This window comes from Lactuca virosa, chromosome 8 (assembly GCF_052849685.1).
Source record: "Lactuca virosa cultivar CGN04683 chromosome 8, Lactuca_virosa_CGN04683_v6, whole genome shotgun sequence".
Taxonomy (NCBI): domain Eukaryota; kingdom Viridiplantae; phylum Streptophyta; class Magnoliopsida; order Asterales; family Asteraceae; genus Lactuca; species Lactuca virosa.
The window spans coordinates 216,399,282-216,471,370 of NC_136433.1; the positions used below are offsets into that span (position 1 = coordinate 216,399,282).

Consider the following 72,089-nt stretch of genomic DNA (forward strand, 5'->3'; position numbering starts at 1 on the left):
CGCCGAGTTTTCCCCTTTACAACTCGCCGTGTTCATACGTGTCCAAAGGTTGGGAAAACCCTCGCCGACTCGCCGAGTCACTCGAATGACTCGTCGAGCCCACGACAACCTTCATCGGACTCGCGGAGTTGACCATGCAACTCGCTGAGTCCCTTTAATTCTTCATTCATACAGATGCTTTTTAAGGCATTTTAAGTTTCCATACTACAGGTCCAACTTCCAAAGGCATGTTTATCACTTAAAGTTGCAACCTTTACGTGCATGCAAGGCTCTATAGGCTTATAATGTCAATCCCAAGCTTACAATGGGGTTTATCTCAACATGGAGGGTTCATGCTTGCTAAAGATTGAGACTTTATGGCTCTAGAGTCCAAGATGAGCTCAGATCTGAAGTTGCGACTTCAAATCCTAGCCCATACCCAAAAATGGTTATCACCCATGCTATAAAAGCCCTAATCTTCAACATGAAGAGATCTAGAAAGAACAAGGTCAAGGTAACAACTTGTTACCTTCAAATGATGCTAAACTGAGGTAGACTTCAGATCCCCAAACGTTCTTGCCTCCAACTTCTTGATCTTCAAGCTTCTAGCAACAAAATCTTCTTTCCAAGCTTGAAATTTACACTAATATGGACCACACACACACACGAATTAGGGTTTCTGGACTCTTAAGAGGCAGTAAAGGGAGGCTAAGGGGAAAATGATCCTTTAAATAGGGTGCAAAACCCCGGAAATTAGGGTTTCATCCTCCAGCTCCTACTCGTCGAGTCCGTTCTTAGACTCGGCGAGTAGGTCACTTAAGTACGCGGCCTAACCTGTTGCTACTCGACGAGTCAGGCAACCAACTCGTCGAGTAGACCTTGAATCCATGAGAATTTATCACCATAAATTAATACTTTGAGAATCGGGGCGTTACATTAAAAAACCACACTATAAATAAAAAAAATACACGATAATTATAAAACACAATAATTAAAAAACACACTTACAAAATAATTAAAATCCTAAAACAACAATTAATATTAACTAGTTATCAAGAGTTGAAATATAGACATCTCATAAATTTATACAAAATTATATTGAAGAAAAAAATAAAAAAATAAAATAAAATAAAATAAAAGAAGTTGCGGAATCAAAATACAAAACATGACAGAGAATCTATTCCTTTGAACATTTAATTGTCATTAGTTATCACTGCATTATCACATTGAATTGAATACATTTACTATTGAGACGCATGCATGCACCAATTTCACCAACCCGTAGAATCAAAATAAGTGCTCCAAGAAGCTCATCCCTTGGTGCAAGGTGCCCTAATCTGAGGTCATTATCTCCCAAACTTTCAACATGAATTACTTTATTACAATTCCATTTTCAACATGAATTACTTTATTACAATTCCATTTTGCAAGTGCATGAGAAACACCTATATAGTTGCAAGTGCGTGAGAAGTAATCATATAATAACTAGACGAATGCTCGCGCGTTGCACAGAAACACCTATATAGTTGAAGTCTTTACAAATATACTAGACGAATGCTTGCGCGTTGCGCAGAAACACATATATAATTGAAATCTTTACAAATATATGTTTTTTTATAAATATAACAATAACGTTGTTGTTAAATTTGATATAATAGTTCATATACTTAATTGATATAATATATTGATTATTTTGAATTATATGATAATATATTCATCTATTATAACTACATAATCTCAACCGTTTGAATGATTTCTACCCGCGAGTTATTCATGAATAAAATTAAATATAATATATGGTTTAATGTTATTTATAGTTTTTGTTATTGTTAATTAATTTTTTAAAATTTATTTGCTTAACATTTTAATTTCTATCAGTATAATTATTTAAAACATCTAACATTGTTTTTTGATTTTAAATGTAACAATATAATCATCTATATATAATTATTTTTAACTATTGTTATTGTAAGTTATTTTAAGCTACATATTTGAAAACTTTTAACGATTATAAAAGTATTTTTAGGAAATATTTTAGTTAAATTGAGATTATATTTTAGTTTTTGCATTTAGAACTACAATTTATCACTTTTAAGTATTCACAAAATATTCATTGGATTTTTTAAGTGGAACTGAAATTTATATTTATGCTAACACTGTATTGTTATATTTAAATTAATAATTTAAGTATTTTATCCAAACTGTTCAAAAGTTGTAGCTTTAAACTGATAATGGTTTACATACAACAACATATTAAATCTAAAAAATTGAGTATAATATGTTAAAAGTTAAATATATAACTTTATAAGTAGAAGTAAATATATTATTTTAATATTGAAATTTAGTTTATTTATAATTACACTTTAGGTTTGATATTTAGTTAACCTTATTAACCAACTTATAATCATTATTAGAAAGACACTACAATTTATCACTTTTAACTATTTACAAAATATTCTTTGGGTTGTTTAAATTTATAGTTCAAAAGTTGTACAAAATTTATAGTTTAAAATGATAAATTCCATTTTAAGTTGATCTTGTAATGTTATATTTAAATTTATAGTTCAAAAGTTGTAGGTTTGAAATGATAATGGTTTACATTCAACTATATATTAAAACTAATAAATTAAGTATAATATATTAAAGTTAAAAAACATAACCCTATAAGCAGAAGTAAATGTATTCTTTTAATATTTAAATTTAGTTTATATATGATTACACTTTAGGTTTGATATTTATTTAACCTTATTAACCAACTAATAATCATTATTAGAAAGAAAATGAAAAGTCATGGGAGTTTCAAATGAATATGGTGAAAGGAAAAATGCATGAGAGTTTCAAAAGAATGTGGTGAAAGGAAAAATGATTCATTTATAAGTATACTAGACGAATTCCCGCGCGTTGCGCAGCGTAGGTTAAAAATATATTGTTAAAATGTTGAAAAATATATGTTTAAAATGGTTATATTATTGACATTAACTTTGACATAATATTTTGAAAAATATTATTCATTACCATCAATCCACATTCATCATTAATAAAATTAAATATAATTATCTATTTAATATTATTTTTAACAATTTTTATGATTGATTAATTTAAATTTTTACTTATGCGACTATTTTCTAATTTCAATAATGATGTTCATTTAAAATACAATTTATTTGTTTTTGACGTTATGTAATTTATAAATTGATGCTATTATCATTTAAAGTTATTGTTCTTTAGTTTTAAACCACCTATTATTATTAATAAGTTAAAGAAGACTTTTATGAAACTCTTAATATTACTATTAAAGTGTTAAACATACACTAAATAATAAACTGATAAGATAGACAATTTACATTTCAAAAGAGATTTGCATGGATAATATGACATATCCATGATTTTTATAATTTGATTTTATTATTTATAATTATGGTTCATTGGTTTTAAAACCACTTATTATTATTAACAAATGAAAGAAAACTTTTAAAAGACACTTTTTATTATAATTAAAATATTAAATATATACTAAAATATAAAGTGATAAGATAGACAATTTACATTTTAAAGAGACTTACATGGATATTATGTATAATATTGCATATCCATGATTTTTTATTAATTATTACTTTGAAGCAACAAAAACATACAAACATATATACAATATTTAATTAAATACTATCTATATCACTTTCCATAACATATGATCAATAATATGAATCTAATCAAATTTACATTAAAGTTTCAACCACAGCATACAATAATTGTTTTAAAAGAATAACTAAACCAAAAAATATATATAAAAAAAGAATTAGTATATAACAAACTTACAAATTAAAAACTTTAACATAATAACATGGCTCGAAAAATGGTCCAAAGCCCTCAAACCAATACAAAACATTTAAACTTGTTTTCTTTGTGAATTTTGTATGTGATTTATATTTGTGTGTCTACTCAAAGAGAATGACATTTTTATAGTAGATTATCCATTAATTGCTAATTAAACATATTATATAAGTTATAAAACCTTTCATGATATGTGATTAATTAATTTGAAGGTGAAAAGGTGTGGGGGTTTCAAATGCATGAGGTGCTTGGAAATTTGTGTGGGGGTTTCAAATGCATGAGGTGATAGGAAAAATGTCTCTTTTATAAGTATAGTATAATCGTATGATAGTATGATAGTATGATAGTATGATATAGATTATAAAATATATTTAGGAAATATTTTAGTTAAAATGAGATTACAATTTAGTTTTTAATTTAGCATTACAATTTATCACTTTTAACTATTCACAAAATATTCTTTGGGTTTTTAACTGAAACTTAAATTTATATTTAATTTGACACTCTAATGTTATATTTAAATTAACAATTAAAGTATTTTGTCCAAACTATTCAAAAGTTGTAGCTTTAAACTGATAATGGTTTACATACAACAACATATTAAATCTAATAAATTAAGTATAATATGTTAAAAGTTAAAGACATAACTTTATAAGTAGAAGTAAAAATATTATTTTAATATTAAATTTTAGTTTATTTATGATTACACTTTATGTTAAATATTTATTTAACCTTATTAACAAACTTATAATCATTATAAGAAAGACACTACAATTTATCATTTTTAACTATTTACAAAATATTCTTTGGGTTATTTAAGTTGACTTATAATGTTATATTTAAATTAACAATTTAAGTATTTTATACAAATTGTTCAAAAGTTGTAGCTTTAAAATGATAAAGGTTTACATACAACATCATAATAAAACTAATAGGTTTGGTATAATATGTTAATAGTTAAAAATATAACTTTGTAAGTAGAAGTAAATATATTCTTTTAATATTGAAATTTAGTTTATATATGATTACACTTTAGGTTTGATATTTATTTAACATTATTAACCAGTTATTAGAAAGAAAATGAAAAGTCATGAGAGTTTCAAATGAATGTGGTGAAAGGAAAAATACTTCCTTTATAAGTATAGTGGACGAATTCCCGCGTGTTGCGCAGTGTGCAATTATATTGTTTAAAATCTTGATTTTAACGAGTGTTTAGTTGTTAGAAATTACTATATCCAAGTTAATAAAATTCATCAACATCGAGATTAAAACGCAAGACCTTCAATCTAAAAGAAAAACCTCTACTAAGTGGGTTAGTCTCACATTGACGTTTAATTAAATATACATTTCAGTTTAGGTTTTATATTTAAAAATATACATAATTTTAACTATTAGAAAAATAGTCTTATGATATTTTGATTTGTGGTTGTGATTTAAAACCATTTTTACTTTAACCAATAAGTTATATGAATATATTTGGTTGAAAAATGAAGAGTTGGTTTGAACTTAGACTAATAATTGATTTTAATGTATTAAATAAATCAAATTAAGGAGGTTAAAGTGAATGATTTAATTAAGTTAAAAAATCGAGTATGTTTGGTTAATTACTTGAAAGATCAAGAGTTTGCGTAACTTTCAAATGAATATTTTGCATTAATATGACATTTATTATAAAATAAAAACCAAGTTTAGTGAATAACTAAAAAAATACACATTTTAACAATCTTGGCATTGATATATCTTATTAGGTGTTTGTTTTATAGTTCCAACATTTATTATCATTTCTATTATTAATTATTAAGAATTTTTTGTAGGTTTAAGTTGTGGAGGTAGCATGTTCGAGCTATATGTTTCTTCATAAAAGTCCAATTATTATTTTATTGCAATTAATGTGTTTGACTCCTTACTCTGTTAATGTTGATTTAAGAAAATCATTGCATTGATCATTTTCAAGAATATGAAACATGTGAATGGATAACAACAATAGAATTAAACAGCAAGAGATACAACTTGTACAACAAACCTACAACAATTAACAACGGTAAAGGGTAAAGTTTCTGGCATCATCTTTAAAAACATCAATGCATCATCTCATTAAAAACTACAAATTTCCTCATAAAGCGATAAACTCATCAGCTCATTAAAGTGAATTTCTACATCGCAATATGAACTCAACACAAAAACTTGCATATTGTTCAAAATGTGAGGTAATCTTCAACTTAAATATTCATTAAATCTCAGAGTGTTTATAAATAAGTTCAACAAATTATGCATATCGCATTTCAAGGAGAGTTAGAATTATAAAACTCGAAGTTAAATCCTCACCCTTGATTGCTCCATTCACCAATTCAATTTTACCCCCAAAAATATAAACTTATAAGAAATGGATGGTGTAGAGCATTGCCTTTCAAAAATTAATTGCTCGTACCTGTATGGTCAATAAAATATTGCATGTGTCAATTTTTAAAATAGATGTTAGAAAGTTCCAAACCTAAGAGCTACTTTTATTCACGATTACAAACACAATATGTGAACAAACCAACAAAAAAACCAATTGTTTTGATTAAAAACACAAAATGCATACCTTGCTTATTATAGATTATTGAACTTCAATATTATATTGACAACATAAGACTTTCATTTACACCAAAACAGAGAACAAATGATCACTAATTAGACAAAAGAAGTATTTTGTTTTGGTTTAGGATATTTGTTTCTATAGAACTAAGTATTTATAGGCTAACTACATTTGTGTGAAGGGAATTTCAAAAGTCAAATTAAATCATATAAGTTGAATAGTCTTGGAAGTTTCAAATGAATGAGATTCATTACTTTGAAGGTGAAAGGGTGTGGGGGTTTCAAATGCATGAGGTGTTGGCAAATTTTTATGGGGGTTTCAAATGCATGAGATTCAAGGAAAAATGCTAGTTTTATAAGTATGTATGACTAGACGAATTCCCAAGCGTTGCGCGACGCAGGTTAAAAATATATTGATAGAATATAGTTTTTAGACACATTTTAGTTAATTCGATTCATCAATTTAAGTTCTTTTATTATTATTATATTTAATGTTTTCCTTTTAACTATGTTTAAAAAAATATATATTGAATTTTTTTTAAACATTATTTGATATTTTACTTTAGGTTTTAAATTTTATACTAGATTTTTAAGCTTATTTGATATATTAATGTAGGTTATTTATTTAACTATATATTGAAGTTAACAAATTAAGTATAACATATTGATAAGTCACAAATTCTTCCATTTATGATAATGTTTACAACTAAAAGCATATTTAAGTTAATAAATTAAGCATATTGTATGGAAATATGAAAAGTTGGGAGTTTCAAATAAATGTGATGAAAGAAAAAATATTTCCTTTATAATATAGTATGATATGATGATGATTATAGTTTTAAATTTTAAGTCATTGTGATATATACAATTATTTGATAATTTTATAAACTGTTTAAAATTATGTAAATTATACATCAAACGTATGATAATCTATATATAACGGGTAACAAAATGTATGAACAAAAATATGAACTACAACTTGTAGTAACATAAAAATACAAAAACATCTATTATAACATTTGTATTAAAAAAGATATATATACAACGAATAATAAAAAATATGAAAAATAAACACTATAACTTTTAATAACATAAAAACACTAAAACATTTATTATAACATTTATATTAACTTTTCATATTTAAATCACAAATCTCTTCAAATACATTAATGTTTTTAATGAACAAAACTTTACAACCTTATAAAAGAAAGGAAAATAAAAAGTTATTAGTGATTACTAATTAATAATCATAAGTTAAAAACTCTTGAGTTGTAAGTAATAAATATACATAAATTAGAAAACTCATGAGTTGTAGTGTGAGTTTCAAATGAATACGGTACTTGGAAATGTGTAATTATTATTATTATTATTATTATTATTATTATTATTATTATTATTATTATTATTATTGTATTCATCTAAATAATTGGTTTTGATGCATCATTTTAATCCCTTCAATTATTAAACATAAAGATATTTAATAATAAATTTATAACATACATAGGTGCATATATATGTTAAACAAATCACATATAATATATATTTTCGTAAATTTCATATGTAATTCTTGTCGTAGTAATATGGATAAATTACTTTCATACGAAGAACATATCATGATAAGTCATCATAATTACATATCAAATGTTAAAAATTCTGTTATCTTTTAAATATTGTCTTGTAAATATGTTGTGTTGGATAACCCAACAAAAAAATAATAGAAAATAAACATAATCAAAATAGAAAAACTACAATCAAATAAATAAGAACATTAGGTGGCTGAATATATAAATAAAAATGTTACATAAATATACGTTTAAATCAAAAGAAAAAACTAACATTCGTCTACTTTGCTCAAACAAAAAAAACCTATATCCGTTTTCTGAATCTTCTTTCTTTATTTAACACCATTCAACCATAGAAATTTGATGACAATTCTTCACTAAATTGCAATCAAAATGTTTTTCTTGAAAAAAAAAGAATAAGAAAGATATTCCAAGCAAAACATTGATGTTTGGAGAGTCACATTCAAGATTGAGTAATACATACAAATCACATATAAAGATCAAAGGAGAAATTGAATATAAAGAAAGAATAGCAAAGCTTCATTTGTTTGGTTGAAAAAAAAATCATATAACAATTACCATCGATGCGACATAACCCATTTCTTCAAATCATCATATTTGGATCGTGAATGCTTCAACTATATGAAAACTTTTGAATCATAATATCTTCAACCACATGACGACTTTTTGTAAGAAAAATGTACTAATATAACTACATATATAATGAAGGTGAAAGGGTACGGGGGTTTCAAATGCATGAGGTGTTGAACTTATAGAGTGTGTGATTTTCTTGGAATTGGATTATGTATGATTAATTGCTTTGAAGGTGAAAGGGTGTGGGGGTTTCAAATGCATGAGGTGTTGGCAAATTTTTATAGGAGTTTCAAATGCATGAGATTCAAGAAAAAATGCTAGCTTTATAAGTATGTATGATGATAGATGTATACTAATGACTAAGAAATTTAAAAGTTAGATTACCTTCGAACTTATGTCACATGTCATGTTAAAATCGACAAGTTTGAAAATGTTGCTCATAATTCTCATAACTTATGATTTTAGCACTAATACCATCTTTCTTATATGTCGTTCCTGCACCATTCCCATAGATTTCAGGTAATAAAAGTTGGAATAAAAATTTGTAGTAAATGATTATTAACTTATCAGGGATATCTCCAGAAAAGTCCCAATATTTTAGGCGAATTTTTAATAAATTCCTAAATTTTATTTTTTGAATAAAAAAGTCCTGACTTTTTCACCTTTTGAATAGAAAAAGCCCAAAAAACCGGCTAATTTATTCACTTTAGCCCTTTTTGACCTGTTCAGCAGGTCATTGGACCAAATTGTTAATTTTTCGAAAATAATGGGACTTATTTTGCAGATTTCGTCAAAATTTTTATATAATGTATTAACATATTTTTTACATATCTATATCTATTTTTACGTATTTGTGTATTTTTTTATGTTTTTATATGTATATATTTACGTATTTTTATGTATTTTAAATGTATAAACGTATATTTTTACTTATTTGTATGTGTTTTTAACCATTTTACATATTTTTTTATGTATTTTTATGTGTTATTTTTTATGTATTATGTATTTATATGTATTTTTATATATTTTTATGTATTTATGTATTTTTTAAAGCTTTTTATATAGATGTTTATGTATTTTAAGTGTATAAACGTATTTTTACGTATTTATATATATTTTTTAAAGTATTTTACATATTTTTTATGTATTACGTATTTATGTATTTTTTTAAAGTTTTTTATATAGATATTTTTGTATATTTATGTATTTTAAATGTATAAACATATATATTTTTTACATATTTATATGTATTTTTTTAAGTATTTTACATATTTTTTATGTATTACGTATTTATGTGTTTTTTGAAGTGTTTATATAGATGTTTTTGTATATTTATGTATTTTAAATGTATAGACGTATTGTTTTACGTATTTATATGTATTTTTTAAAGTATTTTACATATTTTTTGTGTTTTTTATGTGTTTTTTTATGTGTTATGTATTTATATGTATTTTTGCGTATTTATGTATTTAAAAAAATACATATAAAACACATAAAAATGTTGGATTAGGTGTCTAAGCCCATAACTATAATTGGTATGTACTTGAATTGATAGCAACACAGTCATTTTGGGTTGCCCTCAAACCTAACAACTGGACAAGGAAATTATGAAAGGAGAGATATTGATTTATTATAAGATTAATGAATTAATATAAATGATTTATTAATATGTTAAAAGATTAATATATTAATTAGAAATCATTATGTTTAATTAATAGTTAGCCAGAAATTAATCAGAATTAATTTTGGGGTTAAAAGTATTAATTATAAAGTGCAGGGACTAGTTTGCAATTATCTAATAGTTGAGTGGAAGGCTCGAGAACCTCCTTGGAAGGAGGTGGACGAAATCTATAGGGGAAACCCTAAGGATTTCGTCCAAGGGGCTTTGGATAAGGCCTTTGGATTAGCTTAGGCCCCAAGCAAAGGAGTATTAGGGTTTTCCCTAAACCCTAGATCCCTCAATATATAAGGAGCCTCCCAGCTCCTAAAATCGGGCACTCCTACCTTGGAAGAAACCCTAGACCGATTTTTGCATACCCTAGCCTCTCTCTCCTTATAAGTTTCCTTCTTGCTAGCTCTTGGGTGTGATTCCATTAGAGGCATTACATTTGTGGTGCTAAGCTTCCAAGAAGATCAAGATCAAGAGGATTGTCAATTGTTTGCTATAACAATTGAAAGGTATGTAACTCTTAAACCCTAGTTTGTTAATTTCGAAATTAGCCTCTCTCCTCTAGGGTTCTTGTTTTGCAATTCAAAGTTATATGTTTAATAGTTAAAACATAGATCCAAAGTAGGTTGCATGTGAACTTATGAATTGTTTTCTAGTTTATTTGTTTTACCTAAAACCCATCAAAAAACACATAAACATCTATAGAAATTTTTTTAAAAATACATAAATACGTAAAAATATATAAAAATACATATAAATACATAATACATAAAAAATAACACATAAAATACATAAAAAAAATATGTAAAATGGTTAAAAATACATACAAATAAGTAAAATATACGTTTATACATTTAAAATACATAAAAATACGTAAATATATACATATAAAAAATAAAAAATACAAAAAATATGTAAAAATAGATATAGATATGTAAAAAATATGTTTATACATTACATAAAATTTTTGACGAAATCTGTAAAAAAGTCTCATTATTTTCGAAAAATTAACAATTTGGTCTCATGACCTGCTGAACAGGTAAAAAAGGGCTAAAGTGAATAAATTAGCCGGTTTCTTGGGCTTTCTATTCAAAAGGTGAAAAAGTCAGAATTTTTTTATTAAAAAAATAAAATTTAGAACTTTATTAAATTTTTGCCCCAAATAATGAAACTTTTCTGGAGATATCTCCATGTTCAACAACTTCCTCATCCATGTATTTCAATACTCATACATCATCTTCATTTGTATTTCATATAAATGTAGAATACATGATGAAGAAAAATAGATAAAGCTAACTGAGATTGGAATGAACATATTTGAAAAAAAAAAATCTACTTCCACCATAGCTTGGAGTTGTTGTAGCTTAATGTGCTTCGATAATCTCCATCGTTGAAAATTCTTCCTTATCCAAGACTTTAGACAACCTCCTACATCATATCCAATTCCATTTGAAATAAATAGAAAGTGAACAAAATTAGATAAAGTCAAAGAGAATTGATTTTGGAATATTTTCTACATCATCGGGCTCTTTTTGTACATAAGGCTACATGGTCTTGATTTCCTCCATTGTTGAAATTAATCATCTGTTGAAAGTCCAATTCCATTTTATAAAAGCAAATTTACAGTTATCTTCCACATCCATGGTGATCGTGGATGGTTGGTTCCATGCGGTGCGGATCATGTAGTTTCAGAGTTTATGGAACAATAACGTCGGACAATTGATTTCTACTGTTGTTCTAGCTTGATCAACGATCGATAAAATGAGTACGGCAGTTAAATGACTCATCATGTTGATATAAAGATATAAATTTTTTTTTTTTCATTTTTTATCATAAAAATTTGTATTTTAAGCATATTTCCGGTTATGTTAATAAATACTTTTGAGATTACTCATATTATTAAATAGTTTTATCTAATAATAATTACATTTTTTTTCCTAATATTGAAATATTATCGAATAGTGGAAAATAATTTTTTAAGAGGAGACACCTACTATCATTTAATGGATTGATTAAAAAAAAAAGCAATACAATTATTACCATGTGTTATCCGAAACAAATAGGATAAGGTCGATGACTGTTCCATGTGTCAAGTGGGCCAATAATATGAACTTATCAAATACGCAGAAAACATACGATGATACGATGCCCTTATTTCATTCACTTTCCAGTTTCCACTTCCCACCTCCCATATCCCACATTTGATCTCGATTCACAGCCGCCGCGTCTCTCCATGGCTGCTTATCATCTTCAACTGCTTCTATATCTCTTTCTTGTCTCAGCTGCCCAAACAACCCTCTTCCATGGTGGTTTTCTTCTTGATATTACCAAAGATGCCCAAACCCTCCAATACACCACCCAGTTACTCATCGGTACTCCGCAACTTCCCACCAAGCTAGTGGTTCACCTCTCCGGTCAATCGCTATGGCTCAATTGCGCACACTCGTCTTCATCTAGACACTTCGTCCGCCATGGTTCTCTTCCCTGTTTGATGGCGAAATCCGGTGGTCAAACTCCGACAGCTCTCAGTCCCATTCCCACCATCTGTGACGTTCATCAAGAAAACCCCATCACTGGATCCACCAATTTCGGAGATCTAGCCGAGGATACAGTAACCGTTTCCGATGGTATGGGTGTTGACCGGTTCCTTTTTTTATGTTCGCCGGAGTATCTACTAAAAACCCTGGCTACCGGTGCTAAAGGTATGTTAGGCTTCGGAAGATCAAAAATTGCATTTCAATCTCAGGCTGTCAACAATTTTGACATTCCAAGAAAGTTTTCTATCTGTTTATCTTCATCTGAGGGGTTTATAATTTCCGGCCTCGGCATCTCTAAGTGTCTATCGTACACACCCTTGATCTCAACCCATGGTCACGACGGGTACTATGTGAACGTAAAATCCATCAAAATTAACGGTAGAAAACTGGTGTTACAACCGATCAGAGGTGTCGAAATAAGCACAATCGTCCCATACACCACCATGAAGAGCCCGATTTATGGGATCTTTACAAAAGCTTATGTTAAGGCTGCTAGTTCAATGAACATGACGATGGTGGCTCCGGTGGCGCCGTTTGGTTTTTGTTTTAGCTCGCAAAGGAAGGTGCCGGAGATTGAACTGGTGTTGCAGAGTGAACTGGTGAAGTGGATGATACAAGGGAGGAATTCGATGGTACAAGTGAGTGATTCAGTGATGTGTTTGGGGTTCGTGGATGGGGGTTTGAATATGAGAGGTTCAGTTTCAGTGGTTTTAGGAGGGTATCAATTGGAAGATCATATTTTGGAGTTCAATTTAGGGACTGGTATGTTGGGATTCAGTCCTTCGTTGTTGAGGGAGGGCAATAGCTGTTCTAACATGAAAAATGCGTTGGTTTCAACACCATTGACATTGTAACTTGGGGGTTCGACCGTTTTCCGTTTCGAATATCACATGTAGAGACCTAGTTGAGTTGTGTTGTGGTCTCATATTTTTGTAGGTTTTGATCCGTTTCTTTTTTCTAACATGTAAATATGTAATGAAGGTATAATTTTGGTTGTTTTGATCCCTTTTCTTTCCTAAGATGGAAATGTAATCATCTATTTAGACCCATTTAGCATAGACACGTATGGATATGTTACACATGAATGTCTAAGACCGGGTTCTTGATTTTGAAGGTCTATACGATAAGTAAAACTAATGTTTTTTAATATAAACGAAATATATTAATACTTCAATAACTGTTATAATAATAATGAAAACAAAAAACCGGTGAATCTCTAGTCTTTTTTTAGGATTCTTGGAACCAAAGTTGTTTATCATTACCGAATAACTTATGTGGTTTTATTCAGCACAGTCAATTGTGATAGGCTAGTATGCTTACCGATTCTTTCAACGAACACATGCTTTTACCAAAAAGAATAAAGTAAAAATAAATTTTTGTAACACAGTTTTAAGTTGTGATTTTAACTATTAAAATAGTAAAGGCTGTAGAAGCTTTATATAGTGGTTGGAATTGGCAATGGCGATTTAAGAATTCTGCGGAGTCAATGGCGATTTCTAGACTTCCATGGACTCGTGGAGGCAAGAGGCAATTTCAGAATTTTGAATTATGACTTGACTTCTCTACATTTGTTCTAATTGCCTAAGAGAAGGGAGGCCGAATGTCGCAAAGGGTAATGTCGTAGGATCGACAATGTAATACATGTAAGTAAAAAAAAAGGGGCCCAGTAGACGATACAGGCTTGTGCAGTCTCAAAGCTTCTTAACCTCATAAGGAACCAGGTAGAACAACAAAGATTATTTTCCACGGTCAGACCAAATGCTATAGGGAGGGTATGGTTGTTCCCGTCGATAGCAACCGCAACAAACATTGTTTTTATGTAATCCCCTCTAAGAGAGACACTACATATGAAGATGACAGACAAGAAGCAGCCTATGAATGCATGAACCTGTATTTTTTTGGGAACAAAAATAAATTAATTTAGATGTAGAAACATTATATATTTTAAAGAAACAATATAAAAGTGAAAAAACAAATATACCACTCATCCAATAGCCACAACCAAACTTCTAAACGATCCATCAAATCAGTTTTGATATGAGTGTAAGTATGCAGGTTAGTTCGCCTAAGGTTGTGAAGGTAAAAAAATTGAAACCCTTCTTATTGGATGATCATGAGACTTAAAAATCTAAATTCTTGATCAATGGAGGAACAATATCACCATTTTTGTTCAATTCCAAAGTGGATGATTGACTCATTCCATACTAGAAATAATCGCAGGAAATCCTTTGATAACACGGATTCCTATTTCTCAACGATATTCCACGATCAATACAATTGGCTGAATCCCGTGAAATCATTTCATAGAATTTCATTGAGATCTTCTTTTTATAAAGCAAATCAACTTCGATTCTTGAATAATCCACATCACTTCTACTTCTATTGTAACAAAAGATTCTCCTTTTACGTGGAAAAGGCTCGTATCAATAATTATGATTTTACGTATTGACAATTCCTCAATATCAGACACATTGTTAAAGCTTTCTTCGTGCCGAGTCTCTGAGAAACACATTTTGAAGCAGTTTTATAAGAGATAATTACGAATTATTTGATTGAAGCTAAGGTTCTAAGCGCGCACACACACACACACACACACACACACACACACACACACACACACACATATATATATATATATATATATATATATATATATATATATATATAGGGTTGAGATCGGTTGAGAACTCATAGTTTCCCGAGAACCCGAGAACTAAAAGTGGAACGTTAGATCAAAACTAATTCATTAAGGGCATGATCGTAATCCTATTAATCTCATTTAATGTTTAATTTTTGTGTTATTGTAAATATTAATATAAATGTCTAAAAAATTACATAATAAATCAAAATTTTGGATTTTTTTAAAAATAGTATTTTTTTCAGTTTTTTTTAAAGTGCAGATTTTTTAATTTTTAAAAAAAAAACATGAATTTTTGAAAAAAAATTGAAAAAAATATTTTTTTTTAAAACTGCATTTTTTTTAAAAAGCATTTAAAATTCAATAAAATTAAAAAAAAAAAACTGGAATATTTAAAAAATACTATAATTTTTTAACCAAAAAAATCAACATACATTTATGCATATTTTTACAAATGCAAATATGCATATTTCATATATTATAATATTTGTAAGGAAATCATAAGAAAACTCATTTTATTTACTAATCTATAAACACAATACAATAAGTATTTTATTCGATACAATATAAAATATAAAAAACAAAAAAATGCTACAAAATTTCAAAGCATTTTCATGTCTCCGTGTCAATATTTCCATATTTTCTTCAATTTATCATTTTTCACCTCTTCAATATTCACCACAATTTCTTCTAAATCTACAAGAAAATTAAAAAGACATTGATTGATGGAAAAACACTCACAAAAATACATATTAGATTTACATGTGAATCACATGTAATTCATATATATATATATATATATATATATATATATATATATATATATGTGTGTGTGAATAACATGTGATTTAAATGTGAATCACATGTGATTCATATGTGAATTACATGTAACTCATATGTGGATTACATGTGTATCACATGTGATTCATATGTGATTTACATGTGAATCACATGTAATTCATATGTGAATAACATGTGATTTACATGTAATTCATATGTGATTTACATGTGAATCACATGTAATTTATATGTGAATTACATTTGAATCACTACACACTTATTGTCTTACATCTGAGTCCATAAGTGTTGCATACATGTCCTTAGGAGTTGACGTTGTGCCATAAGTCAAGATGTCTTGGGTTCCAATGCTCAATATTCCCTTGCTAATTTCATATAATCCTGTAATATGGGAATCCAAGACAATAACCATCAAAAAATAATATAAAGAAAAACAAAAAAAATAGTGGTGAAGAAAGAACAATAAATACCATATGCAATAGGTCATCAGTAAGATTCATTCACAATGTGATCAGGTGCTATATCCAATAATATAATAAAATATCAACTTATTTTATGCCATTTGAAATAAAAGAACAACTTAATCAAGTCAAATGACTATTCTCAACTTCATAAGTGATGTGAGAGTTAGACAATGATAATAGAATCACTGATCAATCTCAATCACGAATGAAGTATGAGAGACTCATGGAATCATCAGAAACAGATAATAAGATGGAATTGAACTCAAACATTCAAAATAAGTTAAATACTTCATCAGTTCAGAATGTTACTCAAAAAGACGAATACAGAAAGCAATCAAACGAATTTTATATTACTTGAGAACAACTGCTGCATTTCGAAGAGCAAGATATCTTTGCACATACTCGTTAGGAAGCGATCTGATCAAAAACACTTTCAATGTATGTAACATAGCAAACCTATAGAGATTTGAACAATGTAACAAGTTTCAAACCCTAAGTTAAGGAGATATGATTATGGAATCTAACCTGTGGCAACTCTCCAAGCCAATACATTGGATAGATGTAAGGAGATCCTGACTCAAAGTGTGCTAATGATTCTTGACCATCCTTTTTTTTGGAGCAGTGTCTCCTTACAAGAACGCCACCTTGCATCTTGACCATCCTTTTTTTATTCAACGCTTCACCTTTAGTTCTCGGTGTCTCGGAAAACTTTGAGTTCTCAAATGATCATTCCTATATATATATATATATATATATATATATATATATATATATATATATATATATATATATATATATATATATATATATATATAGGAGACGAAAATAAAAAAATAGTGAGGTTATGATCCAGAGTAGGAACTCCGGAATATGTAGTCCGGAACGAAGACCACAGCTCCGGAATGCTATGTTTCGGAGCAAGTGGTCATTTTATCAAAAAGAATGTTTGTTATTTTAGTTAAAATGGTCGTTTATAAGGGTTAAATTACTCAATTTCCCTAAAAAAAATGAATTAGAGATAAAGTAAGAGCATCTTCAAATCAATGTAGATATCACTCCAACCATTTTGTAAACTTTAACATTTTAACCCTTAGCTATTTTAGCCCATGAATAATCATCGGTAAGCTCCAAAATTTTAATCAAGTTAATGTTTTAATACTAAATATTAATGTTTTATATGAATTAATTATATTTTTTATATTTGTTAATGTTTTATATGAATTTATTATATTTGTACATATTTTTTTTGTATATATATATATATATATATATATATATATATATATATATATATATATATATTTGTTTGTTTAATAATATTAATAATGGTGAATTTAAAATAATATAGCTATTTACATTTTTAATAAAATACTACTACTACTAATAGTAGAAATAATAATAATAATAATAATAATAATAATAAATAGTTACAATAATAATAACAATAAGGTATTTTTTTTGCAGAAAAGTCTCAATATTTTAAATCAATTTATGAAATAGTATTAAACTAGATTATGAACCCCGTAAAATGCGAGGGGACATATAAAAAAATACATATAAAGCTATAAAAAAGTTGGCAAAATAAAAATAACAAAAATAATGGATACAGACTTAACGTTATTGGTAACATTGAAATGTCTGGAAAAAAAAACAATGAAATGTCTGAATATCTATAGTCGTTGAATGACCTCTTTGTAAACAACATTTTTTGTTTTATTTGTTGGACGACCTTTATCATCACATATAAGTACCTTCAATCTTTTTTAGTTGTGACGCCGAGAAACGACATATAACTGATCACGAATGAAGACCTTTTTGAAAAGGGTCATAATGCATACTTTTACCTTTGTAGGACCTTTTTGAAAAAAAAAAAAAAAAATTTGCAACTAAAACATTAACCGCATCAAAATTATGGGAGTCAAAATTATGGGACTTTACTTAATATTTCCTTATTTTTATTGTACTTCCCTTTTTTTTTAACAAGAAGACAAAATATAGAGTAAATTACACGAATGGTCCCTATAGTTTAGAGTAATTTGCGTGTTTGGTCTCTGACTTATTTTTTAACTCGGAAGGTCCTTACTATTTGTTTTTGTTACGCACTTGATCTCTGTCTTACCTAAAAAGACTATTTTTTTCCCTTTGATTTTTTAATTTATTTAAATAAACACACCTCCAACCCCACCCCTCACCTTATCTTAACTACCCTACCATTTTTCTTTATTTAAATAATAGTCTTTTTAGGTAAGACAGGGACCAAACGCGTAACAAAAACAAACAGTAGGGACCAAGCGCGTAACAAAAACAAATAGTAGGGACCTTCCGAGTTAAAAAAATAAGTTAGAGATCAAGCGTGCAAATTACCCTAAACCATAGGGACCATTCGTGTAATTTACTCCAAAATATATGATTAAACTAAGAACCCAGCAGGAAGGTGGAAGAGTACAATGGTAATAAAAAAACCACTAACTAGATATCTTAAACAAAACAAAACTAAGCCATTGGAAATGGTAAAATTGGCAATATTAACAATACCAAAGACAACACCAGAGAATGATTGGGATCTTCAAAGGGATGAATTGCATCAATATGGCGATCTTGAAATTTATTCAGTATACATATTGCAACCCAAACAATAATCCTAAAGGAGACTCGATGTTGGTCTGCTGGGATAAAACAAAGATATAGGGGAATCATAGATTTGAGCCTGCATTTTGTGAAGCATCCAGTTCTAGCTTATTCCACCTGAGACCCTAAACCAACTATTGTTTGATGAAATAGATATCAGAACATTTGAAGCTGCAAAAGATATTGATGCATTCGTCTTTTGCTTCAATTAATAAATGAAACGTGACCACCTGATAAGCAAAGGAATCCTCAAATCACACGCAACTCCAAGGCATAACCAAAGACACCAATATTATGAGTAATTAATAAGATGTTCTTCACCAACCGAATTCCTTTGAAATATTTGTCGTTGTAACTAACGGCACCAGCACTTTTTATTGGATTGGATATACAATAGGAAATAAACGAAAAAACACACAAGCCAAAAATATATCCATTCGTAGAATATTACACCACACAAATAAAAAAAACACACTAGAAGAAGTGTTAATTGTTTGTAGTCCAAATTCCTAGCAGATGTCTACCCAACAAATGAAACACACCCCAAACACACGCCACATATTATCTATCCCGGCCCCAACACCTAAGCCCCACCGGCCACCACGCACGCCACAAGGTAACAGAACATACATTAGTTTACATCCTACTTACATTTAGACCTTTAAACTTTATTATTTTGTGATTAGTTAATCTATTTTATTGAATATGTAAAATAAAATGATATTTTATAGAAATTTATGTCATTGAAAAGGATTATTTTTAAAACTTATAAAAATAACATAAATATCAAAGACTAAAAGATATTATCCTTGCATAAAATTTTATAGTTTTTTATTATTTAAATTATTAATTTTAATTAATATTATTTTTCTGAAAGTATGATATGTTTGAAAAGGTGACATGAGGGTTTTTTTTTTTTCTTTTTTTAAATATTTAAGAAAGATAAAGATAAATTAATTAATTTTTAAAATTTTTTTCCCCGAAAATATTAACCATCAATGAATGCTTGACAACATATTTTTGTTAGATAAAAGTTAATAAAAAGTTAATGTGATAAAAATAATAAGTTTTTTATACGATTTTCTTTGTTGAGTATTAAACGTTTCATTTATTTCATACCTTTCATTATTATTTTTTTTGTATAAAATTTCAATTATCTATATAGCATTTAAAACACATTTATTTATTTTATATCATCATGTCTCATCATCGGTGGTTTTTGCTCTATCATGTCTCCATAATTACAAACATATTTCATAATAGCTTGGGAGCTTGAGCATAATCTTCGATGAAACTCCAAATTAAATGTACTCTTGATCGAGGACTTTTTTCTTCATTATTTAACGGACTAATTTAGGGGTTGTGTGTTTAGCATTTAACTGATTTAAAAAAAAAAGGTTGGTCAAATGATCTAGATTGTTTGTTACTTTGTTTACATTTTAATAAAGGGTTTGAAAAAAGAAAATACATCTGAATCAGATATCAAATCCCATTTGAAAAACAAAACGACATGATATTCCCTCAACTCTTTCTTCTCTTGCCTCCCACGTTCGTTTTTCTCTACTTGTTCTTCCTCACAGGCGACGCTAAAGGAGCTTGGCTTTCTATTGAACTTTTTTACTTAGGAAACCTTCCACGACTTTTGCTCACATGTCAATTTAATGAAGACTTTAAAAAGACCCATGTGGATGCTTTTGCAGACCGACGTGTTCTTTTTATTAAGTGTTAGGTCCATATATAGCCAGATGATTAAAATCAATGATAAATAATATGAACATAGAATTGACACATTAGGTGGTTAACTAAATCCAAGGAAAGAAACTATTAAATTGTTGATCAAAGTTGTAGTATATAATATTTGGGAACACAATGAGTTTTGGATAAGAAGCATTAAATAAGATATATTGATATATATGTGAGTTTAGGCGGCAAAATCTTTGGATGGAAGTAATTGGGATACTTTGGTGAAGAGTGAAGTTTTGGTTTGAAATCGGAAACTATGAAACTTTAGTGGTCAATGTATGAAAGTTGGAAGTAAAAGTTTATGAACTCATTATTTGTTCTCTTTCGGTTCTCCCTTATGATTATAGATGATAAAGAGAAAAACATCAGTTTTTTAACCGAGGGGAAACAAAATTTTGGCGAAAGTATAGCGAAATTCTATGTTGAATTGATAAAATTGTTCACAAATAAGGTAATATTCTAGTAGTAAACAAATTTGGGTGTAAATTGTTAAGGGATTTTCTAATATGTGCCCTTAGGCACATATAAGAAGAATTAAGGGAAGAATTAATTATAAGAAATATTATTATAATTAAATGTGATAAACATTAATTATGTATAATAATATTATAATTAAATATAAAATACATTAATTATAAAAAAAATATTATTTATAATTAATGTTTATCATATTTGATTATTGTAATATTATTCATAATTAATACTTTAATTATTCATAATTAATACTTTAATTAATGTTTCTTATATGTATATTTAGGATAGAAAATCTCAATTGTTAATTAGACAAGTTTAGATGGAATGGTGAAGTTTTAAAATCTGGATGTCAAAGGGCTTTTACATGAATGACATTGTTTAAATAACTAAAATATTGTTTATTCTGTTTTACCTACTTGAAATGAGCAAAATGGAAAATGCTTTCTTTTTTAGTGTAATGTCATGGTTCATCTGACCAAAATATTATTTTTATTCTGTTTTACCTGTTTGATATGAATAAAATGACAAAAATGGTTATTTTGACAAAAATAGCAAAATTTGATTTAAATGGTTAGAATTACTAAAGTGGTCAAAATGCTTCTTTTTTACGTGTTATGTCATGATTCAACTAACCAAAATTGTAACGTCCAAAAAATTAAGACTAGAAATTTTGATTTATAAATTAATAGAACCATTATCTAAAACAACATCATAGAAACCATAGTGAATCAGAGTGTATCAATAAAACATCTAAGTACATCATAATAATCTAAAATGTGGAACAATGTGGTGTGTGCACTACAATCATCCGGAGCTCTTCCCCTTCGAACTAGAAATACCTGAAACATAAACTGAAAACCGTAAGCATAAAGTTTAGTGAGTTCCCAAAAATACCACATACCATACATATCAAACATATAATGGGCCTCGCACGGCATCGAGCCCCGCTCGGAAAAGATTTGTCAGTCATCAGGCCCAGCCCGATATACATATAAACACATGCAAAATCACAAATATAAATAGCATACAATATAATCATCAGGCCTCGCCCGACATCGATCCCCGCTCGGAAAAGATCTGTCAGTCATCAGGCCCAGCCCGGTATACATATAAACACATGCAAAATCACAAATATAAATAGCATACAATATAATCATCAGGCCACGCCCGGCATCGGGCCCAACCCGGTATACATATTACACATCAGACATGCCAGAGTCACGCATAAAACTAGCATCCTAAACATAATAAACCATGGGCCACAGTGGTGCCTTCGATCCGCTAAACTCAGTGAGGAAACTCACCTCTAGCTGTTGAATCTTTCAGATAAAATCTCGGTTTGCTGATCCAGAAAATCCCCGCGCTATCATCATCAATAATATCCAATTAATAATTTGATCTCGACCCATAATCAAGAATCTAAATTACTTGCCAATATCCAGGGTAAAAGACCATTTTACCATTTTCCTACTTGGCCCAAAATCAAGGCTAAACCCAATTACTCAAAAGGCCCAAGTTCCTTAATGGCATCTCAATGCCCATTATGTCCCATCATCCTAGTTGGGCCCAAAATCATCATGGACCTAATCCCACAAAGGCCCAAAATCAATCCATGGCTCAAGGTCAGAAGTCCAATAGCCCAACAAGGCCCAAACCCTAAAAGCCCAAAATAAACCCGAGTCCAAAAGGCCCAAACGAAGAAGCCCACTGCACTGAGTACGCTCGACGTACTCCTCGTATGTGTGGCGTACAAATCTTGACTCGAAAGCGGGTGGCTGATCCAGTACGCGCAACTTACCAGGGTTTATGCCTCACGTACTAGCCAGAGTCCCTTTTGGCCAACTTTGTCTTAACCACTTAAGCTCTTAACTTCAAAACTTCAGATCTAGTTCATTTCAAGGTATTAATGCATAAAGTTGGCAACTTTATCATCTTGCATGTGTTAATGGGACCCTAAAACCCGATTTTGCCCATTAATGCATAAAGTTGGCAACTTCATCAAGATGACACCTGCCTTTTTACACAAGGAACATCATAAGTGTTAAGATCTAGCATCCTAGCTCATGGAGGGACTCTGTGACAACCCAAAAATTTCTATCCGGTAAAGCTAATCAATCCAATCAAATGTCAGACTTGTTCCTGCTATCTTTTAGCATTGTTAGGGGTCTGTTTGAGTGTTCTAAGCCTAGTACACTTACGGATTGGGTGTAGGGATGTGTCAGCTTAAGTTCATTGGGTTGCAATCAAGCCGGAAACTCCATCACAAGGAGTTTACGGCCGCAAACTAGAGTTTACGGCCGTAAACTCTTGGTAGCCGTGAACTCCTCATGATAAGTGTGATTTTCCTTCATTTTCCTTCACTTCTCACATCTTCAAGTCAAGAACACTCATTTCTCTCTCAAGTATCATCAAGAACACTTCCATTTCTCTTCATTTTTGTAAGTGATTCTTTCATTATTAGTTGATATCCTTCTTGATCTAGTAAAAGCTTATGATTTCATCCGTGAATTCATCTCTTTTTGGGGTTAGATCTTCAAATCATCAAGAACACCAAGAACACATACTTGTTCTTGGGCCGTAAACACCCTAAAGGCCTCCAAAATGTGAGTATCTCTTCTATTATCTAGTTATCCATAAGAAACACTTGATTTCTATCCATGAGACAAGCATTAGTGCATAATCCTCAAGAGTTTACGGCCGTAAACTCATCTCCCTTGGCCGTAAACTCATCCCCCTTGGCCGTAAACTCAAGTGTGGCCGTGAACATACCTTCATTTGGTCGTAAACTCCCTTTAGTCAATCACATGTGATTGTAAGACTTCATTCCAAGTGTTTCCTAGTCCCTAAGGTTGTTTCCTTGCATGTTAGTTTTAAACACTAATTACATGCCTATATATATGCCATTATATGTTATTTAGGACTCGTTTGTGTCTCGGGAATTCATTCGTGGAACTTCTCATCATTACGCGAATCTTCAATTGAATCACCCACATAAGGTGAGTTCATACCCCTATAATCAATCTTTTAAATGTTTTAAATGCTTTTGGGGGGGGGGGGGGGAATACAAGTTGAACACAATGATAATTGTGTAAATTTTTATCTGTGATAACCATCACATTAAAGGATTTCTTATGCTTTTATAAGTGATCAAAATCAATTCAAAAACTCTTTTAAAGTCATGTTACTTTGTTGTTCATAAAACTCTGTTTTAAAAGTACAAGTATAACTCAGTAGATAATCAAGTCTTTTTTTTACAAATCAGGGACAGTACAAAACAAATATACTAGTTAACTATAATAGGTATAGTTTAGGGGTTCTATTCATACAATAACAAGAACAGAAAGGAACATACGATAACAAGAACAAGATAACAATAATGTGAAACCACTACTTCACGGCATAACAATATACTTGTTATATCGCGTTTTGTAACCAGAGTCTCCTGGAGGGAGAGCATGAGTTTGTGTATAGATCTATACGGGATTGACACCCCACACCTTGCTGCTAGCTACAGTGGGACTTGCAAGTCTACGGGTGACAAACGTCACATCAGTTTCGGCGCTAGTAGGTCGTCGTGTTAAACCACTAGTCAATCAGTATGATTATAACCTCATCACATTTTAACCTTAATTAACAAACTGGTTTAAGGTAGTTAGTGCTTCAGTAGTCACTTTATACAATATTACTGAATACATTCATTTTTCCCATTACATTCATATAGTTATCTTCTCACATAAAAGGAAATGCAAACTATTTTCTAGTAAATATAGTCTTAAACTTGGGAAAACATACATCATTGCAAAAGACAAACAGAACAGTCGAGTCTTAGTACATTCAGTTAGAAGGAGGCCTATAATGCTAACTTTATGATTCCTCGGTAAATACATTAGGGATATATATTAATCGGATCCGACAGACAGTAGGATGTGTGCTTTCCGCTTCATTTCCTGTTCCTTGTTTGGTTGTGGGCTTAGAGCAGATTCACCCAATCTACTATCTATTCGATCTTAGCCATATATATATCCTGTATACACCAAGTAATCATAAGGAGTATCAGGTATGGGTCAGGTCACAGCATACAAATTCAGTATACCGTTTTCTAGTACAAATACATACTTTTCAGATAGAACAGTTAGTAGGCTAAACTAGAAACTTATCAGTAAATGGTTTAATTCATTTTATTAAACCAGTATAACTTAAAGGACCTTTAGTGGTTAATTCTATAATACCTTAGTTTATACATCAGGGTTATATATAATTAATATCCGATAGGTAGTTGGATGTGTGCTTTCCGCCTTACTTCCTGTTCCTTGTTTGGTTGTGGGCTTACGGCAGATTCACACAACTAACTATCTGTTCGATATTGGATTATATATAGCTAGTATAAACTAAGTGATTATAGAAGGAGCTATTGTGGTTACCATTTTTACTAAAGGAAATATATGATTTTCTTAAAGAATGTTTTCATCAAATAAAGGAACTATTACAGTTAACTCCGTAAGTACCGAATGAATACGCCAGGGTTATATACAATGAAGATCTAACAAACAATGGGATGTGTGCCTTCCGCCTCATTTCCTGTTCCTTGTTTGGTTGTGGGCTTAGGTCAGATTCACACAATCGATTGTTTGTTTGATCTGGATTCTATATAACTTGTATCCATTTAGTACTCATAGAAGGAATTGTAGAGTCATTTTTACTTTCATTCATCATATCAGAAGATATAGGATCTTCTGGAGGAACAGGCGAACTTTTCTAAAAGAACTTACAACTTACCTTACATCACTAAAATACTTATGAACTCACCAGCTTAAATGCTGATCTACTCTTTCAAAATAACTTGTATTCTCAGGAGACTAGTAGACAGGTACGCGCGCTGGGATTCAGAAGATGGAGCATAGTCGCTTCCTGTCTTGTTTTGTTATTTACTTGGAGTCAATCTTTTGTGAATCACATACTTTGTAAACAATTTAATATTAATGCAATGGTTGTTTGTTACTTTGATTACTATGATGCATGTGTTGTGATACTACATATGACGTCCTACGCCCCCGAACGTTTCCGCCTGTAACAACGTAAATTTCCAAAACAATTTTTCATTTTAAAAATATCATAGTAATCCAATGTAACACATGTTATCTCAATAAACAAATCCCAAGATCCTCAAATAAATAAATCCTCTCAGTGTGTACGGATCATGCCGGCGCCTTCCCGTGATCCTTGCTAGTACCTGAAACACATAACACAACAACTGTAAGCATAAATGCTTAGTGAGTTCCCCAAAATACCACATGCAACACATACACCACTCGAGGTTACAATACGACCCTCCGGTCGATGTGTCTCAGCGGGACCCTCCAGTCCCGTAGCTCGTTGGACCCTCTGGTCCGGTCATAGCTCGTCGGACCCTTCGGTCCAGTCTGTGTCGTTGGACCCTTCGGTCCGGTCTATATCGTTGGGCCCTCTGGCCTGGTCTGTTCAACACATAGCATACATACAACACAATGCACATAACTCATATATATATACACATAGCATACAAGACCCTCTGGTCTACACATAAATACCACTCTAGGTAATGTATAGTGAGAAGACTCACCTCAATGAAATCGGATAAACTCTCGTGCTTAACGTCCCGACTTAGCCTCCTCCTATTATTCGGATAACATCCCCGATCAATATTCACTCATGATCTCATCTCTACAGATTGGGTAGAAGGCCATTCTACGCTTCCCTCAACTCTCCTGAATCAGTCTTGACCAGAACCCTAAACTCAACGAAAGTCAACGGTCAACTTTGACCCGACTCGTCGAGTGCACAAGGGCGATTCGGCGAGTCCATGCGGGTCCTCTGAATCCTTTCTGCCTCTCTTGGCTCGTCGAGTCATCCTTCCACTCGACGGGTTACACCTGTCACGAATCGCGGGGCAACCCCGACTCGACTCGTCGAGTCCACTTATGGACTCGGCGAGTTGCCTCCATGTTCATCCTTAAATGACCTCCTAAGGTCAGATCTGCTTCCCTAACTATCAGATCTACCCTTCAAATGTTCAAATGTCACGTAAAGGTGCAACCTTTACGTGCATGCAACCCACAACAAGTCATAAATGGAGAAATAACTCTAAAAATGGCAACCTAGTCCCCAATCTTTCATTTGCTTGCATAAAGCTGAGGGATAGTGACTCTATGGACCTCTCATGGTCCAGATCTGATGCTATTAACACAAAGGGGGCCTCATACTCACTAGATCTTACATAAAATGGAGGTAAAAACCCTAAAATCATGAAATCTATCATATCAACACGAAATAGAAGGGATTATACCTCCAGAGATGAACTCTCAAGATGATTAGCCCAGATCCAAGCTCCCTTCACGCTCTAGATGGGTGTTTCCTTCTTCCTTCTAGCAAAACTACACCAAAAGTGATGTATTAGCCTCTTCTTGCTCTCAACCCTCTCACTGCTCTCTCTAGGGTTTCTCTGGGGTGCATTGGCCGCAAATGGAGGCCATAAAGGCCTTTAAATAGGGCACAGGCCCGGGGATTTAGGGTTTCACTTTACAGCGCGGACTCGCCGAGTCCACGTATCTACTCGTCGATTCCGGTCATTAATCCAGTCAAGAACTCGCGATCCTACTCGGCGAGTCTGAGCGTCTACTCGCCGAGTCCCTCCATAAAACCCAAAATAACTAAAATAAGATACCTGGGAATCCGGATGTTACACCGCCGTTCCGGTTTGGGGGTGTGACAGACTCAAACTCCCAAAGAGAACCCAAAAGACCATAATAAGCTACAAAACAAGGCCTAATCTCAATCTAACACAAAGAGGTTCCAAGATAATAACTTTATTCCTTTTTAAGCTAGCAAACTTGATCGAAGATTTTGGATCTACACCCTCAAGTCCAACCAAAGCTTGGTCACCAAGCACCATCTTCTTCAATGCACACAAAACAACACAAAATCACTTCTGAAGCTCAAAAACACAATATGGGAGGCTAGGGTTTCGATCTTAGGGCATTAGGGAGTGGAGGCTGGCCAAAAGATACAACCAAGGCAACATAATTTGCTTAAATAGGGAACAAACCCTAAAGATTAGGGTTTGCCACTACTTAGCGTACGCCCTGAGTACTCCCACGTACACCCAATGTATGTGTAACACTCGGTTTCAGGTTTGTTACCTTTTAGTCCTTGGATCATGGTTTTTATTGCAAAAGACGTACCTCCATATGTTGGGCGTACGTATATGTACTCTTAGCGTACATGGGTGAAGTGATCGTGGAGTTGAACCATGTACGTGGGACGTACAAAGATGTACACGGAGCGTACGTGGCCAAAAGCAAAACCCTAATTTTTCGGGTATGACCAATATTTAAGCACATTTATAACCTTTGGAACCTCACCATTATCAGCCTCCACACATCTAAACGTTCCTAAGACCCTAGTTTGCTTTGGAGTGTGATCTTTGAGCTTGAAAGTGACTTTAATGGCCTTTTTTGGTGTGTTTGCAAGAAGAAGAACTTTTGGGCCTTTTGGGCCTTGAGGCCCGTTATTGCTTTTGGACCAAGAGCAGTTAGTCCAGTAAAGGAAAAATCATTTGGGCCCTTATTTTAGGAGTTTGGACTTAAGGTTTTGGCCCATGATTTGGGATTGTGACCTAATTCTTATTAGAGTAATTTGTGTATTCAGTGTGAGATTGTGGGAGCAGTAGCCGAGCAGTTAGTATTTATCAGCAGACCGAGGTGAGTCTTCTCACTATATCAATGGGTCAAAGGCACCAATTCCGACCTATTACTTGACATGAGGAATGATAGTTGTCTATGTGTTTGCTTGACTGAAATACCTCGAGGGTAGCTCGTGGCACTTGTATGGAAGACCATGGGGCTAGCCCATGGCATGGAAGACCGTAGGGGTAGCCCATGACACTTGCATATCAGACCATGGGGGTAGCCCATGGCATTCCAGGGAAAAGACCATGGGGGTAGTCCATGACATTCTAGGGAAAAGACCATGGGGGTAGCCCATGGCAATCATATGTATGTTTTGTGGTATTTTGTGATTGTATGTTATGTGGTATTTGGGGAACTCATTAAGCTTTTGCTCACAGTTTGTATTGTGGTTTCAGGTACTTTCGGTACTAAAAGGAAGGGCCCGACTTGATGGCGCAACATTCACTCCCCACTGTTTCCCGCACTTACTGATATTGTTACTCTGATAATTAGACATGTTTATTATGTAATGGATTTTGGAACACATTTTATGACTGTAATCTCCTATTTGAAAATGAAAAATTTTATCCGGTTTTTGGGCTGTTACAAAATACCACATACCATACATATCAAACATATAATGGGCCCTGCCCGTCATCGGGCCCCACCCGACATCGAGACCCGCTCGGAACAGATCTATCAGTCATCAGGCCCCGCCCGGTATACATACAAACATATAAACACATGCCAAAATCACAAAGATAAATAATATACAATATAATCATCATGTCCCGCCCGGCATCGGGCCCCACCAGTTATACATATAAACACATAACACATGCCAGAGTCACGCGGACAACTAGCATCCTAAACATAATAAACCATGGGCCGACATTGGTGCCTTCGGCCTGCTAAACCCAGTGAGGAAACTCACCTCTAGCTGCTGAATCTCTCAGATAAAATCTCGGTCTGCTGATTCGGAAAAACCTCGCGCTATCATCATTAATAATATCCAATTAAAAATTGGATCCTAACTCATAATCAAGAATCTAAATTACTTGCCCAATATCCAAGGTAAAAGACCAATTTACCCTTTTTCCTACTTGGCCCAAAATCAAGGCCCAACCTAATTACTGAGCAGGCCCAAATTTCTTAGTGGCATCCCCAGGCCCATTATGGCCCATCATCCTAGTTGGTCCCAAAATCATCATGGACCTAATCCCACGAAGGCCTAAAATCCATCCATGGCCCAAAGTCAGAAGTCCAATGGCCCAACAAGGCCCAAACCCTAAAAGCCCAAAATAACCTCGGGTCCAAAAGGCCCAAAATAACCTTGATGAAGATTCTGGATCTACAACCTCAAGTCCAACCAAAGCTTGGTCACCAAACACCACCTTCTTAAATGCACACAAAACAACACAAAATCACTTCTAAAGCTCTAAAACACACTATGGTAGGCTAGGGTTTCAATCTTAGGGTATTAGGGAGTGGAGACTGGCCAAAAGATACAACCAAGGCAACATAAGTTTCTTAAATAGGGCACAAACCCTAAAGATTAGGGTTTGCCCCTATATATAGGGCACAAACACACTATGGGAGGCTAGGGTTTCGAGCTGAGGGTTTTCACAAACTATTTGTATTTTCGCATGAGTCCTCCTCCTATATATATATATATATATATATATATATATATATATATATAATTTAAATAATAATACAAAAAGTTTTACAAAAAACTTAAATATTTTTTAAAGTATTTTATTTGTGGTTTTCACATGTTGTACCTAGTTAGATATAAAGGTAAGTTCAACAAAAAAAAAACTCTGTATTACATAATGATCGTTTAATAAAAAATAAAGAAGACTTAACGTTAAAGTAACAAATTTTTAATTATTTTATATAGACAAAACTTCGTAAATGGTCCCTGTGGTTTAACAAAATTTAAAGTTTCGTCCCTAACTTTAAAAAACCTCATGGATGGTCTATGTGGTTTCAAAACTTTTAATGGTTAGTCGTTATGGGTCACTCCGTCAGTATTTATCCGTCACTACCCCAGAGACCATTTATGAGGTTTCGCTTAATTTAAAAAAAAAGAAAAAAAAAAGAAAAATGAAATTTAATATGTAAGGGTTCTCTCTCTCTCTCTCTCTCTCTCTCTCTCTCTCTCTCTCTCTCTCTCTCTCTCTCTCTCTCTCTCTCTCTCTCTCTCTCTCTCTCTCTCTCTCTCTCTCTCTCTCTCTCTCTCTCTCTCTCAAGAACATATACATACACATACCCACAAAAAAAATAGGAAATAATTAAAGCCAAAATGATATCTCCCTCAACCTTGAGTTTATCTGGTCTCCCCCTACAATCCTCACCGCTGATTGCTGGACCAATACGTGAACCTAACCAGACGAGCCACCGTCCACCGGAGCCTGATCATCGTAAGCCTAATAAAGGCAGCTCTCAGTTAATCCGATGGTCTCGGGCTCGCGCAATCAGATCTGGATTGAAACTAGATCAACCAGATCAACGACAACTCCTGCAAAACTAGATTGACCAGTTAATTCGAACATTGCTTGTTGGATCGTGGTTGTCCGTTCCTCACTCACTTGTTCTCCGAGGTAATTCCATTGAATATATCAACTTCCATTGATTCTAGTTCATACTTCATTTATTCATAATAACATTTCGTTTTTCAAAAAGATCCCAAAAACTCTTATCACGAATTTAGATTTGATGTTTCACAATGTCGAATCAGATTGAACACATAGAATAGCTAATGGAAATAATAAAGCAAGCAACAAGAGAAGGAGCAATGCTGATTTACACACTCGTCGATGAAAACATGGCTGCTTCAGCTCGACATGCCTGCAAAAGATGGGGTGTTCCTTCCACCTACGTCCTTAGCTCGATCATAGAAGCAATCATATTGCACTTAGGCGTTTCCCCTTCCGAGCTGCCCCGTGGTGCTCCGGGCAGGAAATTCCCCCTGACCGAAGATTACTTCAAGAGAATCGATGCAATTGAATTCACCATAAAACAAGATGACGGAGCTTTACCCAAGAACTTACACAAATCAGACATTGTTCTTGCTGGTGTTTCACGAACAGGGAAGACTCCATTGTCGATGGCAAAGGGTTTGTGTGAAGGAGATGAAATCCTAACGGTATCATTCAGTTGGGTCTCGCTCAAAATCAACTCTCCTTCAACCTTCTGGAATCATGGATCAAGAACAATCTTGAATCAGTCGAATTCAAAAACGATAATCATTCACAGATTCACTCTTGAAGAAACTTGTATTCTTCCAAATGGTTTCAGAATCACCGAATCAACCCTCAAAGAGTCATACGAACAAGCATAAATGCAGAACCTGAATGTGAAGGGTGTTATAGTCACAAACCCATCTAGCCTACTAGCGACATCGCTGAGCGTGCATAAGCTCAACCTTCTCGTTGAAACCCAACACCTTCATTTGTCTTTCTATATATACAAATTAATGGGTTTTTCTCTTTCTCTCTCTAAAAGTATATGTAGGCACCTATGTTTATATGTGAAGTTTGATGTGCAGGTGTATATATATATATATATATATATATATATATATATATATATATATATATATATATATATATATATATATATAAAAGACAAAGCTGCATAAATGGTCCTGTGTAGTAAAATGACGAAAATATCCTTCAGTTAACGGCTAACACTTAACAGAGTGAGCAATAAGGACCAAACATTAAAAGTTTTGAAACCACATGGACCATCTGTGAAGTTTTTTGAATTTGAGGACTAAACTATGGATTTCGGGATACCACTGGGACCATTTATGAAGTTTTGTCTTTTATATACTAATGCTTTGGCTGACATCGAAACTTATAAAACATGGGCTTTTTCAAAAAAGTCATAAACTAAAGAAAATGAAACCCCCTGGATTATTCGGTCCTTATAAATTTAGGATTCAATCATCTTTCAAATATTAATAATTACTCATGAATTGGACTTGATTCACATATCAAATCTTATTCACTTCTACAAAATAAAACTAAAAAATAGACATAGTGCTGTTAACCTGGTTGTGTGATTTAAAAACCCTCGGTTAGCTATTACTTAATATTTACCAAAGGGTTTTTAGCCCAACGGTATCCAGTGTTGTCCTCCCTCCTTGAGGTTGAGGGTTCAAGTTTCGTCGTGGACATAGGTGAATTTAAGGTGTAGTTTAGAAGTAAATTAAATTTGCCGTTTCAAAAAAAAAAAAAAAAAACTATTGCTTAATATTTATTTTTGGCTGACTTTTGCTAGTTAGATTTTAATATAAAATCCATTGTTTTAGAAATTGAAAAGTGTATAAAACAATAATTATTAGTTTTTCAAGTTCTTTGTAAATTTAAAAAACAAAAAATATTGTTTTCCGTAACTTTTTTGAAAATTTATCAAACCAAATGAGTTTTCAAAAACTTTACTTTTTCTTAGAAAAGTTTTTCAGAAAATTAGAATTTTTTTTCCATAATCAAAGCAATCCAAATTTTTTGTTATACTTTTCCATAAGTAAATGACCGATAGAAAAATATATTACATTACCAATGTACTCATTTGATGAGGTTTTTCTTTTTTTTTAATTTCCAAATATTTCCCTTTTAATTAATTATAGAAACACATTCTTCTTTTAAAGACATTTTTATGTCATTTTATATATTTCAGCTAGTTTTATCAAATATCATTTTTTATCAGTTAATTTTTCCAGCTATCAACTAGTTTTTTATTTAACAACTAACTTTTCAGCTAGTATGTTAAACATAACCCTAATGGCCAAGAATGAAGTTTCTTGTTCCTCACATTAAAATGTTTTTTTTAATGAATTTCATCAAAGTACTACATAAACAAGGTATATTTGCTTTTAGATCTAAAATTTAACGTAGAACAATAACAATTATGAATGTACCTTCACTAAATATCTCCAATTGTTGCTTATATTATAATTATTAAACGGTAGAATATAATTGAAAATTTATTAAAAAATATAAAAAATAAAAAAAATATCTCTTCAAAGTTCAAACAATATATATGGCTTCATTGGGACACGATTCTTGATAAAATAGAAATTAATTACATTATATAAACAAGTCATCAAGATCATGCATAAGCAATCAACAACACAATTTGATACTTAATTAGACTCTTCCGCCGCCACCATACCTCGAAACTTCTTCGATCCCTGCATGAATCGCAATCATGCCAAATAACTGTGTCCCGGTTACAACTATCAAGATTGTCTCTAGAACACGCTGCAAACAACACGACACCATTAGAGGCACTTCGTTAATTTCTTGATTTAAAAATGGTTCGAATAGCAAATAGAACTACGTACCAAGGTGTTACCAGTCCAGCCGATTTCTATCTCTTTGCAGGCAAATCTGAAGAAAGATTGATAATTAACGACATATAAGTGTGAGAAGCATGAAAGTGTTTTAAAATGGTGCATTATAAGTTTCCTTCCACTTGCTAATTAAGATGCTAATTAAGAAAGATGTGTAAGTATGAAATACGTACCCCATGGCAAGCAGTGTGAGTGTCCAACTGAGTAGAGAAGAAGCAGAAGCTGCGTATAGATTGGAAGCATTCCATTGAGCTACATTATAGATTCCGGTGAGGGAGGTCACCAAGCCCAAAACCCCAGCTAAAAGAGACAAGACAACCACATAGCCCGTGGCCATATTGCCGAATGGATAGTATATCGGAAATATTCTTGCCGGAATACTTAAAACAGATGCTGCAGAAGTTACGCATCATAATATCAAAACCCTACTCATTGGTAGAAATACATGATTAAAATCGAATTCAGATATGTAATTAATATGTACCTTGTTGATGGGTGTCGTCGATGCCATGGTTAACAGCCCAGGAGGCAATAATGGTGATGATTAAAAAAAGCACGAGGTTAATGAAGAAGAGGAAGAATGTTGCAGGTTGCCCAGCTCCAGAAGCCATGGCCTGTAAAGATGATTGATCGATCACAATGTTTTGATACTTTTGATCATCTGCTTGAAGGAGCTGAAGATATATAATGGTGATTAATAACATTTGTTTTGCTTTAGGTTTAAATTTGTGGTTGGCTTCAAACCAAAGAAACGACTCAATTCTTTCCTCTTGCACCCGGCCGAGGAAAAGCATCCCTTAATTAGGGATAAACTAATGTTAGTTTGTTCATTTACATATATATTAAATTTTCGGTTAATATCATAAAACACTTATATACTAAGTTTTTTCTAAATTAAACCAGAAACATTTATTTTTCTCTAAAAAATACCATTTCTTTTACCAATAATTAGGGATGATAAAAAAACCGAACTGAAAACCGAAACCGAAAAACCAAAAACCTGACAAAAATCGACAGAATGCGTTTGAATTTTTATAATAACCAATAACGGTTCGTTCATCATCAAAATTTCTCCTCCAACCTTCAACAATCATCCAAATTTCTTCAACTAAACCATCATCAATGTCATCTACTGTTAATCAATCATCGATATTCGTGGCTGGGAGGTTCGCCGTTCAAGACATATTCGCAACCCAAATTCATCAATTTCATCGATTTTTTTGTTGAATACTCCGAATGTTCGTAGCTTGCAAGCATTTGTTAAAGTTCATAACGGATTTGGAACTGGAATTTCCCAGATTCGCAAACGAACTCAGTTGGAATCAGAATTTCTTCGTTGTTCATGAAATTAGAATCGGAGTTCTGGACTTGCAGTCACAGTCGACATTGAAGGACTCGGAATCGGTACTCACAGGTTCCCAATCGGATTTTCGAAAATCAAAATCAAATGAGAAATCGATCAGACATAGGATGTCGCATCTGAAGTCGAACTCGGAAGTATATGATGATTTGGAATTGTTAACTTGAATCGGAAGTATCATGTTTTTAACATTTTTAAAATAGTTAACTTGTATGCACTCCAACTGTTTGATGAAATGCATAAACTAAATTACCACGTTATATTCACATATGAATATGTTTTCTCACCTGAATCGATATATGATTATTAAAAACACAAAACAAATATGCAAGTCTGTATGTTATTCATATGTTAATAATATATAAAAATTATATATATATTTGAAAATACCTTCTAATATTCATAAGTGAATATATTCACAAGTGAATATACCTTGTAATATTCATATGTGAATATACTGTGTAATATTCATAAGTGAATATATCATCTAATATTCACAAGTAAATATACTATGTAATATTCACATGTGATATACCATGTAATATTATGTAATATTCACATATGAAAATATCATTTAATATTCATAAGTGAATATATCATCTAATATTCACAAGTGAATATACTATGTTAATATTCACAAGTGAATGCATCGTCTAATATTTAAATATGAATATACTATGTTTATTATATGTTATATTCATATATGAATGATACTTAAATTGTAAAAAAATTAATCATACTTTTTATTCATAAGTGAATAACGAATGTACTGTAATAAAACCTGACGCATTTTTATTCACTTAGGAATAACGATAGCTGAAAATATAAAAAAATAACTTTTTTATTTTATTTTAAAACTATATCAATATGGATGTCTATTTGTAGAGAATAAAAAATCATGAATTTTGGTATATTTAAAATCATTTTTCGATAAAAATAGCTTCTTAAAAATAAAAATAAAAAACGAAAAAAACTATGTTTTTGTATATAGTAAGGTAATGATTAGCATAATTTAAGGAAATATGTTTTGTTGGAAAACATATGTCTATTCATTTCTCATTTCCGCTGGTACGACGGAGGCTTTTGCGGCCAAAATAAATGAGTGGCTGAAAATGATTCCCCCATTCTCAACCTTTTTTTTCTTAATTGAACCCTCCTCAATTATACATATTAAGGTGATTGTATGTGGTTGTTATTAGTAAATGCATATCAAAATTTATTTGTAGGATACTTAGAGAGTGTAAAGGGTAAAAATTAGCGGTCTAAGTTGACTTAATATCTTAGATTGCTTGAAGAATCAAATAGAAAAAGAGTTTCAAACACCAGTCTACATTTTGAATCTAATCTAATCTTTCATTTGTTGCTCGTTAGAAACATTCTCAATGCAAACCAGACATTTGTTCTTCACCTACTAGAATCATTTAGCATCATACAAATATATTTTGATATGCATTGTGCCAACAAGAATTGGATATATATATATATATATATATATATATATATATATATATATATTATTGTATAAAAAACAAATATTTCTGTCAGATTTTAATGTTAAAAACTACCATAAACACTACAACAAAAACAAGAAAAACATGAGACTTATGATCCAAAACGAAAACGTTGGTTCAAAAGATTTTTTTGTAAAATATCAGGGTTTTTCTGTGTAAAAATTGAGTTTTTTCTATTCTAGAAAAGATGTATAACACCGAAAGATTTTTGATAAGCTTGCTAAAAGGGCCAAATTGAAAAAAATACAAGGTCTTTTTACGAGAAATAAAAATAAGTTGATATGTAATCCGAAAAAAAAAACCCTATTATATATATATATATATATATATATATATATATATATATATATATATATACATATTACCTCCATCTTATATTTATTGTCCATTTTTGACTTTTGAAGTCTTTATTCTTTAACTATGACCTTAAATATTTTTGTTTTTGATATATAATACTTGATGCAAAATATATGAATGGATTGTATTTTAATTGTCTATTCATTGTTATATGTTTTATCAAGTAATTTATTGTTGGAAAGAGTGTCAAAGGTCATTAACTATTGGTAATATTTCTAATAATAATAGAGTCCTTGTGGGTTGCCCTCAAGACCCAAATTGAGTAGAATAAAGAAAAAGAGAAATTGGTTTATAAATTAAAATGGTAGATAATTAATTAGAAACTAATTAAAAATATATTTTCGGAGTTAATTTACAGTTTAATTAATCAAATGGTTGAATATTCATTAATCGATAGTTGGTTAATCAGGAATGTTCCAAAACCCTAGAAAGAAAGGTGGTGGACGAAAATTCCCTTATGATAAAGGGTATTTCGTTCTTAGGGTTATCCATGCCACATGGGCTTGAGGATAAAACCGTGGAAGGTATCCAAGGCTATAAATAAGGCCTTATGGATTCATTCTTCCTTGTTCATTCTTTGGCTTGAAGTTTCGCATCTTCTTCTCTTCCCATAGGGATGATTTCTAACCCTATTAGGATTTGTGAAATTGACCATTCTCCTAGATATTTTTATTCCACTCTTTGGTTTTATTGGGTGTAATACCATTAGAGGGATTCTGGTTTGGGTCCTCTCATCCAAGCAAATTCGTAGAGGACAAGATCAATATCTCAAGCATGGAGATCAAGGGCTACATAAGAGGTATGTTTTTCTTCTTTTTATTTTCTTTTTCTAAGATAGATGTAATTAGCATGAAACCATAGATCCATAGGTTACATGTACACTTAGCTATATCGTAGTTTCGATTTTTCTGCTACCTAGTTTAGAGTGTATTTGATGCGTAGAAAACCCAACAGTGGTATCAGAGCCATTGGTTCATGATTAAATTCATCCTATGTAACGACCTAAAAAACATGAGGTAAAAATTTCATTTTTAATTCAAACAAACATTGATTAACTTTAACTTAAACATTCATTATCATTTTTCTAAATATTCAAAGGCACTTTATAAGAAAAACATTTATCTGAGTACAATCACAAAATCATCATAATGCGGAAACATGGGTGGATGCGCTATGATCACGCCGGGCCCTTCCCTTTCGAACCGAAAGTACCTGAAACTATAACCATAAAAAACATAAGCACAAAGCTTAGTGAGTTCCCCAAGATACCACATATCATACATACCATTGGGCCTAGCCCTCACATTGGGCCCAACCCGCATATTGGGCCCAACCCACCATAATGGGCCTAGACCTGCCAAATCAATAGGCCTAGCCCGATCATACAAATGCAAAAGTCACGAAGACAGTTAGCACCTACATAATATACAATGGGCTTATCCCTTCCTGATCCATGTACCTAGCCCAACATATAAATGGGCCTAGCCCAACATACTAATAGGCCCAACCAAGCATACTAATGGGCCTAACCCTACATACCATGCAAGAGTCACATAGACAACTAGCATAACATATCCTAGAGGGCCAACATTGGTGCCTTCGACCCACGAGTACAGTGAGGAGACTCACCTCTACTGATGATAACTGAAACAACACTCGATTTGTGGCGAACACTGCTCCTCACGCTAAACCAAAACCAGAAACAAACCCAATCAATAATTAGGGTTTAACCTAAACCCACAGTCTAGTCCATTCCTCATCAAGATAAGGGCAAAAGACCATTTTGCCCTTTTTATACATGCCCAAGACCCCTAATGACCCAAGGCCCAAAATCAACCCATTGGGCTTCTGCACAGAACACCTGTCATTCCTCCCTATGACGCCTGGCATCCGAACTTCAATCGTTCACATGAAAACGCCTGGCGTTTGCTCGCTGTTCACCAATTTCCAAACAAATGACTTAATGGCTTAAGATATCAAGTCCAACTTCAGATCCATAGCTAATAGAACGTCTAAAGCCATAAAGTTGTAGATTTTATGGCCATGCATGGTTACAATGAGCCTAAAAGCTAAAACTCAAACTCCCTAACCCATTAAGACACCTCAAAACTTGAATGGAGTGAAAGGAAGGTCCAAGGTCACACTTTTATCACTTAATCTACCCTAAAACGTCCAAAAGGACAACTCCTTTGGTCTAAGGTAGCTCCTACCCAAAAGACCAAGAAAATGGGGATAAGAAGCATAAACTTCTAACATAAACAATATCTAGAGATATGTTGATCAATTTCAAAACTTGATACCACAAAATGATGCTCCAAGATGTCACGAGTCCATAACTACAAGCTAGAGAACAACTACAATACTCCAAAGATCTTCCTTCTCTTATCAAGAATACTAAATGATAAGAAAAAGATGAACCAATGCTTCAAACTCTCTTACAAACTTAGGGCTTTCGAAATGAGGATGGAGGCTAGAGTGGTGAAGGGTTTTGAGGCCATAATGTTCTTTAAATTGGGCGAAAACACTAAAAATTAGGGTTTGGTCTCTGAGTTCAAACGTTTGGCGTCCATCATAGAACGCCTGGCATTTGAACGTCGAGCATTCTATGCAAAACGCATGGCGTTTGGACCAAAGAACCAAAAATGGAAACCATGGTGTTACAACTCTCCCCCACTTAAATTAGATTTCGTCCTTGAAATCTCTCCTTACTACCTCCCAACCACCCGGATAACTAGAACACTTCTTCCACTACCCGTGAAGAATAACCATTACTACTCTGCCAAAAATCTGAAATTCTAAACCCTGTCTGACTCCCTGACAGACAACCCAAGCTGAAATGCTGATATTACAATTCCGCTTCGTGTTCCAACTGATCATAACACTTCCATCCCTTGATTAACTTGTTGTTTCCACTAAAACAGAATCACCGACCATTTGCTGCTACCAGAAACTTTTCACTTGATAAAAGGGATTAGATAATCCTTCGAGTAAAATGTTGGATTAGTGTCTAAGCCCGTAACTATATTTGGTAAGTACTTGACCCGGTTGTGCATGGTCCTTTTGGTTTGCCTTCACCAAAGCAACATGATATGATGATTTATAAATAAAGAGGTTATTATGGTCTATTAATATATTATATGATTAATATATTAAAGGAGAAATCATATAGTTTAATTAATATTAGATAAGAATTAATTAAGAATTAATTATGTGGCTAAAAGAGATTAATTAAATAAAGGGGACTAGAACTGTCAATTGTGTGATAGTTGATTTTGGGCTGTGGATCCTTATTGATGATAGGGTGGACGAAATTAAGGTGTATGGACTCCTTGAATTCGTCCAAGCCTTATTCTAGAAGGATCCTTGGACTGCTTGAGGCCTAAGTTATCCAATTAGGGTTTCAGGCTATAACCCTACCAGCTCAAGTATTTAAAGACCCCTAGGGCTACAGAAATCGGCTACCAGAAACCCTAAGGAGTTCCTAGAGCCGATTTTGTGCCCACAACCTCTCTCCAAATCATCCTCTTGCTTCTTGGTGTTTGTAAGCCATTAGAGGAGTGACATTTGTGACTCTAAGCTCTAAGGATAACAAGATTCAAGCTTTCAAGAAGAGGTAATCATCTAGATCTGTTTTATTATATCAATTTTGAATTGTTTACACTAGATCTAGGGTTTGCAAGTCTTGGATGAAAGCATGTTCATTAGAGAAACCTAGATCCAAGCATTAGGGTTTGCATGAGCACATAGGATGTTCTTATGGCCAAAACCCATCAGTGGTATCAAAGACTTGATTGGCTTCTCTTGAATTTGATGCTTTGTGTTTGATTCTTGCTTGTAAAAATCGTTTTTGTGCACTCTGCCTGATGAACTCGGCGAGTCCCATTGTGGACTCGACGAGTAGGATGAACTTGACGAGTCCATAAGGGGACTCGGCGAGTTGGAGCGTCACACAGAGGGAATTTCGGGATTTCTTGCTGTTTTGCTTAAGGATACTTACCTAAATCGTTTTAGCATAATTAAATCCGAATTTTATTACCTTTTTGTCAATATCCTCATCAAAACAAAAGATAAATACCAATTGTTTGAATAATTAATTCCTTATTCGATAATACTTGATTGTTTAAATTAATTGTTGAATTATCTTGCAAGTAATATTGACTAGGTCAAATTTAGATAATTATTAAATTAAATGTTTAATTGAAAATTATTTGCTATTTGATCTTTGTGTTTTGAAAAAGTTCAAAACTTGTCCTCAAGTTTTGAAATTTAAATTTTATGATTAAAATGTTTAATTTGAACTATTTAAATTTCAAACCCTAGAATTTTACAAGTTTAAAATTCAAGCTTATACTTTATAATATTATAAGATTAATATATATATATATATATATATATATATATATATATATATATATATATATATATATATATATATATATATAAAACTTAAAATGCTAGTCTTACCGTTAGTAGGCCTCATTCACGAAGCCGATCTATAAGGGGGGTATAAGGTTATGGCCTATAAAATGACCGTTTAATGGGTGTCCACTCTCACCATCGCTTCCTTGATTGCTGGAGGGTCGTTAGCCGAACGGGTAGGATAGGGCAAACCTTTCCTCATTAAAAGTATAATGAATCTATATAAAGTAACTAAATGTTTTTTACAAAATTCTCAATCTTAGTTACTTTAGGCAAAAGTGAATTGATGAAATTCCATCAAATTACACTTTGTACCCTTGCTAAGGCGTTAGTGGAGCGTGTGTGGTTAACCGGCACACTAATTGGTTTCTAAGCAAAGGTGGCAAGGGGTGACTCATTGTTTGTCATAGTTCGATGGAGCGTGTGTGGTTAACCGGCACATCGAATAGGTGACTGTAACAATGAGGGCACCATGTATATTTGCATGGTTATTCACACCCGCTTTGTGATCCTCGGCATCCCAGTCACAAACTAGAGGGGCATATCGAGATTTAAACATGCCATTGAAAAGTTCAATGAATCTCAAAAGAATCTAGGAGTTTTCAATACACTTAAAACTTAATCCGCTTTTCGTTTTTCATGGTGGAGAATTAGTGAATCGTCATTCACTTACCTTCAAATTATTTGCATTTTGGATTACGACATCCCTTTTCTAATTTGTAAATAATGTTGTTGGATCCTAGCCCTAATTTCTCATTTGGGTGTTTAATTGGGGATTCATTTCTAATCAAACTTTGTTCTTTTCTTTTTCAGATGTCGAACGTCAACAACAACGCTTCTGGTTCAAACTCCTCTGGCTCGTTCTCACTCATGAACTTGTGTGGGAGAGTGATCTTTGACGGGTCCAATTTCAATGGTTGGATCCCCAACCTTCGCATGGTCACTCGCTACGAGGACAAAGAGTATGTCCTCGATGAGAAGCTGCAGGAGATTGACATCAACACTGCCTCTGCTGAAGAGATCGCGGCCTTTGAGGCCCACGAGCGTGATGCCACGAAAGTCCATTGCATCATGCTGGCGACTATGACTGCAGAACTCCAGAAGTCCTATGAGGACATGTACCCCTACGAGATGCACCAATATCTGCTGGACCGATACCACCAGAGCGCTAGGTAGGAAAGGTATGAGATCATCACTTCGATGATCACTACCAAAATGGGCAATGGAGTCCCTTACCGCTCATCTGCAAAAGATGCAGAGATATGTCGATCGCTTGCTGAAGTTAAATGTGAACTTTGATGAAGATTTAGCAATTGATATCATCCTTCACTCCTTGCCTCCCCGCTATAGCCAGTTCCGCATGACCTACCACATGAACAAGAAGGAGGTCTCTTTGAGCAAGCTTCAAGGATTGTTGAGGACTGCTGAGACCAACCTCAAGGATAAATCTGTTGCATCAACTCCAACTCCCGATGTTGCTCCTGTCTTGGCAATAGGACAAGGGAAGGGTAAGAAGAGGAAGGCTCCCTCAAAAAGCCACCACAAAGGAAAGTCCCAAGATGGTACCTCTTCTAGTGGAACCAAAGTTGGTTTTGCTAAGCCCAACTCTAACCCTAAGGAGGCAGAGTGCCACCACTGCCACAAGATAGGGCATTGGAAGAGAAGCTGCCCAGAATATCTGCAGGCCATCAAGGATGGGAAGATCAAGCCATCTTTCACAGGTATTTACACAATTAAATCTAATGATTCATCCCATGCTAATTCTTGGGTTCTTGATACAGGATGTGGTTTTCACATATGTTCCGATTTGCAGGGACTAAGAAGAAATACGGATGTGGAGCATGGAAGAATAAATCTAATCATAGGAAACAGAAGATCGTCTCCTGTCACCAAGATTGGAGTTTATTCCTTAGTGCTTAGTAATGGATTAGGTTTAGATTTAAACAATTGTTGCTACTCACCAGATATGGCAAGAAACATCATTTCATTTCATGGTTTGTATAGACAAGGATTTATATATTCATTTGATAATGAAAAGGGTTCTATTTATGCTTATCTTAATAATGTTTTATATTTTGAAGCATTGCCTTGTAATGGAATATATGAAACTGTGATGGTTGTAGATAACTTAGGAAATGATTTGTTGTGTGTCGATTCTTCCAATAGTATGGATAAAGCATGCTTGTGGCATTGTCGTCTTGGACATGTCAACAAGAAGCGCATAGCCCAACTCCAAAAGGATGGAGTGTTGGAGTCATTCGACCTTAGGGACGATGATGTGTGCGAATCTTGTTTACTTGGAAAGATGACCAAGTCACCCTTCACTGGCACTTGTGCAAAGGGTGAGGGTTTATTGGACCTCATACATACAGATGTATGTGGACCATTTAGATCCACTACAAGGGATGCATGCCGCTTCTACGTGACTTTTACCAATGATTATAGCAGATATGGTTTTATCTACTTAATCAGGCATAAGTCAGAAACCTTTGAAAAGTTCAAAGAGTTCAAGCAAGAAGTGGAGAATCAGTTGGGCAGGAAAATCAAGATGCTTCGATCTGATCGAGGTGGAGAGTACCTAAGTCTTGAATTCCACGACTACCTCAAGGAATGCGGAATTGTTTCGCAATTGACGCCTCCTAGGACACCACAGTTGAATGGTGTGGTTGAGAGGCGTAATCGAACCATTGCTAGATATGGTTCGTTCCATGATGAGTCGTGCTTCGCTACCTATCTCATTCTAGGGGTATGCCTTAGAAACTGCCACCCATATACTTAACTTAGTCCCTACGAAGAAGGTTGCCAAAACACCTCACGAAATATGGACAGGGAAAGCTCCCTCTTTAGCACATATCAAGGATTGGGGTTGCGAGGCTTTCGTAAGACGAGAGACTCACGACAAGCTCGAACCTCGTAGTGAGCGATGTATTTTCATCGGCTATTCGCAAACGTCCTTTGGATATCTCTTCTATAGACCGAGTGACAACGTTGTCTTCATTGCGAGGATAGGGGTTTTATGAGAACGAGAACTCATAAGACAAGGAGACAGTGGGAGGCAAATCGATCTTGAAGAGATTCAAGAGTCGAGCGATGAAGGAACCTCTAACGCTGGAAACTCCGGGTGAACCGATTGACGAATCCTTACCTCTTAGACGTTCCGATAGAGTTAGGGTTCAACCCCAGTTTTATGGTTTTCATATTACTACCGAAGGGGATACGTTCATTAGTGATAGTACACTAGTGAATCTGGACGAACCTAATAGCTATAAGGAAGCCATGGCAGGCCCGGAGTCTGCGAAGTGGAAAGAGGCAATGGACAGCGAGATTCAGTCCCTGTATGACAACCAAGTTTGGAATTTGATTGACCATGTACCAGGTCGTAAGACGGTCGGGTGCAAGTGGATCTTCAAGAAGAAGACCGACATGGATGGGAATATTCACACATATAAGGCGCGATTAGTCGCGAAGGGTTTCACTCAAACTCCTGGAGTTGACTATGATGAATCCTTCTCACCGGTTGCCAAGATAAAGTCTATTAGGGTGATGCTGGCCATTGTTGCATTTCATGACTATGAAATATGGCAAATAGATGTCAAAACCGCTAACCTTAATGGGAAGTTGGCTGAGGATGTTTACATGGATCAGCCAGAAGGTTTTGTCAATGCGAAGCATCCCAATAGAGTGTGTAAGCTTTAGAAGTCCATTTATGGACTTAAACAAGCATCTCGCAGATGGAATCTTTGTTTCAATTAGAAAGTTAAAGAGTTTGGATTTCTGCGAAGCGAAGATGAATCATGTGTATATGTCAAAGCCAGTGGGAGTATAGTAAGCTTCCTTGTATTTTATGTCGACGACATACTACTCATAGGAAACGACATCCCGACACTGCAGGAAATTAAGTCCTGGCTCGGGAAGTTCTTTGCTATGAAGGACCTCGGAGAGGCTTCCTATATTTTGGGAATAAGGATAGTGAGAGATAGAAGTAAGAGACTAATAGGACTTAGTCAGAATACTTACTTGGACAAGGTACTAAAACGTTTTAGTATGGAGAATTCAAAGAAGGGAGAGTTACCAATCCAAAGTAATGCTAAGTTGAGTAAGACTCAAAGTCCGAGCACCGAAGTCGAGATAGCAGAGATGAGCTGAGTACGTTACGCTTTCGCGGTTGGCTCAATCATGTATGCTATGACTTGTACTCGCCCTGATGTGGCATTTGCTTTGAGCATGGTCAGCAGATATCAAGGAAACCCTGGCAAAGCGCATTGGACCGCAGTCAAGAATATTCTTAAGTACCTTCGGAGGACCAAGAAATGGTTTCTAGTCCTCGGTGGGATTGATGACTTAAAAGTGCAAGGGTACAGTGACGCCAGTTTTCAGACTGACAGGGACAACTACTGTTCGCAGTCGGGCTGGGTCTTTACCCTTAATGGAGGAGCAGTGACTTGGAAAAGTTCCAAGCAAGAGACCGTGGCTGATTTAACATGAGAATCAGAGTACATTGCAGCAAGTGAAGTGTCAAAGGAGGCAATATGGTTAAAGAACTTCATTGGAGACCTTGGAGTTGTGCCAGCCATAAAGGAGCCCATGGAAATTTTCTGTGATAATGAAGGAGCAGTTGCCTTGACCAAGGAACCGAGGGATCATGGTAGATCTCGACATATCGACAGAAAATATCACTTTATTCGACATCGGGTGGAAGAATGACTCCTCATAGTTAAGAGGGTATCGTCAGAAGATAACCCAGCAGATCCGCTTACGAAGGGACTGAGTCAGGTTAAGCACTTGCAACACGCTAGGAGTATCGGGCTGAAGGACGATATTAGTTTGAATTAGATAGTTTAGAAACGTGTAATAGATAAACTGTAATTAACATTTGATGATTAAATAAAAGAGTATTATTTATTAGTAATGTGACTGTCTTATGTTAATTGTTTGCCTATTGTTTCAATTTGCATGTTTTGACTTCCTTAATAATAAGAATTATTCGAATCGTCCACAGTCGTTCATATGTTGGAAGTAGGTATGAATGAAGACTGTCATGAATTGGTGTGTAGATTGTCTAAAATGTATTAGACATAGCAAAAGTTTGCTACAACATTCATGAGTGCTTATGAGTTTGATTTGAGCATTGGAATAAACCCACGCTTGTTGGAATCACTTCATGGAATTTATCACGAGTGATCGCAAGACGATAATATCATATGGTCTTAAAACCTAGATATATGGTTTATTGTTTGCTAATTGGTTATGCATTGATAATGCGTAAACGCATCAGTAACTTGATGTTATAAAACGCATTGTTGTGTATGATTTGATTAATGAATAGTAAATGCATATAAGTCGAAGTTTATCTGTTCTTTTTATCCTAAGAGGGTAAAAGCGATATCAGGGCCCCTCGATGATTTAATTTGACTTATGTGCCGGGCCCGGTCGGGACTGAATTGATGTGTTCAATTAAGTTCTATGTCAAACGAATCAGAGATCGAGAAACAAACTGCTGGACAATAAGTATGACTATGTTCCATGTAATTGTCAGCAAGATATCTAGAACAGAGGACTATACGATCCCTTATCTAAAGGACAGGTTACTGATAAGATCAGAGTTCGACAGCGTCTTTGAGAGCTACGATTGCTAATCGGATTGTGCTTGCATTTATAGTTACTAGACTTATCTAAGTGGGAGACTGTTGGATTAGTGTCTAAGCCCATAACTATATTTGGTAAGTACTTGACCCGGTTGTGCATGGTCCTTTTGGGTTGCCTTCACCAAAGCAACATGATAGGATGATTTATAAATAAATAGGTTATTATGCTCTATTAATATATTATATGATTAATATATTAAAGGAGAAATCATATAGGTCTATTAATATTAGATAAGAATTAATTAAGAATTAATTATGTGGCTAAAAGAGATTAATTAAATAAAGGGGACTGGAACTGTCAATTGTGTGATAGTTGATTTTGGGCTGTGGATTCTTATGGATGATAGGGTGGACGAAATTAAGGTGTATGGACTCCTTGAATTCGTCCAAGCCTTATTCTAGAAGGATCCTTGGACTGCTTGAGGCCTAAGTTATCCAAGTAGGGTTTCAGACTATAACCCTAGCAGCTCAAGTATTTAAAGACCCCTAGGGCTACAGAAATCGGCTACCAGAAACCCTAAAGAGTTCCTAGAGCCGATTTTGTGCCCACAACCTCTCTCCAAATCATCCTCTTGTTTCTTGGTGTTTGTAAGCCATTAGAGGAGTGACATTTGTGACTCTAAGCTCCAAGGATAACAAGATTCAAGCTTTCAAGAAGAGGTAATCATCTAGATCTGTTTTATTATATCAATTTTGAATTGTTTACACTAGATCTAGGGTTTGCAAGTCTTGGATGAAATCATGTTCATTAGAGAAACCTAGATCCAAGCATTAGGGTTTGCATGAGCACATAGGATGTTCTTATGGCCAAAACCCATCATAATATACTCATCCTAAAGTTAACGAATCCATGAGCATAATGAGCAACAAGAGGCGATCTTGGAGTTAAACCTTCTAGCGTTGAACAAGTCACCGATTCCTTAACTGCCGAACCAAAACGCTATTGATATAATTCTGAATCCCCATAACTTGCCAGACATACACACAGGTAGAACCTTTCCAAAGCACAATCACAAGGGCCGTTTCTACCATCAGAACTAAAAACATCCCTCTTTACCCTGAACCCTTCAGCTGATGCCCTTGACATACATATTACTTAATTCATATACTGCTGAAATAGAGATCCTGCACATATACACTAACGATTCCCAACGCGAGTCTCAACCAAAAGCCAACTCGGTACATAAATCATAACCTCAGATCCAAGGATTGCACTTGCATTTCATGCAAAATCTTCTGATTCACGGCAACCATTCACTAAATCGGGATATAAAAATCCCCAAACCACCGCTGAGACTGCCAGTCTCGCACTTGGTCCAGCCACCAGGTTCCTGAGAATCCAACTGATAAGGCTACCCTAGCCTATGCATTACTCTATGCCACTCACTGACCATATACTCATCCCACTAAACCTGTCATCCAATACTTTGACCCAACCGGTCTCTACCAGTTCTCACCTGCACTGCCATAATGATACAGGCCTCGCACACGGGTCTCACCCAGTCTATAACAACAAACGGGCCACGCCTATGGGTCTCACCCCATCGAGAGCTACACAGGCCTAACCTCGCCTCGGACCCCAATGGTCCTCCTCCTATTACATAGAAATGCTCCCCGACAATACTGTCTGCCTTACCCAAGGCACAAACTAATCCTCCTTTATACCAACGACCACCTCAACGATGGTCTATCTCAATCTGACGAATACTACGATCCCATCGTAGACTTACAACAATTCCCACAACTGCCTGATATCCTGGTGAATGCTACGGTCACCCCGCAGTCTTACAACACTTCCATACTATCTGCCAACCCATTGAATGCTACGGCCACCCTGCAGTCTTACGACACGTTTATTTTGCCATGTTCACCGCCCATGGTCTTACCACACCTCTACCATACCGACCAAAATCAACCTGAATCGAACCCGCATCCAAATTTATCCCAACCAGGTGTTTGGGACATGCTTCGAACCCCAAAGCCTTCATCAAACAAGAAAAGGCAGCGAGGCTCTAACAGAACCCTCAACCCAGATCCATCCACATGCCTGCTATACATCACAAAGAAGACGCCAACCAGCTGTTGGAAGTTTCCTGAACTCCCAACTTACACAATTTCAATCCAGACGACCACTTGAGTCGTCTTCCCTCCCGACTGGGATGTACAACTCACCCTAGTTTCACACCTGATTCAACTCATGGAATTCTGAATGATTCTCCCCCGCTTGGGTTTGTCGAAGCTCGCCCAACCCACACAATTTGATGAATTCCCAATCTATCTTACCTTATTATAACTCGAACCGTCGACAACCTGAGCTTACCAATAATATCGTTCCATTACTAGCCAATATCGATGATCGCACAACTCTTGAAATCCATATGAATACTCCCTGAAATCTCAGCGAGTATGATAACCCCAATCGCTTCCCATGATACAACATGGAATCCTTAAGTCCTTTATGCTGGTGACAAAGACCAAAACCCTTGCTCTGAGCTGGCGAATCTTCACTCCAACTTCCCATCCTCAGAAGGATCTTTGAATTCTAACAATCTTTTGATGGGTTTTGAGCATTCTAACACTCCTATGGTGTACATGCAACCCTAGAAACCTTGGATCTATGTTTGACTATGATACATGCAAATAATTATTTTCCAAGGTTCTTATCCTATCTAGCATGGCATGGGGAACTTGAATCAAATAAAACTAGTAGAATTACTTACCTTGTAGTAGTAGTTGATTGCTTGGAGTTTGAGAGCCTAGCACCAATAATGTGGATGCCTCAAATGGAAGTCACAAATCACCACAAACTTAGAAACTTGAGAGAATAGTCACAAACTTCTTGAAATCGGCCCTCTTAGTTTACACACATCAACTAGTGCAATTTCAAGAACCAAAGCCTCCTTTATATAGTGTGGTGGATTAGGGTTACATCCATGTAAACCCTAATACCCATGTCTTTTCATTTCCTTGAGATCCATGGCTTAAAGCTCCATGGAGTATCCATGGACTTTCCATGCAAGCCTAGCCCATTCCAAATAAGCATTAGCCCACACTATATAAATACAAGAGCCCATATTTAATTAGTCATACTTTTGATCTCTAAATTAATTCTAAATTAATTATAGATCAACACTAATTAAATAATATGATTTTATATTAATATATTAGAACTTATAATATATTAATAAATCATAACTTATACTATTCTCAAAAGATTATCCGTAAATTGTTCGGGTGAAGTGCAACCCAAATGGGCCATGCCGGGTCGGGTCAAGTACATACCAAATATAGTTATGGACTTAGACACTATATCTAACAGTCTCCCACTTGGATAAGTCTAATAACTATAGTTGCAAGTATGACTTCAGGAACTGATCAGCAATCGTAGCTCTTTAAACTCTGTTGAACTATGAAGCGTCATTTTAGATAAGTGATCATATAATCCTCTGTTCTAGATATCAGCCGGACAAATACATGGAACATGGTCTTGCTTATTGTCCAGCATTTGTTTCCCGATTTCCGATTTGTTTGACATAGAACTTAACTGAACACATCAATTTAGTTCTGACCGGGCCCGGTACATAGGTCAAAACAAAATCATCGAGGGGCCCAGATATCGCTTCTAATCCTAGAAGGAACAGATAAACTTCGACTCATATGTTTGCTCTACTACTTGTTGAATTACACACAAAAGCACGGTTTATAACATCGAGTTACCAATGCGTTTTCGTGCAATCAATGCATAACCAACTCATAGGCAACAAATCATATATCTAGGTTTGAAGACTTATAGGATATTACCGTCTCACGATCACTCGAGATAAATTCCATGAAGTGATACAAGTGAGCATGGGTTGAATCCAATACTCAGAGGCATACCCCCAAAATGAGATTGGTAGCGAAGCTCGACTCATCATGGAACGAACCATGTCCAACAAGGTCCGATTGCACCTCTCAGCTACACCATTCAACTGTGGTGTCCTAGGAGGTGTCAATTGTGAGACAATCCCACATTCCTTAAGATAGTCAAGGAACTCAGTACTAAGATACTCACCACCACGATCGGATCGAAGCATCTTAATGTTCCTGCCCAACTGATTCTCCACTTCTTTCTTAAAATCTTTGAATTTCTCAAAGGTTTCTTACTTATGCTTGATTAGGTAGACATATCTATATCTACTAAAATCATCAGTAAAAGTCACATAGAACCGATTAGCATCTCTTGTGGCGGTTCTGAAGGGTCCACACACATCCGTGTGTATGAGGTCCAACAAACCTTCACCCCTAGCACAAGTGCCAGTAAAAGGTGACTTTGTCATTTTACCAAGCAAACAAGATTCACAACTATCATCTGACTTTAGGTCAAATGACTCCAAGACTCCATCCTTTTGGAGTTGGCCTATGCGTTTCTTGCTTACATGTCCAAGACGACAACGCCATAAGGATGCTTTATCTAAGCTAGTGGAAGAGTTAATACACAATACATTATTTCCTAGATTATCTACAACAGATACAGTTTCATACACGCCATCACAAGGTAATGCTTTAAAATAAAGAACATTATTAAAGAAAGCATCAATACTACCATTATTATTATCAAAATAAAAGGTAAAACCTTGTTTATACAATGCATGAAAGGAAATAACATTTCTTGCCATTTCTGGCGAATAATAATATTTATTCAAATCTAATGTAAACCCACTATTTAGCACTAAGGAATAAACTCCTATCTTGGTGACAGGTGAAGCTTTCCTGTTTCCCATGATCAAGTTTATCTTTCCCTGCTCCACATTCTCACTTCTTTTTAGTCCCTGCAAATCACAACATATGTGAATACCACAACCTGTATCAAGGACCCAAGACTTAGAATGAGGTGAGTTATTAGACAATATAGTGTATATACCTGCATGGTTGGGTTTTACTTTCCCATCCTTCAAATCTTGCTGGTACTTTGAGCAGTTTCGCTTCCAGTGCGACTTTTCATGGCAATAGAAGCATTCAGCCTCATTAGGGTTAGCAGAAGGAGTGACAAAACCTTTCTTGGTTTTGCTTGAAGAGGAGCCTTCAAGGGTCTTACCCTTGGTACCCTTAGAAGGGTTCTTTCTCTTCTTCCCTTTGCCATGCCCGATTGCCAAGACATTGGCCGCAGTTGGAGTAGGAGTAGGAGTAGTAACAACCGACTTACCCTTTAGACCACTTTCGGCGGTCTTCAAGAGTCCTTGAAGTTTGCTGAGGGTGACTTCTTCCTTGTTCATGTGATATGTCATGCAGAATTGATCATAACACGATGGCAAGGAGTGCAAAATGATGTCTATTGCTAACTCCTCAGGGAAGTTCACATTCAGCTTCCGTAAACGGTCCACATACCTTTGCATTTTCTGCATGTGGTCCGTGATGGGTTCACCATCCTTCATTCGGGTTGTTATCATGGAGGAGATTATTTCATATCGCTCTTGACGAGCACTTTGATGGTAGCGGTCCATCAAGTCCTGGTGCATCTCAAAAGGATAATAGTCCTCATAGGACTTTTGGAGCTCGGCTGTCATGGTGGCCATCATTATGCATGCCACTTTTGTAGCATCTCTTTCATGTACCTCATATTCAGCAAGCTCTTCAGGAGTAGCAGTTGGCTCGGGTACATTCAGCTCCTTGTCGAGAACATATTCTTTGTTCTCATACCGAGTGACCATCCTGATGTTTCTGATCCAATCTGTAAAGTTGGACCCATCAAAGATGACTCTCCCACAAAGATTCATGAGAGAGAAGGAGCTAGTAGGGTTTGAGCCAGAAGCATTGTTATTGGAAGACATCTGAAAAGAAGAGGGAATAGATTAGATTAGATATAGAGATAGTCCTTAAAAAAACACCCAAATGTAATATTAAGGCTAGGACCCAACACAATATTTTATAACTTAGAAGAGGGATGCCGTAATCTAAGCTATAAGATATTTGAAGGTAGGTGAATGACGATTCACCAATTTCCACCATGAAAAATGAAATATTTAATTAGGTTTTAATTGGTTTAGAAACTCCTAGATTCTTTGAGATTCATTGAACTTTCTTCAATGGCATGTTTCAATCTCGAGTGTGCCCTTCAAGTTTTGTGACTGGGATGCCGATGATCACAAAACAAGGTGTGAAGTAACCATAAAAATTACTTGGTACCCTTAATGTATTACCCCTCAATCGATGTGCCGGTTAACCACACACGCTCCATCGATACTATGATAAACATTAAGTCACCCTTTGCCTACCTTGTTAAGTTCAAGTTAGTGTGCCGGTTAACCACACACGCTCCACTAACGACTTAAACAAAGTGTAAAGTGTAATTTCATGGATTAGCACCTTATTCACATTTTCCTAAAATAACTAAGATTGGGAATTCAATAAAGTTTAGTTACTTTAGTATTATCATTATACTTTTAATGAGAATTTATAAGTCTTTGTCCTACCCGTTCGGCTAACGACCCTCCACCGATCAAGGAAGCGGTGGGTGAGAGTGGACACCCATTAAGTTGCCATTTTATAGGCAACAACCTTATACCCCCCTTATAGACCGGCTTCGTGAATGAGGCGTACTAGCGGTAAGACGACTTGATCTTATACATATATAAATATTATTAAACTTATAATATTATAAAGTATAAGGGTTGAATTTTAACTTTTAAAATTCTAGGGGTTGGAACTAAAGTTTTTAATATGACTTTACATGTTCCAAAACTTGAGGGCAAGTTTTGTAAACTTTCAAAACTTTTCATTTCTCATAACTTATGAGTTAATGGTTATTAAAATGAAGACTCTTCATTTTTTGTAACCTATGTGTTCTTTTAATGGTTATTTATAAATGTGACTTTTGGTTATCCATAACTTAAGAACTAGTTATGGACTCCATTAAAACACATAAAGATCAAGAATTAATCTAATCAATTATTAGCACATAATTTCTATGATCTTCTAAACTCATATGTTTATGAATGTTCATATCAAAAATTTCAAGAATCGTAAGTACATATAGAAAACTTGAAATTTTGATACGAGCTTTTGAACAAAACTTCGATTTTTCAAGTTTTTTTTTTTTTTTTTTTTTTTTTTTTTTTTTTGCATCAAGTATCAAATAAACAAACCTGGCTCTGATACCACTGATGAGTTTTGAGCATTCTAACACTCCTATGGTGTACATGCAACCCTAGAAACCTTGGATCTATGTTTGACTATGATACATGCAAATAATTATTTTCCAAGGTTCTTATCCTATCTAGCATGACATGGGGAACTTGAATCAAATAAAACTAGTAGAATTACTTACTTTGTAGTAGTAGTTGATTGCTTGGAGTTTGAGAGCCTAGCACCAATAATGTGGATGCCTCAAATGGAAGTCACAAATCACCACAAACTTGGAAACTTGAGAGAATAGTCACAAACTTCTTGAAATCGGCCCTCTTAGTTTACACACATCAACTAGTGCAATTTCAAGAACCAAAGCCTCCTTTATATAGTGTGGTGGATTAGGGTTACATCCATGTAAACCCTAATACCCATGTCTTTTCATTTCCATAAGATCCATGGCTTAAAGCTCCATGGAGTATCCATGGACTTTCCATGCAAGCCTAGCCCATTCCAAATAAGCATTAGCCCACACTATATAAATACAAGAGCCCATATTTAATTAGTCATACTTTTGATCTCTAAATTAATTCTAAATTAATTATAGATCAACACTAATTAAATAATATGATTTTATATTAATATATTAGAACTTATAATATATTAATAAATCATAACTTATACTATTCTCAAAAGATTATCCGTAAATTGTTCGGGTGAAGTGCAACCCAAATGGACCATGCCGGGTCGGGTCAAGTACATACCAAATATAGTTATGGACTTAGACACTATATCCAACATCTTTAACCCTTACGCTTATAAAATTCCCATGTCACTTCCAATGACCAACAAATTCATGAAATGCCATCACCATCTTGTTGCTACCGCTCCTTCCCTGGCAACAGTAATGATTGGACCCAAATGTCCTTCCATAGACGACTGTCGATCCTACCGGAACAAAAGCTAACACGACTAAACTCCGACTTCATTGGAGAACTAACCAGCTAATCCGAACATAGAACTTCCAAATGATACCCCTGAATTGACCCCATCAAATATCCATAACAACAACCGAACAAACTGAATCCCGCTCAGCGAGATACGACCCCCTAATGACTCTTGTCATGCAAATGGAATATAACAATTCTTGATGATATAACCCAGACAATAACAGAGAACTAAACCAAAGATAATACTTATCCATACCAAAACCAGATTCCAAGGCAATATAAATACTGATAATAATCAAGAAGAAATAAAAAGGTAACATACCCGCAATAGCATCTGATGAAAACCTGGCCTCCCCTGACCGACATTGCAATGCTCGGTTCCTTTTTGCTGGGGATCCTGCCCTACCCTCACGATCGTCAGTGCTCCTCAAAGTAACTGGAGCAGGTGCACTCAGTGCTCCACCCCTCAACATCGAACAGTCGGCCTTCTTGTGGCCCACCTGGTTGCAGTGAAAACACATCAGAGACGACCCACGGGGGCAATCCCTACTAAAATGACCCATCTGACCACAACTGAAACATCCTCGACCTGTCTCCCGACATCCTCCCGCATGGGTCCTCCCTCACTTGGCACAACGGCCCCGGCCCTGATGGACTCCCAAACGTGAATCCTGAGGCTCGGGTCTCTTCACCTGGCCGACTGAAATATGAATTTGCTTTGGCTTCCTCTTTCCGAGGTGCTCTAAATCAATCTCACGCTCTCGGGCTCTAGCAATCATACCATTCAGGGTCTCGCATCGTGACAAATTCATAAACTCCCTGATATCATCCATCAGCATGGCATGGTACCATACCTTCTTCATCTCCTCGTCTGCAGCATACTGCGGAACCAACACAGCTCTCTCCCGAAACTTGGCAATGATCTTTGCCACAGTCTCATTCGTCTTGCGAAGGTCCTGAAACTCCCTCACCAACTGCTGCACCTCAATAGCTGGTGAAAACTCGGCCCTAAATCGGGTCACAAACTCATCCCAAGTCATCGTCTCCAGGGCTTCGCCTCCCAAAGCGAAGTCTACCTCCTCCCACCAATCTCGAGCTCTGTCCTTAGAAGACAGGAGGAAAATCTGACTTTCGACCCCTCGAGGCAGAAACTCGTCCTGAAAGCGTTGGCCATATCCGCTAATCATCTCCTACTGGCAATGGGGTCCTTCTCCCCAAATAACTCGGGAGCTCCACATGCATGGAACTCACAGAAAGAAAGAGTACGAGCTCCCATAATAGCAATAACCTCAGTACGAAGTGCATCCAGATGCCATCCAAAATCTCCAAAATCCCCTCCTTGACCATACCAAAGATTACATGGGTCTGCTCCAAAAGACCATAGGTAATCTCCGACGAGATGAACTCCCGCATCCGCTCATCAATCGACTCAGTACCTACACTTGATCTTGAATCCGATCTCGAACCTCCTTCTTGAGTGCTCATCACCATACCGAAAAACAACATGCAAATGATCAGAACATACCCAAGAATCCTCATCCCACAGGATTCCTAGAATCTCTGAAACCCTCCCCGATTCGAGGATGGATCATGTGCTTTTAGTAGTACAGGCCCAATACTACCTTCCACACCTATCCATACTTTCCTCAAGAATCATTCTGAATCCTCTAAGTTGCTAAAGAACTCCCCATAATGTCAGTTAACCACCTCATGAATACAATCACATGAAACAAAGCTTAGATAATCCTTCAAGTAATAGACTCATCCCTACAATGGTTAGACTCAAACAAGAGTTGCGCAATAGGGTCAAATCCATCACTCTGAGATTATTCAACCTTTGTTACATGTGACTTAACATATTCACTTAATAGGTAACTGTAACACTCGGTTTCAGATTTGCTCCGTTGCTCGAGGTTGCGGCCCAGTCATTTGTTGCCATGAGGCTTAGGGCTTTGGGAAAGGAAGTATTTGGCCCATTTCGGATATGGGTGTCATGGTATAAGTGATCCAAGTATTCGATTGTGCCTTCGTAAGCCAATGATATAATCGTAATTTGATATCTCGACCTTTTATGGAGTTAGGGTTTTGTTCGGGAGGCTTTAAGGCTTGGGTGTGCTGTTAGGAGCGTAGAGCTTCTCGCCACCTTTGTGTGGATATAAGGTTCGTTGGAAATGGACCTCAGATTAGGAAGTTATGGTACTTTGAAGATTTTGGCAATTTTGGTCCCTAATAGAAATAATTGGCCAGACAATCCCATGCATGCAAGGTGGCATGCGCGAGAGTACGCCTAACGTAAGTTGGGGTACGCCTAACCAGTGTTGTAAAACTCACCGAGTTTTCCGATTACTCCCCCGAGTACTCGCTACTCGGCCCCTTACCGAGACGAGTTACAAAATCTCGAGTACTCCCTGATCGGTTCCTTACTGAATTGAGTAGTGTTGTAAAACATGGTCAACTTGGTGATTAATATGTATAATATACTTCATGATTTATTATTTTGACACACACATGTGATTATTACTACATATATATATCTTAAATTTTCAGTAATTGTACATGAAGTGAGACCATTATATGTTTTTTTAGCTTATGTGTATTCACATTTATCTAATCTTTTTATATATTTCAATCAACTTATGATTTTAACTTATGATTTTGACATATATAATTTCCCTAAAAATATTTCTACATGAATTATTGAATCCGAGTACTCCCGAGTACTCCTGAGTACTCGCTACTCGGTAGTCGGCCGAACAGGGACCGAGTAACGAGTTCTGCAACCTTGCGCCTAACGTAGAGATGGAAAAGTGGACGCGGGTTTGGGAGACGTACGCCTAGCATACAGGATGTACGCCCAGCGTACGTTCAGGATCCCCAAAACCCTAATTTTAAGGGTTGGCTCACTATTTAAGCACCTTAAGTCCAAGGTGTGCGCCTCTCTTTCATCCTCCGGTGTCTTAAACCCTAAATATCGAGTTATAGCTTCATCCAAGAGGATTGTGTGCCTTATATGTGCATTTCTGGTGGATTCTAGTGTATTTCAAGAAGTGGAAGCTTGGTACAAGGTGGTGGTTCAAGGAAGGGCTTGTGGATCTGGACTCTTTGCTACATTTTCAGCTCATAGAATGTAAAGAGTTCTTAGCTTGATCATTAGAAGTTGATATTTATGATTATGTGGGTTTTTGGTCCCATTTTGACCTCATAAGTGAGATCTAGTGGTTGGACACCACTTCAGAAGCTTTGAGTTGCCACTCTTGGCAGATCTAAGGTTATAAGTTTATAAAAATGCTTGCTTGATGCTTAGATGAGGTACATGCATGTTCTTGTTGGGTTTTAATGGATTAAATTGGTTATTGGGTCCCTTTGGGTCATGCAAATGCATAAAGGTGCCGACTTTATGCATTAATAGCTTCATTGGGAGGTTTCCTGAAGTTTAGACGCAAATTTATTAATTGGTTAAGTCACGAAAGGTGTTTGGAGGATCCGCGGGTACGCCCCGCGTAAGTCCTTGTATACCACGCGTACTAATTTGAGACCCCCAACCTTTGTCTTCAAGTACGCTGAGCGTGCTTAAGGGGGTAAGCCTCGTGTACGCGCATCAGTGGGCTTATGGGTTTGTTTCATGCTTGGGCTTCGAGCTTGGGTTTGGGTTTTGTGTGTTGGGCTTTTTGAGCAGGGGAATCTTAGAGTCTTGGGTTTCTGTTTGGACATGTCTAGTTGGGCCAAGATTTTGTATTGGGCCTTGGTGGAGTTTAGAGAGCACAATGGGCTTGGACCTTTGGGTTATCGGAGAATTATTATTGGACCAGGAATTGTTGGGCTTTTGGGTAAGGCCCATATGGGGTTGGTCCCAATTTGGAAAATTGGGCCATTAATGGGCATTTATGGGTCTTATAGGTTTGGGCCTTGGTTGTGAGTCTTGTTGGGCCAGGGGTAAAATGGTTATTTTTACACCAAGTTTGGATTATGGATCATGTTTTGGAATTCAGTTGCTAATTGAATATTGTGTTGGTAATTGTTAGTTTGGGAAATCGTCAGAGTAGCAGCTAGGGATTTCTTGCAGTGAGCTTCAGCATTCGAGGTGAGTTTCCTCACTGTTGTATGGGTCGAAGGCACCAATGCCGGCCCATTTGGTTTATGTATTGTAGGAAGACCCGGGGGTTAGCCCTTGGCATCATGTATAAAAGACCAGGAGGCGGCTCCTGGCACACTGTATGCAAGACCAGAGTCTAAACTCTGGCAAGCAATTAGTTAAGTAGTATTGTTTGTATGCTAGTTGTCTTTGTGATACTCGCATGGAAGACCAGGTGGTGGCTCTTGTAACTTGTCTGTAAGACCCATGGTTGTGGCCCCCGACCTGGCAAGAAAGACCACGAGGTGGCTCGTGGCATAACGGCAAGACTATGTGCGATACATACACCTGTATTGTTTATGATATATGATTGATACGTATGGCTCGCGGTTATGTATGGTATGTATGGATCGTTTGATATGTATGGTATGTGGTATTTGGGGAACTCACTAAGCTTTGTGCTTACGGTTTTCAGTTTTTGTTTCCGGTTCTCCAGTTTTCAAATGAAAGGGGATCGGGACGATCGCAGCGCATACACCGGTGATTTCCGCAAAATATGATCTATGGGATTAGACTCTGATAATTGTTTATTTGAAATGCTTTTTAATGTTTGGAACAAGTTATTAAAGTGTTTTTACTATATTAAAAATGAAATTTTTACCTCAGATTTTTGGGTCGTTACACTAACTCACATTACTTAAGAGTTCCACAAAGCACAAAGCAAGAAAAAGTTAAGCAATAGCACTCCAATCCATAGAATAACCAAAGAACATTCAAACTCACCTACTACAACTCATGTTAGGAACTTCCACTCTCACTGCCGGTTGCCTTATGCATGAAAATTATACACAATACAGGATCAAATAGACTGTCGAATAAGAGACTCAACCCTAGGACCACAACTAAACGAGCAACATGAAATAAGGCCTAGTCAATCATTCTAGGGCTATAGGATCCTACCCGTATACAATTTTTAAATCATACACTTAGCAATTACTGATACCAATACATATTCCCAATCTAGCATATCATCCAATGCTTCCTAGGCTACAAGGCATCACATATCAGGCCAATCTGACATGCAATTCCTGAAAGTATCCCTAGCCTTATCCTAGCATGCAATTCTCATAACATATAATCATAACAAACATGTATGGGTATTCTGGGAATCACTTACTTGAGATCGGTTGATTTCACGCACCCCCCCTGTCTTTATAAAATCCTTTAAGAAATTTATTCCCTTTTACGAAATCTTTTTACAACTCATTTTCTTTCAAAAGATTATCAATTCCTCAGGTTGAGTTCAGACATACTCGAGAGCGTGCCTGAATCCCTCAAACCAAAGCTTTGATACCAACTTGTAACGACCCAAAAAATATGAGGTAGAAATTTCATTTTTAATTTAAACAAACATTGATTAAATTTAAGTCAAATATTCATTATCCTTTTTCTAAATATTCAAAGGTACTTTATAAGAAAACAGTTATCAAAGAACAATCCCAAAATCATCATAATGCGGAAACATGGGTGGATGCGTTGCGATCACGTAGGGCCCTTCCCTTTCGAACCGGAAGTACCTAAAACCATAACCATAAAAATTGTAAGCCCAAATCTTAGTGAGTTCCCCAAGATACCACATACCATACATACCATTGGGCCTAGCCCTCACATTGGGCCGAACCGCATATTGGGCCCAACCCACCATAATAGGCCTAGCCCTGCCAAATCAACGGGCCTAGCCCGATCATACAAATACAAAAGTCACGAAGACAGTTAGCACCTACATAACATACAATGGGCCTAGCCCAACATACTAATGGGCCCATCCCAACATACAAATGGGTCTAACCCTACATACCATGCAAGAGTCACATAGAAAACTAGCATAACATATCCTAGAGGGCTGACATTAGTGGCTTCGACCCAAGAGGACAGTGAGGAGACTCAACTCTACTGATGATAACTGAAACAACACTCGATTCGCGGCGAACACAACTCATCGCGCTAAGCCAAAACCAGAAACAAACCCAATCAATAATTAGGGTTTAACCCAAACCCATGGTCTAGTCCATTCCTCATCAAGATAAGGGCAAAAATAATATTTTTACCTTTTTATCCAAGCCCAACTAGATCAAGCCCAAGACCCCTAATGACCCAAGGCCCAAAAGCGACCCATTGGGATTCTGTACAGAACGCCTGGCGTTCCTCCCTACGACGCATGGCGTCCGAACACCAAGCGTTCACATGCAAACACCTGGCGTTTGCTCGCTGTTCACCAATTTCCAAAATAATGACTTAATGGCTTAAGATATCAAGTACAACTTCAGATCCATAGCTAATAGAACGTGTAAAGCCATAAAGTTGCAAACTTTATGGCCATGCATGGTCACAATGAGCCCAAAAGCTAAAACTCCAACTCCTTAACCCATTAAGACACCTCAAAACTTGCATGGAGTTAAAGGAATGTCCAAGATTACACTTTTATCACTTAATCTACCCTAAAACGTCCAAAAGGACAACTCATTTGGTCTAAGGTAGCTCCTACCCAAAAAACCAAGAAAATGGGGCTAATAAGCATAAACTTCTAACATAAACAAGATCTAGAGATATGATGATCAAGTTCAGAACTTTATACCACAAAATGATGCTCCAAGATTTCAAGAGTCCAAATCCACAAGCTAGAGAGTAACCACAATACTCCAAATATCTTCCTTCTCTTATCAAGAAAACTACCAAAATCCCTGCTAAAAGATCAAGAAACAAAGGACCGACTCGCGCCCGAATCAAATAACACAAGAGCAGGAAAAGAGTTCACTAAGAACGTACCTATTAGAAGAATAAACATAAGCATACCATAAAAATAATCGACAAAACAATAAATAGAAACATACCGGTCACAACGTATGGCGTTGCTTTGGCCATCTCGACAGTGAGCTGAAAAGCACGACCTCGAGCCCTCGGGGGCTCCGCCCTGCCCTGCCTCCCATCAGTGATCCTCAGAGTATCAGGCGTTGGAGCCTGGGTCGGTATAGAAGTAAGAAAGGGGAATTGGGCCTGCATATAGCCCACCTAATCACAGTGATAGCAAATCCTGGTGTTGGGTACTCGAGCCTGCTGTCGGTTGTCCCTCGCGATAAGGCCCTGCCGCTACATTTGTAGCATCCAAAAGAAGATCGGAAAGCACCATCATGTACCTTGCCGCACTTCTCACAAGTGTGGCCCCTCTGGCTTCCAGATCAAACATCAGCGGCCTTAAATCGCTTTGGCATAGGCTTCAACTGCGTCGGGGCCTACCTTTGCTCCCTCACCTGAAGCTCTATCTAAATCTCACGCCGCCTAGCAACCTCCTGCAACTCCAAAATGATCCATAGCGATGTGTGGACACAAACTGATGGATATCCGTCTTGATCATGCTCAAGTACCGGGTCATATGAGCTTGCTCAGAAGCAGCAAACTCAGGACAAAATATAGCTCTCTCTGTAAACATCTTGGTGATCTCCGTCACCGACTCGGTCCCCTGTCTCATATCCAAGTACTCTTGGGATAGCCTCTCCCGCTCCACCAATGGAACATATCTCAAGCGAAACATCTCAGAGAACTGCTCCCATGATACTACATCTCGCTGCTCTAGGGTGTAAGAACTAGTAACCAGCCTCCACCAATCCTTCACTCCAGACCGAAGAAGGTTCAGAGTGTACTTGACCTTTTGGTCAGCTGGGCAAGAGCAGGTAAAGAGACATACCTCAACATATGACAACCACCTCATGGCTATGATCGGATCCTGAACCCCGTCAAACATCGGGGGCTTCGTATTGTCGAAGTCCCGGTACTGGAAAGCCCTCCCAGCGCCAATCTCAGCAGCAGCAACGACTGCGGTGCCTACAACAACAACAGTCTCTGATAGTTTAACGTATCGATCATCATATCAGTCTTGATAGACCCAAAAAAACTTCGGTATCTGACCCCGGACAATGGAAACAACCTCCTCATGGATAATCTCCCTAACCTGGTCCTCATTCAATCCTGGCCCATCCTGGCCACCTGCTCCGGCTCTTGATCAGGATCCTGCCTCAAATCGCCTCGTAACCACCATACTAAAAATGAACTAAAGAGATATCAGATAAAATGCATGTTATACCATAGGGACCAATCCCAACAAACCCTAGGTGTTGTGACTTCCCTGCTACGCGTACGGGTCCTGTGCTTCCAGTAGTACTGGCCCATACTACATTCCACAACTACCCGTATTTGTCTCAGAGTATCACCACAACCACCCTAGAAACACTCTCTAGAATATGCACACACCCTACTCTCACTTCCTAGAGAAAGGCTAGACATCCCTCGAATGGTCGGTTGACCCCACATAACTCATCCATGAAACTTCCACCAACCCTGCAGCACTCGTGTATGCTAATCATACATAACATTGGATCCTATACACAGTCGAATACTTGATTCTAACCTAAGACCACAACCAAACAAGGAATAGGAAATAAGGCTAAATCAAACATTCTCAGGCTATAAAATCTTAGTTATGTACAATTTTGATGCATACACTAAGCAACTACAGTAATGATGTCGATTCCATATAAGAAAGAAACCCTACGCTACCAGGCATCATATAATCAGGAAATTCTATTATGCAATTCCCGAAGATCCATAGTCTAGCACTAGCATGTTGTTCTAACATATCACAATATCAAATAATAGTGTGGTAATTTAGGGTCTACTTACTGGCCCCGACTGATCGTACACATCGCACCCTCTCTTGATTATTTTGAAAATCATTTTTTCAAAAAACCTTTTGAAGTTCCTTAGTTTGAGACTAGATTCACACGGACGTTCCTCCAATTCACTCAAACCAAGGCTCTGATACCCACTTGTAACGACTCAAAAGTCACAATAAATTTAAACTTTTCAAAACAACCCATAATCATGAAATATTTATAAAATCATTGTTTCCAAAGTATTTATCAATATCAGAGTGTCCCAAAATTGTAAAGGCAAAAAACAAGAGGATTTGTATGGTCACGCCTTCGCCTTCCAGTGATCCTCAGAAGTACCTGAAACAATAAACTAAAACCGTAAGCAAAAGCTTAGTGAGTTTCCCCCAAAGTACCACCACACAAACATATAATCAAGTAGATAACGGGTCTACAACCTTCTTGGTTGGATTACCCCTGGCCCACAGCCATACGGTTGGAATGCCCCGGCCCACAACCTTGCAGTTGGAATGACCAATACATAACGGATCCTTAACCTCCTGGTTGGATTACCCCGGCCCACAACCTTCCGGTTGGAATGCCCCGGCCTACAACCTTACGGTTGGAATGCCCTGGTCTGTTGACTTACAACACAAAGCAGTACAGTCTCAACCCCACCATACCACGTCGACATGCATATAACAAATAGCATATATCTAACAACAGATAATCATATAATCAGTTAACAGACTGGCAGTCATATCTACGGATACTATTGCATGCTAACATCCTATATACCAGGATACCGATCTAAAAGCTCTCTATCACATAATCACATACTATAATATTGCAGGATATCTAATTCAAAGGGGCCGGTCTTGATGCCTTTGACCCACAAGTACAGTGTGGAAGACTCACCTCATAGTCTGACGAAAAGCTGAACAATAATTGCTCCAAATACCGGCTCTACAGGTCACCTATTCAACAGATAGAGACCAAGACCCAACTGCTGCTCAAATACCCTTAAGTTAAACTTGGTCAACCTTTGTCAAAGTCAAAGTCAAAGTTAACGAGTCAATACAGCCAAGTCAACTCATCTTCGTACGCGGGGCGTACTCAAGTCTTGACCGCAGACGGGATGGTTGACCACTTACGCGCTGCGTACTCGAGGTTACGCAGGCGTACACCCAGACTTCCCAAATTTTCAATAATAGCTTAATGCCTTAAGCTCTCACGTCTAACTTTCATATCCAAGGCTAAATTACCCTCAAGAGTCATAAAGTTTCCAACTTTATGACTTTGCATGTCCATTAAGTGCCCAATACCCTAAAGTACAACATCTTAGTGCATTAAAACCTTCTAAAGAATGCATGGAGCAAAACTAACCATCAAGACCACATTTTTATGACTTAAGACCCTTCCTAAGGTCTAAAAGGACGACTTATTGGGTCAAGAACATGCCATGCTCAAGAATCACCACTTTGGGACAAAAAGTAACTTCATGGAATGAAATGTCTTTGCAAGTTTTATACCTCTTGGAGGTTGCAAACAAGGAGGAAATCTCATATTCAAAATGCTTCCAAGCTCCAAGCTCTTCTCACCACCTTCTTCTTCTTCAAACACACTTCCAAAACACTCCTATGGGCTCAAAAATGGACTCTTCTCACTTAGGGTTGCTTGAAGACGTTTTTCATAGAGGGAGGCTGAAGAAGAATGAGATATGAGGCTATAATAAGGTTTAAATATGAACCAAACCTTGAAAATTAGGGTTTGCCCTTCCTTCACGTACGCCCTGCGTACGAGGTGTACGCCCAGCGTACTAGGGCGCGCCCTAGTACGCCTAGCGTACACAACATATGCTCAGCGTACTCCACTTGGGTGAAATTACGAAATTGCCACAATGGGCCAATCTAGCAACCTTCTTCAACTCAAGGATCAAAATTGCAATAATATGCAAACATAGGGTTGAAATTGAAATTACCTTGACATCGGAATGTTACATATTAACTTGTTATTGAATTTTTTATTCTAGCTATGTAGAAGTTTAATTGATAGAGATGGTAACATTGAAGGTTTAATCAATCTCTGGGTAAAGTTCATGGGTCTTATGCAAGGTTGTCAAGATCAGGATCCTACATAGGATCGTTTTTGGGTTTGCAAGATCGGGATCCTAAGATCCCACAAAATAAAACAGAATTTTAATTTATAATTTTAAAACTTAAAAAATATTTCAAACATTCAATTTTTCGTTCAAAGGTTATAAAAATTTCAAAATATTACTCATAACACAAAATGCTAAACGGTAATTGGTAAAGGATAAAAGATATATAGTGGTAAAAAAATTTCTTTTGCAAAAAAAAAATCAAGGGAAGGTAGGATCAGATCGGATCCCGATCCTACGATCCTACCTGCGATCTCACCCCAACTACGATCTGTTTAGGATCCGGCTCGTTTTTCATATCTAGGATCGTACGATTCTACGATCAGGATCGCAATTTTGACAACCATGGTCTTATGCTTTAATAATTTTAATAATTTTACAACTTTCTGTCTCATTTTAATGCACGTTTATGAAGGGTTGCTTTTGGTAGCAAGAGTATTTATTTTTTTGCACATGGCTTTATTTCTATATGCTTCAGGTTTTCTTTGTGTATTTTTATCAACATTTATGGTTCCATTAATGTATTAATTTTATTTATGGACATGCTTATTTCTTCATTAATTTGTATTTTTTTCGACATAACTAGGGAAAGCAAAAACGTAACCGACAAAAATAACAGACAAAACCGAACGTAATAAACTGAAACTATTGAACAAACTTTAAGTGCACATTTTATTTTATCGATGCATATTTTATTTAGAAACCAGTCCATCAAAATCGAACCACGTTGCAAAGTGTATAAACAATAAATCATTCATTTACAATTATATGTATTATTTAAAAGACTAATAAATACTATTGGAAAACTATTAGACTAATGGTATGAAACACTATATATAAATCATCTATCTTGGAAACGTGGACGTTCGTAGTTTAAATAGAACTATAAAATGCTATTATACTCTTTATTTTTCCAATTAATATGGTAAATAAAAAAAGATTGTAGGCTTATAACTTTACGCTACTTTTTCTTTTAAAATATTTCAAATGTTTGTATAACTACTACGTAGGATGCAAGTCAACAAGCGTAAATAGAACAAAAAAAATGAGTTTGGTACTTTGGCTGCAAATGAAGTAATTAACGTCAAAAAGTGTAACATTCATAAAATTCTAGAAAATTTTAAACCTTTTAAACAACCTAAAAATCATCATTGTTTACAAATTGTTTTCAAAATAAGTGTCACATCAGAGAAATCCCAAAATCGTGAAATAAAATATGAGGAGGTGCACGATCACGCCTTCGCCTTCCCGCGATCCTCTGAACCACCTGAAACATAATCCAAAACTGTAAGCCCAAAGCTTAGTGAGTTCCCACAAAATACTAATACATAACAAATAGCACAAATATAATGACAACATGTAATGGGTCCACAACTTAACAGACTGGATTACCCCTGAGCCCACAACTTATGTCTGCCTTGCTCCCCGGCCCTCAGTACGAGTCTGGTATGCCCTACCCGACCCTCAGCTCGTATCTGGAATGCTAGAGAGCCCTCAGTATGAATCTGGCATGCCCTACCCGACCCTCAGCTCATATCTGGAATGATCATGAGTCCTAAGTATGAGTCTTGCATGCCCTTCCTGGCCCTCAGATCATATCTGACATACTCCAGGGTTTGTTGGTTACACCACAAAGCAGTACAACCTCAACCCAACCCACACAATATGTCGACATATAACACATAATCTCACATACATATAAACAAACAGTATCACAGGTAGTCCTACAGATCTACCAAACTAGTATCACAATAACTAGCATACTTATGCATATCTATTCCATACTTATCATATTAGCAATATCAGGTTATCAAAACAAAGGGGCCGGCCTTGATGCCTTCGACCCGAAAGTACAATGAGGAAAACTCACCTCACAAGCAGCTGAACTGATAAGATCTAACTCCGAATCTCAGCTCCCGACTCAAATGCCTACAACCACCATGTGACCAATTCCATAAAATCCCCGAAATACTCAAAATGCCCTCAAAGGGCAGCTTGGCCAACCATGGTCAAAGTCAAGGTCAACAGTCCATGTTGACCCAACTCGTCGAGTGCACCCACCAACTCGTCGAGTTTCTATAGTACTCAGAAAGTCGGGGAAAACCCTAGCCAACTCCCCGAGTTGGCTGGAAAACTCGCCGTGTTTTCCCCAGCTTAACACATTCAAATGATTCTTCGATTCCAGGGACTCTAAGGCTCAGATCTGAACTCCAAATATGTCTAAAAGGATAAAGTTTCCAACTTTATCCATTGGGACTCTCCAAATGCTCAAAAACCCTTTCACAAGGCTTGCAAACTCAAAGGCTTAACCATTAAGCACAAAATCCTTGAGATTTGGAACCTAACTTTTCCAGAAGAGATTTAAGCCTCAAAAACACCCCAAAGGTTGGTGCTTTATAGACATGCATGTCCAATGCATGTATTGAACCCAAAATGGGTCAAAAGAGGAAAAAATGTGACCTAACTCCATGCATGGCATCAAGACTTGACTAAAGACCAGATCGAAGCCACAATAGGGTCACCTTAAGCTGGAGATTCATAAAGTTGCAACCTTTATGAAGTCCATCCATTGCAACATCCAAGAATAAGGAGAAAAAGGGACAAAACTCAAGATCTAGCTACATAGATAGATACAAATCGGATCTTGAACACTTACAACGGTCCACCATAGTGCCAAACTGAAGATAAAAGCTTTGCTTGCTAGATCCTTGCCTCCTTCTTCTTGTTTCTTCTCCTTTTTTCTCCACAATGCCATACTAGCTCACAATAAGAGATGGAATGAGGATTAGGGTTCACAAGGCCGATATGAGAGTCTGGAGGCTGATAAAAGATCAGCCTCAAGGACTTAAGGAGGTTATATAGGGTGCAAACCCTAAAATTTAAGGTTTCTCACCCAGCTTCCCCTCTTTCTGAAGCAAGTCACACCTTTTCAAGGTGAGACCTTCAGTAACACCATGTCACCGAATTGAAATACCAACTCAGATCGGCGCCGGTCGGCATAGCTCTTCTGCCGAATCTAAGTAGTCTGCAATCTCTTCCTGATATGTTGAATTATCTTTGTAGTCTGCAGATTCACCTCGGTCTGAACCATGACCCTGTGACCAACCTCGCCCCAACAGACTGGGGTGCGACATTCGCGCCCATACAAAAGCTCAAAAGGCGGGGCACCAATGATAGAGTGAAAATTGTTGTTGTAGGAGAACTCTGCAAGTGGTAGGTAGGAGTCCCAACTACCACCAAAATCAATAACGCATGCTCGCAACATATCCTCGAGGGTCTGAATGATCCGCTCACTCTGGTCGTCGGTCTGCGGATGATAAGTTGTACTGAAGTGTAGCCTCGTGCCCAGTTCCTCATGGAACTTCTGCCAAAATCGGGAGGTAAACCGAACATCGCGGTCTGAAACAATAGAGACCGAAACCCCATGACGAGCAACGATCTCGTGAATATGCACATCGGCCAACTTCTCAGCCGACGAGCTCTCCCGAATTGCCAGAAAGTGGGCACTCTTGGTCAATCGGTCGACGATGACCCAAATAGCATCAAAACCCTTTGCCGTCTTCGGCAACTTGGTGACGAAATCCATCAAAATCTGATCCTATTTCCACATGGAAACCTCTAGAGGCTGTAGCTTGCCAGGCAGCCTCTGATGCTCAGCCTTGACCATTCTTCAAGTCAAGCACCTCTCAACGTACCAGACGATCTCCCTCTTCATGCACGACCACCAATAACTCAACCTCAGATCCTGATACATCTTGGTGGCCCCCGGATGGATAGAAAAACGAGACTTATGAGCCTCCTCCAACACAGTCAGTCTGACCCCACCAGACACATAAATCCATACCCGACCGCAACGGGTCAACAAACCACGGTTGTCCTGCAAAAATCTAGTAATCTCACCCCCGATCCTCTCAATCTTCCAATTTTCTTCCCGCACCCCCTCGGCTTGAGCCTCCCTAATCAACCCCACAAGTGGAGAATCCACAGATATCCTCATACATGACACCAGAACAGAAGATCCAGCCGACTTACGGCTCATGGCATCCGCCACACATTCGCTTTACCCGGGTGGTAAAGGATTTCGTAGTCATAATCCCTGACTACGTCTAGCCACCTGTGCTGCCTCATGTTCAGGTTCGACTGATCCATAATATGCCTCAAACTCTTATCCGTGTAGATGGTACAACGGACCCCATAAAGGTAATGCCTCCAAATCTTGAGGGCGAAAACCACCGACCCCAACTCAAGATCATGCGTGGGATATCTCGTACCATGCGGCTTCAACAACCGCGAAGCATAAGCTACCACTCATCATCTCTGCATGAGAACTGCCCATAACCCAGTGATGGACGCATCACAGAAAACCACAAATTCCTCGACTCCTTCAGGGAGGGTCAAAACTGGGGCCTCGCAAAGCCTCTGCCGAAGGGTCTCAAATGTTGACTTCTTCTTAGGGCCCCACTAGAAATCCACCTCCTTCCTCGTCAGACGAGTGAGGGGTACTGCAATCTTGGAGAAATCCTGAATAAATCTCCGGTAGTACCCTACCAAACCTAAGAAACTCCTGATATCCGAGGGAGATTTCGGAACCTCCCACTGCATCACCTCCACGATCTTGGCCGGATCGACCAAAATCCAATCCTGGTTAACGAGGTGTCCAAGGAACTGAACCTCTCGTAACCAGAACTCGCACTTCAAGAACTTAGCATAAAGCCCTTTTCGCCTTAAAACCCCCAGGAGCTCGCGAAGATGCTCCTCATGCTGATCTCTGGTCTTGGAATATACCAAGATATCATCAATAAACATGATGACCGAATGATCGAGCATCGACCTGCACACTCAATTCATCAAATCCATAAATATTGTAGGCGCATTGGTGAGCCTGAATGGCATCACCACGAACTCGTAATGCCCATAACGAGTCCGGAACACGGTCTTCTCCATGTCCTCCTCCCTCACCCTGACCTGATGGTATCCAGACCTCAGGTCTATCTTGGAGAACCAAGACGCTCCCTGTAGCTGATCAAATAGATCATCAATCCATGGAATGGGATAACGGTTCTTCACCGTTAACTTGTTCAGCTCCCGGTAATTAATGCACATCCGGTGTGAACCATCATTCTTCTTGATGAATAGAATCAGTGCAACCCACGGAGAACTGCTCGGACGGATGAACTGCTTACCTAGCAGCTCCTGCAGCTGAGATGATAGCTCCTGCATCTCAGGTGGTGACAATCGGTACGAC

General features: G+C 36.0%; 2 protein-coding genes and 1 pseudogene across 3 annotated transcripts; 2 read left to right on the forward strand and 1 right to left on the reverse strand.

The window, feature by feature from the left end:
• Positions 1–12,334: 12,334 nt before the first annotated feature.
• Positions 12,335–13,751, forward strand: LOC145133599 (putative aspartic proteinase GIP2). The gene has a single exon (XM_079068523.1). The coding sequence runs from the start codon at positions 12,350–12,352 to the stop codon at positions 13,601–13,603; it is 1,254 nt and encodes a 417-aa protein (XP_078924649.1). The 5' UTR covers positions 12,335–12,349; the 3' UTR covers positions 13,604–13,751.
• A 17,753-nt stretch (positions 13,752–31,504) lies between these two features.
• LOC145133327 (pyruvate, phosphate dikinase regulatory protein 1, chloroplastic-like) lies at positions 31,505–32,691 on the forward strand (annotated as a pseudogene). The gene is made up of 2 exons (XR_013718534.1): positions 31,505–31,803; positions 31,941–32,691. The product of XR_013718534.1 is annotated as a pyruvate, phosphate dikinase regulatory protein 1, chloroplastic-like (transcript).
• A 1,486-nt stretch (positions 32,692–34,177) lies between these two features.
• Positions 34,178–35,236, reverse strand: LOC145133744 (AWPM-19-like family protein). Its single transcript, XM_079068710.1, has 4 exons — positions 35,047–35,236; positions 34,736–34,955; positions 34,554–34,599; positions 34,178–34,470 (listed from the first exon to the last, which is right to left on the reverse strand). The coding sequence occupies exons 1-4, from the start codon at positions 35,171–35,173 to the stop codon at positions 34,357–34,359; spliced, it is 507 nt and encodes a 168-aa protein (XP_078924836.1). The 5' UTR covers positions 35,174–35,236; the 3' UTR covers positions 34,178–34,356.
• Positions 35,237–72,089: the final 36,853 nt, after the last annotated feature.

Bases quoted from the DNA above. Each gene is read 5' to 3' on its own strand.
- LOC145133599 (XM_079068523.1), top strand. From the start codon at position 12,350: ATGATACGATGCCCTTATTTCATTCACTTTCCAGTTTCCACTTCCCAC.
- LOC145133744 (XM_079068710.1), bottom strand. From the start codon at position 35,173: ATGGCTTCTGGAGCTGGGCAACCTGCAACATTCTTCCTCTTCTTCATT. The intron at 34,956-35,046 runs GTACATATTAAT...TAACTTCTGCAG, and splicing joins CGACGACACCCATCAACAAG to CATCTGTTTTAAGTATTCCG. The intron at 34,600-34,735 runs GTACGTATTTCA...ATCTTTCTTCAG, and splicing joins CTCACACTGCTTGCCATGGG to ATTTGCCTGCAAAGAGATAG.